The sequence below is a fragment of the Aedes aegypti genome, chromosome 2, assembly GCF_002204515.2.
Source record: "Aedes aegypti strain LVP_AGWG chromosome 2, AaegL5.0 Primary Assembly, whole genome shotgun sequence".
NCBI lineage: Eukaryota > Metazoa > Arthropoda > Insecta > Diptera > Culicidae > Aedes > Aedes aegypti.
Genome location: NC_035108.1, coordinates 253,311,917 through 253,384,005, shown reverse-complemented (window position 1 = coordinate 253,384,005; position 72,089 = coordinate 253,311,917). Strand labels below are relative to the sequence as shown.

The 72,089-nt window shown below is 38.7% G+C and overlaps 2 protein-coding genes across 3 annotated transcripts; one reads left to right on the top strand and one right to left on the bottom strand.

The window, feature by feature from the left end:
* Positions 1–17,350: 17,350 nt before the first annotated feature.
* LOC5580326 (tudor and KH domain-containing protein homolog) lies at positions 17,351–25,318 on the bottom strand. Of its 2 annotated transcripts, none has more exons than XM_001663230.2 (4): positions 25,167–25,318; positions 19,274–19,768; positions 18,433–19,212; positions 17,351–18,373 (listed from the first exon to the last, which is right to left on the bottom strand). In XM_001663230.2, the coding sequence occupies exons 2-4, from the start codon at positions 19,719–19,721 to the stop codon at positions 17,676–17,678; spliced, it is 1,926 nt and encodes a 641-aa protein (XP_001663280.1). In that variant the 5' UTR covers positions 19,722–19,768; positions 25,167–25,318; the 3' UTR covers positions 17,351–17,675. The 2 variants fall into 2 exon arrangements, with proteins under 2 accessions (XP_001663280.1, XP_021700498.1); XM_021844806.1 differs by having other exon boundaries at positions 19,274–19,733.
* Positions 25,319–32,729: 7,411 nt separating this feature from the next.
* LOC5580327 (2-phosphoxylose phosphatase 1) lies at positions 32,730–34,921 on the top strand. The gene is made up of 2 exons (XM_001663229.2): positions 32,730–32,956; positions 33,025–34,921. Exons 1-2 carry the CDS (start codon positions 32,863–32,865, stop codon positions 34,659–34,661), a joined length of 1,731 nt encoding a protein of 576 aa, XP_001663279.1. The 5' UTR covers positions 32,730–32,862; the 3' UTR covers positions 34,662–34,921.
* Positions 34,922–72,089: the final 37,168 nt, after the last annotated feature.

Genomic DNA, 72,089 nt, shown 5'->3' with positions numbered 1-72,089 from the left:
GGCTTCATTTCCCCTACTCCCCCTCTTCATAGTCAAATTCAAAATCGTCGTCCGGTTGTGCCTGACGACTGCCGTGGTCTTCCACTGGATAATTGGCGTGCCAATAAAATGCTCCATTTTCGCCAGTACGAGCTCCGAAATCCACATAATCGTCTCCATAGGCGTCAACTTCGTGGAAATTTGGACTGTCGGTCAGTTTGTCGTTCATTCTCTGTTGCTCACCATGGGGCGGAAAGTCTGTGAAAAATCGAAAAAGTTAAATTTTTTTTACTAATATAAAAAAGATGATAAATCGTACTATACTCGACAATGATTCCATCTGCGGCATATTGTGATACATGAATAAATGACATAAATGCAAATAATGCGGTTTTAATACAATGCTCCATTGGATTAGGCAGTGCGCTTTGGGCTAGTTGAAGATGGAAACTAAGAGAATAAATCTCTGGCCGATTGCTTTTTATGTCGCGCTGTCGTTAAGTATCGATAGTGTTGTGAGCATTGAAGCGGAACATATTTTACATAATTTTTTACCAGTCGCATAATTGAAGAAAAACTGGGTTACTGATGTTTCGATATGGTAAATACCTATAAAAAACGTTTCTTCTTAAAATGGTCATTGCAAAAATTGAGTTGCAGTCAATGCGGTATGTAAACGCATGAAAATCTATAACTAAACTACTTTTGGCATCATTGTATGGTAAAGTAGCCATATTTCGCGCGCGCTCCTAATTTTGCTCACTGACGTTTTAAACATGTTTTGCGAAAGAAATTTTTGTCGGCTAGTACCTATTTGGAATAATGCTACTTTACCCATGGTTACATACTAGGTATGCAATTATATAGTCCAATATGTATCAACAAATATGAATAAAATGGCAGTGAGGGAAATTAGGAGCGTGTGCGAAATATAGTAACATCGCGGTAATTGGAACTGGATAGGAGAATGTTGATAGTGAAGCTAAGTATGCTGTTTCGCTCAAGAAAAGTAAAGAAATTTCTTGATTGAATGGGTCAAGAAATTTCCTACAGAGAGCCCCATTTGAAATGACATTTCTTCTCAACTGCATACTGCGATCAGAAAAATGTGATTTTCTGGACCATTCCTTGGAAGAAATTTCCCACGCATCGAGATAGGCGATTCCTTTTCTTGTCAGTAGCAAACCAACCTTGAACGTGGACTAGATTTTATGCATTAGAGTACAGAAATTATGTAAAAAATAACCAACAAAAGTGTTTAAGTTAAAACACACATGATAAACGTCATTATATGTCTGTAAGAATGTGTATGAAACGTGGGCTTCGTGGCCGTGCGGTTAGTGTCGTCAGGCAATGAGTGCATCGTGTCATGGGGTGTGGGTTCGATTCCCGCTGCAGCCATTGAAACTTTTCGTAAGGAATGTTTCTCGGCTGTACCATTGGAGCATGCTTGTTCTTTGTCTAGTGTTTAGTAACAGTCTGTGCAGCTAAATGGCTGAAGACGGTGTCCGTGTCCGTGAAACTGTATTTCTTGATAGATTTTTCTCCAGACTTGTGCATTTAAAAGTTCAAAGTTTGGCTTCGTTTTATAATCTTAAACTAAACTAAAACTAAACAAGTCTGGAGAATCTGACAACCGTTAGCGTTGAAAATCGATCAAATTGCATTCTTGCTGGTGGTGACCAATCGGATAAATTTTAAACGCAAATTGCTGTTTGATTCTCAAGACTTGTGCTCTTGAACATTCGAGATGTGGCTTCACTATATGGAAATTCCTGACTTTGAATACAAAATTGTCTCCTATTGTTAAAAATGCTTTTCGCTAAGAGATTTGAGATCGTTCTAAGTTTAACTAGGCTGTGATGGGTAAGTGACGAACTTTTGAAAACTTCATCAGATAGATATCGTAGAACCGATTGTTGGTAAGCGTTCAAAAACGCTAGAATCTCATCAATTCTGAATATTTGTATATTAAGCCTCAAACGTTCTCGATTGCAGGGAAAACAGCTCTGACATAAAATGTCACACTAAAACTCTCTATTTTTCATACGTTTTGCTTAACTGATTAGCAGAGATTATGCCATTTCTTTTAATATGTTGTGTGTCCCACAGTAACAAAGATACCCCGTTTTACGGTACATAATTTGAAAGGCTCTAGACTCCTAGCAGATTAATAAGATTTTCTTTTAATATTCGTTGAAGAATAGAAATTCAGAAATTCTTCTAATGATTTGTCCATAAATATCTCCAAGAATAATTTAAGAATTTAAGAAAGCGTCCTCCAGGCATCTTGCCGGAAATTTTTCCATAGATTTACCACAACATATTTCAGGAAATTAATTAACTCATCACGCGTGGTAAAGATGGACAAATTATGGGTGAAATTATAAAAAAATAATCCAAAAATGTGTTTTTTTTTTCATAATTTCACCCATAATGTGTCCATCTTTACCACGCGTAATGAGTTAATTAATTTAATAACTATGCGGATTGGATTACCGAACAGCTCAATATAAGCGTCAATTTATATTTTAGGAATTCGTCCCGAAATTTCTCTAGAGGTTTTTACAGAATTTTCAGAATTAGCTCAAAAAATTAAAAGCATATGCCTCCAGTAATTGCAACATGAATTACTCTGAAAATTTTCTCTAATGCTCTATGTTTTCATCCAGAAAATTTTCCTGCAGATCTTCTAAAGATTTCTACAGTTCTTACGAAAAAAATCTTGAAGGGTTCATTCTAGAGATTTTGATGAGATTCATTAGGATTTTTCCAAGAAACTCTGTAAGAATAGCTCAAGGATTTTTCATAAGGATTCCTTCAAAAATGCATCAACGGCTTGTATCAGGAATTTCACCAGGGGATATTCAGAGAGTAAATCTATTAAGAGCATATCCAGGAGTTTCTCAATAAAGTCGATCTGCACGTTTAAATGAAGTTACAGAAAACTGAATACAATTCGCATGAAATTGAGCTCTTCTGGATCAACATATCAAGTGTGTAATTTTAACACATGCTGAATAACCTGCTCCTGGGACGATTTATTCTTCTTTTTTGCAAAGTATATAACACATAAAAAGGCTCCACAATATCAAACATTTCTGTGCTTTGCGAAGTTAGAGAAAATTTAGTAGAAATCAACACATTTAACTTTTTTAGGATACCGTAATCCGGGGTAACATTGATCATTTTTTTTTTTAATGTTAAATATTTCGTTTGAAAATGCAAATGTTGCAAATTTTATATTTTTAAAACAAGTACTGCCACCCATGGCTCCTGACTATATACTGCATTTTGTTTTTTGAAAGATTTAAGCATGTTTAAAAAATGTGTTAAGTGATTTTTTGATTTAGCTAATATGGGGTAACCTATGGAAACAGCGTTCGGTTATATTGAAAATATCGTTACTTACATAAATCATAGCCCCTGAAGCCGAATATGAAGGCCAAACGCTTACAAGTAATTCACTTTTCGAGTTATTTTAAAATCAAAAACACCTCGAATCACGGAATACGCCTAAAGATAGGAAATTTCCTAAGGGATTTCTATATTCTTTACAGTAATTCGTTAATGTGGCCAAATTGAGCATACTTATGAAAGTTTGACAACGGAATCGTTTTCGGAGAGGCCATTTTTAGTAAGAACCGCGCATTTTCCTTGCTCATATCGTTTACAGAACTTATGTGAGACATGAATCTTCGGTAGTGTCATCCATACCCATTGAAATCATTGTTTCGAAAAGGTGACAAATTTACGCATAATGTAAACGCAATTTTTGCAAAAATCCTCACTTACATTAGCTTATGAATATAAGAAAGAGAAGCACTATTCGTGATTTGGAAATGTTTCATCAATAAATGATGATACACAACTTTTTCAAGTTGAGTCATTCCGATCAATGTTACCCCGCTGATCAATGATACCCCGGATTACGGTATGTAGAAATAACACATATGGTGTGTTGGCCCAGAGGAGCCCAATTTTGAGTAACTGGTGATGACCAATCGATCATGTTATTATTTCAAACGAATGTTTGGTTCTCCAGATTTGTGGTCTTGAAAATTTGAGATATGGCTTCAATGCATTTTAAAAGAGCATCTCTAAGTGTCTTGCTGGCACCGACTCTGAAATTACTTAATGAAAATCAGCGATGTGAGATTGTCATCGAACGATACGGATCTTTGGTTGGTCATCTATTCCGAGGTCCAAGCAATTCTTCACGAGGGTGGAAGTCTTTCCATCAGTTGTTTTAGGATGGAATGCTGATAAGTAAACCTAAACCAATGCTTCGGGTGGTGGAATAGTTTAAAAAAACTCTGATGCGGCTTTCAAAACACGAGAGTTAGAGAGAGTTAGACAACTTCGGGTTAACTGGACCTTCAGCCCAAATACTTCTTGGGAACTGTATTGAAACCAGGAAATTATTTACCAGTCGAGTTGGAGTGATTGAATTGGAGTCTACTTTAGCAAAAAGATTTTTAACGATATCTTTCAAACCAGCGATGTCATCTTTCAGCGATTTTAGCGATGATTCATCAGGAGCATTTTTGACATCTTTCGAAAGTAATCGTTGGAAAACATATAAGCACAGTCATCGGAACTCCAAAACATATTGCGCGGGTTAGCTCCATACATCTCAGATATTGTATTCCATTCTAACGCAGAACATGTGGAATGAATTTCCGCAGTATATTCGGCCCGAGTCATTAAAAATTTTTGAGCAGGCTGGATTGTCAAAAATTCACAGTTGAGACCGGGAAAGCGCCTACGCTTATGCAACGTATGGAGAGTAGAAAACTTGCACATAACAGTTTCTTTTTTTTGTCAAATGATATCGCTTCACGAAAAAAATGTGCGTGGGGTTGAAGAAAAACAATGGTTTTCAGTGGCGCGGGAAGTGGGTAGGACAGGTAGGACATGTACTACGCACAAAAACACCTGGGTAGGACAGTCAAAGGATTGTCCTACCCATGATTCAACAAAAAAAAACTTCAGTGCAAAGAAAAAATAAAACACGAAATTCACAGAATGTTTGCTGTTCATCCATTTGCTACCTAAAAATACATGGGGAAATTAGAACAACCTCACTTTTTTATCTAATTTTGTCAAATTTGTTCAATATAATTTTTCATAAAAAATGATATTAATATAAAAGGTATTCATATTTTTCAATATGAATGATAGTAAAACTTGATTCAATGAATGATACAAACGACAGGATTGGCAGTAGGTTTATTTACAGAGACTTGGTCTCTATTTCAATGCAAGTTTCTAAAAAGTTTATATTTTTAATTTTTCTAGTCAAAATGGTCTCTAAAATTATTTTTTCCTTATTCTGCGTGCATTGGATCCTGATGCAAAATTGTACTGGCTCCTAATAAACCTTCAGAGAATATAATGGGTTCAAGAGCCTCTTCAAGAAATTCGTCTCAGATTACCCGAGGAAAAGCTTCAGAAATTATCATAGTGATTTTATTTGAAATACTTTCTCCTACAGGGTTCTCTTCAGAAATTCTTGCAAAGATTTCTCTACCAATTCTCCCATAAACTCTTCCAGCGATTTTTCAAAGGATACTTAGAAGAATTTCTCCAAAATTCGATCCAAAAATCTTTGACAACTCCAAAGCTACTACTCTCAGTAATTTCCACATTCAAAGTTTGTTTTCCAAACCATTTTAGAATTTCCTCCAGATATTTTTCACTAATCCATCATGGAGATCTTCGAAAAACTTCTACAAAATTTCTTCCGAGGAAATTCACAAAGGTTCATTCCAACCCATTGGAAGCGAAGTATGCACTTCAACAGAAAAGTAATCACCTATCTCGATGCGTGGAAAATTTCTTGCAAGAAATGCTCAAGAAAAACATGTTTCTTTGATTGCAGTACGCAGTTGAAAATGAATGTCATTTCAAATGGAGCTCACTGTAGAAAATTTCTTGACCATTTCTTGAGCAGAAATTTTTACTTTTCTTGAGCGGAACAGCATACCTAGCTTTAAAAAAAAGCTTAAGAGTTTTTTTACAAGAAACCCTGCAAGAACTTCTTCAAATGTTCATGTGGATTCCATCAAGAATCCATCCACGTTTCCTTCCAGAAATCCAAAATTTCTTGAGGGGTTCTTCGGACAAATCAATTTTTTAAGGGATTTTTTCAGCATTTCATCCAAGTGTGACTCCTGCAGTTTTACCAAACATTTCTTAAAAAGTATCAAAAGTTTATTCAAGGTTTTACACCAGTTTATACTACAGATTTTTTTTCCAGTAAAACCTCCAATCATTCCTACACACATTTCTAAAGAGATTTTTCCTAATGTTTTTCGAGAAATTCCGAATTTTTTTTCGAAGAATTTCGGATTTTCTTTTTACTTAAGACTTATTTGAGAAAATATCGAAGAATTACTGGAGGAATCTTTGTAGAAACCTTAGAAGGAATCTCTGGATCAACTGCTGAAGGTATCTTTAGAGAAATCCCTAGTTGAAATCTTATATAAATCCTGATAGACAATTTTAAAGAAAATAAGGTACCGTGGGGGAAGTGTAGCAGTGGATCATTCGTCCGTAATAAGAATAAATACTTTTATATTCCGAATGTTTTCACACCTTTGCTTCATTTTAGGTTATATTCTTACGTACACACTGATACTACTGCAAAACTGGTACTACACGTGCACTAACACAAACAAACTTGTTGACTGCAAAAATCAATTCATTTTAAAGTTGTTTTCTGTCGATAAAAAATCCATTGTAACTCTGCCTGAAATCGAGTACTATTAGTTTTTTCAACACATGGTGAACATTTCAGTTCTAATTGTATGAATCACAATGAAAAAAATGTAATTTTTGTAAATAAATACAGATATATTGGTCATGGTACACTTACCCGCACTTTTTAATGGGATTGGGTAAGTGGATCAACTATTGTTATCAAATATTGGCAGACTACTTACGCGGATTTGAATAAGCTTTACTGTCATCAAGTGTTGTTTTCCTTTTACATTTTTCATTCCTAGCTTGAATTTGCCAAATTGACCTGAGAAAATTTCAATTGATCCACCTAAAAGTGTTGTACAGTCTTTCTAGTACAAAAAATGAAAATTGAAAAATTCGAACAAAATTTTTCTTGGTTTTTCTAAACTGCTCTTTTGCGCAAAATATACAAATTCTCCACCTGCAAGCATATTATCGTACGTTTTTTACCTTTCGATTGTTCTAGACAAATATTTCCATAAATAGAATAAAAAGATTTCAGTATGTTAAACAAAAGTAAATGTAATTAATATTTTTAAACTAAGAGTGTCTTTCGAAAACATCGTTAGGAATAAACCTCAATTCTTTTGTATAACTCAGGTGTATACAATGGATGAATTTTCTCCAAATATTCTAGTTACAGTGTTTGTTTTTGTTCGAATAAGTGTAAACTAATTTACAAATATTTTTCATATTATTTTGATAAAATAAAGATTTTTTTTATTTTAAAGCTATCAAAATATATAACATAGCACGTATAACAATAATGACAGTAATATCATTCCTACTATACATGATTACATCACATTTTTTTTTGAGAATAGAGTTTTTTCTATAGGTGATCCACTTACCCCACCATGGTGGGGCAAGTGGATCATTTGGCGCAAAATTTCAAGTCCTCCATGCTCAATAGATAACAATCAAAAAAATCAAAATAATTGACGATTTAAAGTATAATAGCCCCTCATTTGTCATGCACAGAAAAAAGTTTGAATTACAGTTAAAGTTGACTATTGATTTTTCTGTATCCACTTACCCCACGGTACCTTACCTAGAATTTTCTGGAGATTAAATTTTAGACGACGTTTTGACCGGGTGCTTTAAAAGATGTCCCAGGAAAAAAATTAAAGATTTTTAGAAGGAATTCAGATAGTTTCTGAAACAATCTTCGAAGAAATTCCATTTCTGTAGTTTTCCCTAGAAAATCCAGGTTGAAAAAAATAAATCTTGAAGAAATTCCTTTGGAAATAATCACTAAAAGAACTCCTTTAGATTATTTGGGCAAATACTTGAATAAATTTCTGGTGAAATTCCTAGAGAGCCCCTAAATATAGTAACTTTCAATTTCAAGTCCAAAATTGTTCTTTGCTCCATTGTGCACAAAATATTTGCCAATCTTTGTCCTACCCACGGTTTTGAACGTGGCCGCGCCTCTGATGGTTTTAATTCACTTCATAACACAAAATTTCGCATATTTGACACTTTTGAGATTGATATGAAAACTTTAAAAGCACAGTGTAACTATTCAGTTAAGTAACCAATCAAAGAACGACAAATGATTATCACAGCTAAGTGTCACACATTAGACACAATCGAAAACAATCACTACAGGGAACAACTTCTTTCCTATGTTGTATGTGCCTTGAAATTGAAAGGGATATCCTAGTCTTCAAGAAGAATCCGAAATATCTTGCTTCAGGTTCTGAAAACGTTGAGGTGGCCCTCAAAATCATTTAGGTTGAGGACTACTCTGCCCATAACTGCATATTTGTAACATTCGACAAAACTAGGCATTGAGTAAATGGAACACCAAGTGTGCATTTTATGGCAGTATGGGAGAATACTAGAATTTCTAAAAATTACCAGGAACTCATAAGTGCTTATTTGAGGCTGATATTTTGTACAACTCATGTCGCATACTAGGTGAATAGTCAGAAAATAATGTTTATATAAATTTCATTGCTATTACATTACGAGGCTTATTTATAATCTCAATGTGACTGTTATGCGGTTATAATTACCAATGTGACAAAACAACTTGGTATTTTTTTTCCAATTTTCTAGAACAATCTCACAGATTTCAGTAAGTTGATCGAAAGTATTTATCATTTGATGACTCTCCATGGTATTAAATCCAATTTGTCAAAAATGTCGAATGTGACTGTTATGCAGTTATGGGCAGTACTGTTCTATGGTACAAATCTCCGAACTAACCTTATGATACTTCTCTATATGAACCAATCACTTGATGTGTTTAAACCACGAAGAAGTGTTTAAGACCATCTTTCGCGGAGTTCAGGCGAACACTATGTGGCGGCGGAGAATGAATCATGAGCTTGCTAGTCTATACGGTGCACCTAGGGATTTGAATTGTAACCAACTCAGTTATTGGGTTACCAAGTGACTCGGTAGCTTAGTTGGTAAAGTGCTCGTCTAGCATACAAGAGTCCTGGGTTCAAATCCCAACCGAGCACGTGGATTTTTTTTCATAATTTCACTCATAATTTGTCCCTCTTTACCACGTGTAATGAGTTAATTAATTTAATATACTTTAATTATTACACCAAAGATTTTATCAGGAATTATTGATTGTTTAACGACTGTTATGTGGATTTTTTCAAAAATTTTGAAAAGTGTCTTTTAAAGAATTCAACCTCGATTTTGACTTTTTCAACTCCAAAAATTACTTTAAAGATTCTTCTACTATTTTTTAACAGTTCAGTCGTCGCGCTGTTGTATTTTGTACAAAAGTGATGAAAAAACCTCGCTTATCGTACACAGCATCAGCGTAGTGGTTCTGACGGTGGCGAACCGCGCGACGACTGAAGGGTTAAGGAAAGTTTCTATCACAAATTTGTTTTTCCACGTAATCTCTTCAGAAATTATTCCAGAGATTCCTCTCAAGGTACTTCCAAGAAGTTCTCCGGCAACTCTTTGAGAAAATTCCTAAAAAAGTTTTCATGGAATTTATCCATAAATGTTTCAAAAAATGTCTTCAGGATTTTTTTTAGAAATGCTTGGAGGAATTCCTTGCAAACACCAGGGAGGCATTTCTAAAACAAATATTTTACTCTGCTGAAACTTCTGTAGAAATCTAAGATGAACTCTTAAAAGGATCTTCCAAAGAACACCCTAAAACTCAAGGAAGTCATGGTTGATTTTCTATATAAATTGCTAAGATATGTATTCAAAAATTAAACAATTTGAGTTCCTGGTTAGCATTCTGTAGGAATTTCTGAATCAATTTCTAGGAAAAAATGAACGCAAACCCGAAAAAAAAGTGTATATGATCGAAATAAATGCTGTAGGATTTGCTGATGTTAAACCTTAAATGAAATGTTTGAAGAATCTATGGAGATTATACTTGAAAATTAACTCGAGAAATGTTTGGAAGAACTGCAGAAGCAATTCGTAGAGAAAATAATGGAGGAATTCGAAGGAAAAATTCTGGAAAAGCATAATGAGGAGTCCCTCTCTTAAAAGAGACATGGCGGGAGGAGATTTACTTTCGTGAATTTGTTAATTATTAAAAAAAACAGAGATCAGTCATCCGAATTGCATCAGATTTTAATCCTTCCGGAAGCGGTCCATAGGATTTTGTCCCTTAGAACAGCGCACACTTCCAAACTCATCGATCAGGTAATGCGAAGAACAGTATATGTCTCGCCGTAGCTTCGTACGGTGATACACGAAATTCAAGAAATAAAAAAATAAGATCTGTAACTTTTTACGTTCGACCGTGTTACTTCCCGAGGAACTGTCTACTGGGTCAGGTAATGCTAGAAACAGTATCGAGTAAATGAGAAACGGTCAAATATTTGTTTTATAGTATCAATTTTAGAGGAATCCTCAATGATGATAGATATGTTATCTGCATAAGCACATATTAGATCAAGGTCTCCAACACACACTTGATTCAACTTTTGAATGAGCGGTTTTTAATATAGCACAGACAAATGCATGCTCAAAGGATCTTCTTACTTAACGGAGCATCCTAATTTGATATCTTCTGTCAAATGACCATTGATCAAGCTCTTTGAATAAGAGTGCGAAAAAATGGGTTTCACCGATTCCATTAATTGTTGGTTGATGTTCATTTTTTCAAGTGTTTTGAAAAGAAAACCATGGTTGACATGATCGAATGCATGTTTAAGATCGAATGATATGAGTATTCTTCTCTTTTCTTTTATATTTAGACATTGGAATTCTATCTCGTATTGCTAAAACTGCTTGAAAGATGTTGTGTTTAGGGTTTGAGCATTTTTGAGATGCTGTTAATAGCAGTGGCATTAATTCGTTCAGTCTATTTTTTAAGATTCTCGATAATATAATCAAAATTAGTTAATGTTATTGGTCGGATTGATTCAATGTCGTCCGAATGTTTTTTCCTAATCAAAACAACATAGCTTTTCACAAACTCTCGATCAATTTCTCCACGAATGGCGTCATTCATGATGTGAGTAATTTCTATTCCTACTATTGGCCAACATTTCACAAAAAATCTTTGTTCAGTCCATCAAGTCCAGGAGACTTTTTTGAAGCACTAGAGACAATCGATTGAAAAACTTCATCTACAGTTAGTCTATTCATTAGGGAGTTATTGGTCGCACAGTCATCGGGAATTGATATTTGGGGTGAAAAACTTGAATCATACCGTAGTGCGGGGTGACATTGGTCCATAAGGGTGACTTTGGGCCAATATTTTTACAGCAATCTAAAGCCAGAATAATGAAAACAATGTATCAAGCTTCAAGAATGCGTTATAAACAGCCAGTAAATGGTCATAGATTACTTTTTTGGCGTTCCTACTAGCAATGAGATGCATCGAAAGAGGCGGTCAAAGTCACCCCCTAGGCCCAATGTCACCCCGCACGGCGGTATTTCAGAGTTATTTTCTTCAAACAGATTTCGAAAATAATCTGTTATTTTTTGTTCAATTTCGGAAGAATCTTCAACGGATAAATCTCCTATAACCAACTTATCGAATCTAGACTTCTGCCTTTTTTGAAGTTTTTGACTAACACGAAAGGTACTTGTAGCTTCGCCTTGAATGTAGGTTTCATTACTTTTATTGTAAAATTATGAGAATTTTCTCTGATGTGATAGCATTTTTGCTTTAATTTTGCTGATATATTTTGTTTGATTGCTGTTAACATTATTTTCCTCATAACATTTTTTGAGACAAAAATAATAAAATCATCTATTTTGCTGCAATTCCGCAGCGTCAATCGCACAATGCTTGTTTTATGGTCAGTAAAGCAATTTATTTGCATTTTCGCGTCAACAATTTTGTCCTTCAAACTCTGATCAACATATATTCGGTCAATTCTTGATCCAGAATTGGATCTAATGAATGAGTATTCAATGTGATTTTTGTGAATCTTCTCCCACGTGTCGATGAGCTTAGCGCTTTGTGTGGGAATAGGATGAGCGTTGAACCACCCCTCGGTGTGGAGAGATAAGTACGAAATTCTTCAATTGAGGGCTTATGCCATTCCCACTTTAAGGATCTTTTGCATGTATGATTGAATTGAAATCACCCCCCATAAGGGGTCGCCCATAAATGACGTAGCTTTTTAGGGGGGAGGGGGGTCTTCACGTATTTGTGACGAAGTGTGACGAGGGGAGGGAGGGGTCCTAGCTAGTGGACGTAGCATTTTGAATCAAGTCCGTTAAAAGAAAGGCGCTGAAAAAAATTGGATAGAATTATTTTTTATCAAACTTTTTTAATTTTCTACTTATAAACTTAGGTTATAAAATTATGATTAAGCTTCAAAACATTCATATGACAAGATTGAAAAAATATCTATGACACTTTAGATTTTCTTGATAAATGCAATCAAACAGATGTTTTGAAGCTTTGAATAATTATGTGAATATTATATTATATTCGTGTCTAAATTAATAAATTTACAAATAAACAAAAAAGTTTAATTAATTAATTTAAAATTAATACTCTAACTACTTGGAGTACATTTTTTGCCATTTGTTAACATGACATAAAGTCAGGCGTTTTAGTTTTATCCATATTTCCTGTTGGGGCTTTATTTCTTCAACAAAATAAAATATGCTCTTCTTGGCAAATATTACATTTAAAACAAAATATTTATTCCGTGAATTATGCCTTCAATGTTGCATGAGATCTCCACCCAATCAACTCATCATTTGTTTTGATATATCAATGCTCTTGATAGAATAGCCTGAATATTAATGAGGATAATAGATTCGAGTGTTATCAAAATTGCCCTATTTTCTTAACAACTCGGTAATTTCAAGAATTTTTATTATTTAACTTTTTCATTATACGTTGTGTAAGATTATTTCAGTATGGAAACAATAATGAAATTCAACTGAAATATTAATAGAGATCATTGTATTTGTATAATAATCGCTAAAATGTTCTAAACATTCAAAATATTTCAAGTGTAATCTTTTATATATCTGGCCACTGTTTGCTAAAATGATTTGAAATTGAATAATATTAACGATGATTCATTTCGAAATAATATATTTTCTTTATTATCTTCATTGAAATCTATTTCCTAACAACGAATAATTAAAAAAAACATTCCTCAAATATAACTAAATGTTTGTTAAATATATTATAAAATATATTGAACCCTAACTCGACAGTAACGAGCTTCATCAATCCAATCAATTTTTTTTTCACATTTTTTTTATAGTAAACTTGTTTTTCATGGCAAGAACAGCAAAAGAAATATAATTTAGCCTTTATGAACCTGGAAACCAATGAAAATGTTTATTTAAAATTTTTCAAAATTACTTTTGAGCGCTACTGTATATCAAACTGTTAGATTAGATTATTCTTACATTTCAGTCAGTAATTAATATCAAACTTTGTATTGAACTTCTCAATTAAAATTTTTTGTTTCAACCCAGTCACTGAGGAAAACAAATAAAAAAATAAAGGGGGGGGGGGTGCTTGATATGCTACGTATTTTCCAGGGGGGAGTACCAGCATTTGTGACGAAATGCTACGAGGGGGGAGGGGGTGTAAAAAATCAGTGAAAAAATGCTACGTCATTTATGGACGGCCCCTAATCAAAGAGTCACACGGTCTGTTAATGTAAAATGGAAGTATCAATCGAAAAAAATCTCTCTCTTTACGATTCTGACTACCAGATGGCGCATAAACTGAGCACACTAGAACGTTGTTCTCGAGTAATACAGTTGTTACTCGTGTGTCAAGACTTTTGTCAATAGGTTTGATACGAATATGTTCTTTAATCATTATGGCAGTACCACGTCGCATGTTGTCAATGTTGTATATCACTTTATAACCAGAGAAATTGAAATACTGTCCGTGTACTTCTTACAATAGTACCGTAATCCGGGGTAACATTGATCAGTTTTTAGGATATTTCTTAAATATTTAAATGTCGTTACTTACTTAAATCATGGCCCCTGAAGCCGAATATGATGTCCAAACGCTTATATCTCATTTACTTTTTGAGTTAATTTAAAATTAAAAACACCTCAAACTGCGAAATACGCCTAAAGGTAGGCAATTTCCTAAGGGAATTTTACATTCTTAACAGTAATTCGTTAATGTTGCCTAATTGAACATACTTATAAAAGTTTTGACAGCGGAATCGTTTTGTGCGATGCCATTTTTAGTGAGAACCGCATTTTCCTTGCTCATATCGCTTGCAGAACCTATGTGAGACATGAATCTTCGGTAGTGTCATCCTTAACCATTGAAATCATTGTATCGCAAACTTACGCATAAAGTTAACGCAATTTTTTGCAAAAATCTCAATTTTTAATAGCTCATTAATTTAAGAAAGAAAAGCAACATTCATGCTTTGGAAATGTTTCATCAATAAATGATGATACCAACTTTTTACGAGATGAGTCATTCCGATCAATGTTACCCCGCTGATCAATGATACCCCGGATTACGGTACTATGTCAAGTTCCATTAGTCTAGAAAACGATCTGAACGCATCGATTTTTGTCTGATTTGAAAAGGCATTTAAGTTTATGCTACCAATACTGTAAGTCAAATTATCCATTTCAATATAAAAGATACTAATGATTGTTCAGAATAGCTAAGAGAAAATTTTAATATCAGTCACGTTCTATTGGATTTTGCGTTGATGTCTTGGTTTCAACCTTTCGTCATCAGTAGTAGTTTCGATCTCTGGTCTTTTGTGCTTTGCACGTTTGCTAGTGAAATTAGTATTTGATTTTTCATCATTTATTTGGTTAGTATTGTTAGTTTCAATGTTCAAATCATCAGATTCCACTTCAGAATCCATCTCCATAGAATCATCATTGTTAAGAGTTGGTGTTGGTTCAACAACAGTGAATGTGTGCTATCTTTACTTGTAGACAATGATGGATGCTGTGTTTGTTGTTCGTTTTGTTTCTCCTCACCTATTATCATCGTACTACCGTAACTACCAGTCGCTTGGCTACTCTCACCATTAGCTGCAGTAGTCTTGTTGATGTCACGTGGCTCATCTTCCATCTTCTCGTGGTATTTGTTCAGATTGCCGGACTTCATCACCACATCGGCATATGATGATCTTGCTCGCTCCATCCTGTCGTTAACAGATCTTCCTTCTAGCTCTCCAAGAACCATCTTGTTCTCCATACATGATAAACCTTATAGCCGCAATGGCGGCACGTGGGAGTCTGGTTTTTGTAAGTGACGTATGTTTCCTCACCGTGAACCGTGATGTACGACGGGATCGGCCTTTGCAAGCGAATCCTTACAATGCGTACACCATTATTCTTGTTCTTGAAGAACACCTTGTCAGTCCATTTGAACTCGCGGACAGAAATAACTTCACCGTACTGTTTCATCCACTCTTCGATCAGTCCATTGTCCATCCTCGGTGGCATGTGAATCTTCACATCTGTGCCGCCATCATCCAGGCTCAGGGAAATCTGATACTAAGTATCTTGTTGACTTCGATGAAATGTTTTCGATCGTATTTGTTGACTGTGCTTATCGCCAACTCCATAGTGGCGCACTCAACAATGAGCGCAAACTTCGCATTGCTTAATTGAATCGCGTCCACATCATCATACCCCAGATTTAACTTCTGGTGCACGAAAAGATGAGCTTCCTCTTGTTTCGGTAACTTCGGAAGGTTGCTGAAATCGATCAGGAACGCATTCCGTCTAAACACCGACATCGTTGGCCTTGGACTTCACCACTAATGTGGTCAGCAGTCTCACTCGCGATCACACAACTTTTCTTCCCTCCGCTATTCAAAAAGAGATCTGCACGGCTCGACGATCAGAACCAAACTGGGTATTAGAGCACGGACTCCAGTTTGAAGTCTAAGATTGAAGCGGAAACATAAAAACCGCATATTCCGACAGAAAAGTGTTACCTGGAGGAAGTGGTTTACTAAAGTAGAGTCCATTTGTTACGTAACGCTAAAACTGGGAATTTTTGACCGTCCCGTAACGCTTCTAGCATGAAAAATTTCCCGAAAAATTCCCATCGTTCTTCAGAAACGTGGATGTTCTACCAGAAGCAGTCTTGGGAACTGTGACCACAATTCATCACAGTTCATCGATTCTGCCATTCCACCAAAACACCAAGCAGCAGCAGCATCAATACCATCAGGCGTTGCGCTGCAAACGGTTCACACACTGCTTGACTGTTTTTGTCTCTCCACTATGACCATTTTCGGGCAGCCATTCCAAGCTGAATGATTGAAAAAAGTGTAAAATCATTCAATCGCTAATATTTCGCTTGTGTTTTCAACTAATTGAAATCTATTAGCTCTAACAGAAAGACAATAATCATTCCGTTACGATACATATAAACAAGTTCAATTTCATACTGCCTTTATCGAGCAAAAATGCAAAACCCCGAAAACCGCAAAAATCGTGTCACCACTGTGCTCGAGTCATTTCGCATTCGGGGTTGAAAAACGTTAGGAAGAAGAAGATTACATTTTTGAAGAGCCGTGACATTTTTTTGTTTTGAACCGTCATGGTTTGCTTTGGATGTTGATGGTCGTGTAGAAAGATGTAAATGTAGAGGCGGTAAATGTTTGCTCCAGTACTTTTCTCATCCCTGACCAGAAGCACGGCGAAGGTATTTAGCCGTGGGGCGAAATATGGAGGGATAAGGGCGGGAGCATCTTGACGGGTGGACGCGAAGTGATCGCAAGGTGGAAGCAGCACTACGATGAGCACCCAAAAGGACAGAACACACAGGCAAAAAGGGAAAATGATGCTGATGGCTACGTTAGCATAACGGACAGTGAAATGATGAGCTTGAATGATGAGAGATGTTAGGGATGCCATTTAATAGCTCAAGAACAAGGCCGCTGGTAAGGAAGTTAGCGGAACCAAACTCATCAAGATGGGCCAGGACTCAGAAGAGCTTTGAAGGCTCAGTGAAGGAAAATTTGGAAGTATGCCGGTTACTGAAGAAAGAGATTGAAATGAATATAAGACCAACATTTTTCATTGCTAAACATCAAAGGTTTGTTTATTTTAGAATTTTGTATAATTAAACAAATTGTTTAGATAATCAGCGACCTCTATATCTAAAAAGTCTATTCAGACATGTTTAATTTCAACTAGGCTTCAAAAGCTACTGTCAGAATTCATTGAATCTTTGTTGGATCTATTTGTCTTTAACATACCTATAATACATCTCAAACAATGCTTTAAACACTTTTCTTCTAAAAATATAATTCACTTTTTTCATTCCATGAGCTATATGTTGTTTCATCATATCTTTTTTCATAAGTACAATAGTTTTTATCTTCATCAAGACTAAAATCTACTTAATAATAATAAGAACAATTTTGATGAACTGGAAATCAATATATTCAAACACAATATACAGTAAGAAACCAAATCAAGCTATTTACACTAATAAATCTATCAGTTAAAGGCGAGTATCAATATAGTTAAAATTGAATTTACGAAAAAGGACAAATTGGTTAATCCTAATTTATCAGACCATTGTTTTGCTGCTCTTCTTCCACAAGTTCGTTCCAATCTCGCATCATTGAACCGTTGCTTTTCGGCTTACCATTCGTATAGCTATTACTTGTTACGTCGTTAAAACTTTCGTTTCGAAGTGTTGATGAATTCGTCTTTTCAGCTTGTAGGAAATCGTTAGTTGAAACAAAATCTGCTTTGGGACTTCCGTTGGAAGTTGCATCATGATCAGTGAGACTTTTGTTAGGCTCTTGTGGGATTGTCTCAATTGATGATACGACAGGTTCATTACTACTGGTGTGTGCTGGTTCCCTTCTAGGTGATGTCGTTGAACTAGGTTTCTCCGCCTCAGCCGTCTCCTGCGGCGGCATCCGTATGGGATGAATCGTCGTAACTACAGACGATACTGTGTCGGTAGTGTTGGAAGCTGATGAAAGTTCATTGAGTCTTTCGGAGCTAGACGCCTGTGAGCCTCCGTCCAGCCGCAGTACATGACTCCGGCAGAGATCACCAAAGTTGGGCGTAACCTTGGCATGACCCTCGGTTACCAATTCCAGAGCAATGTTGACGTTGTCACCATCCGCTAAGACATCGAACAGCTCAACGCCAGGAATAGGTGAACCTTCTCGAGATTCTTGATTATTACGATGTCCTTTCTTCTTGTATGTAGCTATGCGGGAGAGTAGCTTCTTCCACTGAGCCGCTGTAATGCAACGAAACATTATTTAGATTGAAAAGCTTGTACAGGATTACTGAACTTACCATGCGTAAGCTCTTCGAATCTGGTGATCGCCAAAGGATCCCACTCCTCTTCACCCGTTGTTGAACTGATCACGTTGTTAGGCTCTACGTGTGCCAGAAAACACTCGATTGCTTGGAAGCGAAGGGCTAGGAAGTCCGGCCTCAACTCATACACATCGGAAGGTTTGATGTATTGATTATCGCCGTAGTCAACGAAGAACAAATCCAACACTATTTCACCGGGTTGGAACTCATTCGGTAAGATGGCGATCACTTCAGCCCGATACCACTTTCCATCGGCGTTGAACTCGGCTGCCACTATTTGACCAAGGTATGGTTTACGTATCCGGTGTATGTTCCGATTGTCTTGCTGATTGTAATACTGGGTCATAGTGTCTACAAGAACATCTAGTTCTGATGACTGGGGACCGACTAGTTGCAAGTAGAAACGACTCGGTGAAATAACTGCGGATACAAAAACTTCCAACTGACTGACTGAACCTGTAGACTTGAGTTTTTCGATAGCCGGAGGAAGCACTTCTCTCGGGATCGGTGTTGCCGTGATGCTGCTCGGCGGAGTTCGAATACGTGGTTCACGACGGATGTCCAGGTGCTCTTGGCTTCTTTTGAAGTCGGCGTCTTCCTTAACTTTCTTTTCAATAAGCGATTTAGCAACGCTTATCTGCTTAGGCGTTCCAGTGATCATGATGCGACGACTATCGCCCAACGTACGAGATCCTTCAATCCATACCTTGGCCATGGACTTGCGACAAATTTCTTGCAACTCATCACCGCAACGACCTACAATTGAAATACGTATTAAAAGAAGAATTCATTGAATGACAGAAATCAAGCATCTAACCTATGATTTTTCCACATGCACTCTGTGGAACGAGCATCTCTTCAGTTTCGGTAATCTGTCGTGAAGCTTCCTTCATGATCAGGTCTTCGGCAGCGCGGATGCCCGCTTCTGATCCTTGAATCTCACAAATCTGATGAGAGTCATCTAGATCTCGAAATTGTATGTTAGTGTGGGTAGTCTCCTGTATGTGGCGCAAGGTGTACCCTTTTCGTCCGATTACCAGCGGAATTACTTTATTGGATAGTGTTATCTCTATAATCTTAACTTCCTCTTTGCTCATCATCCGTACTATTTTGGCAATCTTGGAGAATCCTCCTCCATCCGGCTGGGATGCTGACTCATCGAGTTCTTCTTTTTTCTTTTTCAAAACGGTGTAAATGTATGCACCGCCTAGACTGAGCAGTGAAACCCCGATGATGATGGGGATGGTGGCCGGGGATTTCATCATTGTTAATTTGATCTAAGAATATTTATTCGTATGAGTATGTCGCAAACCTGAAAAGTTAGTACAAAAAAATCACTTCATAAAAATAGTTATACTAAAGTTTTCCGTATAACAAGACTGAGATTTCCATAAGGTTGCGAATCCTTTTAAATTTTCAATAATCATTTCTTTTTATTTCTAACAATTGGGTCCTAAAATGTTTAATGAAATCTTGTTTTTATTTAATGACACGAAAGAGCATGTTACTGCAACTATTTTAGCAATTTTTCCCGCTCAAATAGCGGCTACATCATATTAAAACTTTAATTTAAAAATTGGGTCCATAAATGAACCTTGACAGTTTCATGTTTGACGTTCGCTTAATCGACAAAAACACCACAGGACTTTTAGTTTTAACACTGGGGTTGTTTCTATCTGACATTTTGGAAGGGACACGGAAAGCAAAATACACCCAAAATTTGAGTTTAAGCCAAGGAGTGTGACAAAATATAAAAAAAAAATGTTTTTTGGACTTAAACAAAAGTAAACATTAAAAAAATTGAGTAAATATGTGTTTTTAGCCTAAACTTAAGCGTTTGGCACTAAAATTGGGACAGGCCTTTAGGACCCTATTAGTCAAGGATATTTGGGAGGATCAGAATGAGCTCTTATGTATGTTATTTCAATGCTTTTACGTAATTGTAATATGGATTGTATTGAATTTTCAAATCAAAAACTACAAAACAAGATTTCTCGAGGTTCCCCCTAGGTATTTTTTTTAAATTGGCCTAGAGGTGCAAAATGACCTCAGGAACCGAGCCCTGTACTCAGATTTGATGGTCAATTTTTTATCATTATAACGGTATGTTCTTGATGCGAACATTCCCATCTCTGTTTACGGCAAAAACAAATTAGCATTTCATGAGTGTAAATCAACGGCGTGTACTATTGCAGCTGTTACGCGCCCCCTAGGTGGTCAAATGAGAAATTTACCCACATGATCGACAGGATGATAGCCGAACTAGCTAATCGGCAGCCAGTAGTGATAGCTGGTGACTTGAATGCATGGGCTTTTGTGAGTACAGTGAATACCTTCCGCAGAAATGGTGCAGAATCGATTATCGATCTGAAGTTCTGTAGTCCTAACCTTTTAAGTACCATGAACTGGCGCGTTGATGACGGTTATACTCATAGTGATCATTATTCGATTCGCTATAGTATAATAGCAGGCGGGTGGAGGATAGTGCGATGTAATTCGAACCAAGACCGAGGTTAGAAAACCGCGCGTTTCGGAATACTCTGAACCTAAACGGCGAAAAGCTAGTTGCTGTGATGTCACGAACGTGTGATGCTTCAATGCCGAGGAAAGACCTTCCCAGAGAGAACAGGCCGCCGGTATACTGGTGATGCGAATCAATTGCAAATCTTCGAGCACTCTGCCTCCGGACTAGACGAAGACTGCAACGCGTACGCACAGAAGCACAACGAGAAGAAAGCGGTGCAGCATTCAGAGAGGCAAATTTAGCTCTCAAAAAGGAGTCAAGGGTCGAAAACGGGCACTTTTTGATAGTCTACGTCAGAGTACCAACTGTAGTCCGTGGGGTGACGCCTACAGAGTACTAATGGCTAAGACCCATGGTCGCCCATGGCTTCCAGCGCCGTATGCGGCAGATGAAGGAGAAGAAGTGGCGAGGGTGACGAACGAAGAGCTGACAGAAGTCGTGAAATCATTCGCTTCAAATTAGGCACCGGGACCCGATGGACGATGGTATCCCGAATGTTGCCTTAAGGTGAAGATGAAACGAAGCCAAACCTCAAATTTTCAAGAGCACGGATCTTGTGAACCGAACACCCGTTTAAGCTGAAAACTTAATTGATTTATCCCTACCAGCTAGTGACCAATCGATTAGGTTTTCAGCCTGAACGGAAGTTTGGTTCTCCAGATTCGTGCTCTGGAAAATTTGAGGTTTGGCTTCGATTCATCTTCATCTTAAAAGTAGCAGTCAATGCGGATCCGGACACGTTCAGAACCGCGATGCAACGTTGCATAGATCGAGGAATCTTCCCGGATGCATGGAAGCGACAGAAATTGGTGCTACTACCAAAAGCGGGAATCCGTCGGCATTTTTTTTGGCTTTATCCGTCGGTGTATAGACCTATCGGCCTACTAGATATGTCTAGCAAGTTGTTGGAGAGGTTGATCCTCAACATGCTAGTACCGTATACGGAAGGTGCAGACGAGGTCCAACAACCAGTTTGGATTCAGGAAAGGTAAATCTGCTCTGGACGCTATCCAGTCAGTCGTTCAAACAGCAAGGTGAGGTGGCAATCGAACATAAAAGGAGCGGCGTCCATTACTCTGCATGTGAATAATGCGTTCAACAGCGCAAGCTGCGAAGCGTTAACCCGCGCACTTTACCCCCTCAAGCTACCGGGGTGCAGTTGTGTAAGCTTCTAGAAAGCTATTTCGATGGTAGGGTTCTACTGTATGATGCAGAGCAGAAACGCGTTCGAATTACCGCGGGAGTACCTCAAGGTTCAATCCTGAGCCCGATGTTATAGAATGCGATGTACGATGACGTACTGAGGCTGCCCCTTCCGACGGGTATTTAAATTGTTGGCTTCGCAGACGACAACATCCTAGTGGTCTATGGCGAATCGACGGAGGAAGTAAAGTTGCAGCAGTGCACTCTATCTCCATAGTTGAGGAATGGATGAAGTCTAGGAAACTAGGACTGGCCCGTCTCAAGACTGAGGTGGGTTGGGGTCAATAACCGCAAGTCCGAGCAACGGGCGAGATAAGGTAGGTGATTGCACCATAGAGTCCAAGCGATTCCTTAGGCATCTTGGGGTAATGATCGATGACAAGTTCAGCTTCGCTAGCCACGTTGAATGTGCCTGTAAAAGGGCATCTACGGTTATAGCGGCGCTTTCGAGAATAATGTCTGACATCTCAACAACAACAAATTTTGGACAAAATAAAATAACAGGTTTTAATTTTTCAAGACTGAAAAGCCAATATATCATGAACATTTGAAGAGGTGGCAGACCTGTACACCTGCCTGAAAAGCGACGCAACGAATGTGGGACTGGTGGTGAATGCGACCAAGACAAAGTACATGCTAGTTGGTGGGGCTGAGTGCGACTGTGCTCGCCTAGGTTACACCACAGTCAGAAAAGATTCACAACCGCACCAAATGTACAATGTACCAAACGCTCGTAAGGCCGGTAGTCCTCTACGGGCATGGAACGTGGACGATATTCGAGGAGGACCTGCAAGAACTTGGGGTCTTCGAACGTCGGGTGCTGAGGACGATCTTAGGCGGCGTGCAGGAAAACGGTTAGTGGCGGCGAAGGATGAACCACGAGCTTGCCCAAATCTACGGCGAACCGAGTATCCACTCGGCCTTATCCTAACGAGCAACTTTGCCGAAAACATCGGCCTTCTAGCTACATCGTAGGTTAAATGAATTTCAAATATTAGTAGCCCACTAGCGGCTCCTATTTGTAGAATTTCAAACTGCAATGCCAAAAAATATGTAATTTTAAGTTTATTTTCATGCACATGTTTGGAGGAACAAAATAAACGCAAATTTCAACAGCCAATCCTGTATTTTCTAATAAAATTTTCTGAATATTTTCAAGATCTTTTAAAATTTAATTATTTACAATTGAAATTTAACAGAAAATTTATTTAACTTTACAGTATCGTGTAGAGATGTGCAAAATGATCGAAATTAAGGAGTGAATGGTAGGTGACTCGCTCACAAAAGTGAATCGACTCTTTTGATTGATTCAGTGACTCATTGAAAAAATTAATCATGCATTCCGAATTATGAACCTAGAATACGACAAATTTTAAATTAGAACACACTTCATATAACTAAATACTTCAATTACTTACACATGTTTGTTGTACTTGACTATGTTATTGAAAAAAACTTCCCATGGTCTTTGAGCTGAACTTCCATTAACTGCAATGCTAGTGAATCATGACTCTTTTGAAAAGAACCGTGATTCGTTCACTCATTTTTGAGAGTCGACACTTTTGAATGATTCGTGAGTGAGTCGCTCATCTCTAGTACCTTGTAAAATTACATTGAATTGGTTTATTTATACAGCAACCTTCATTGTAAACGTCATTGAAATTTAAAAACATTTTTCTGTGTAAGGAAAAATGCAGTGCGAAACTTAATCTCAAGACAAATATAATGTTCTCAAATATATAGCCAGGATCTGTGGCCTAAGCAACCGCATGATGGCCTTAAGAATGTTGAATGTAAAACTGGTTATTGGCACAGAAAGCTCTCAGTTAATAACTGTGAAAGTGCTCATTAGAACCCTATGCTGATAAGCAGGATCTGTCCCATTGGGTACGTAATGCGAGAAAGAAAAAGCAGAGATAAGTAAATGTTTCGAATTCCCTCTTCATATTGAAAGCGTCACAAACTCTGGGATGACACGTTCGCTCAAATTACATCAATCATCGCTGATTATGTTTGCATGTCACACTTCACAAGTCATTATAAATCGATCACCAATATTGGAGAAACTGTCATTACCTTGCCGACGCTCTCATCCCTATTTCATGATCGGTGATCGGGTTGGCGCGTCCAACACACACATTCGACTCCACACATCATTGCCTCTGATTCTGAATTTATCTTTGCTTCGAATATCATGCAAATACACGTTTTCTAATATTAGCTCTATGACCTAAGAAAAGCACGACTCTGTCGGTAACTCTCCGCTAGTTACGGGTGCCCGATCCAATGAGCGATCAAGCGCAAATGGGAGCAAAAATCAACACAGACATTATGCAACCCGTCTGGATCACGTTGATGCAGCAATGCGTTGTTGCGGTTCAACCGACGAAGACGCCTTTCCACTTGTTGACGTATAAAATCAACCTTAACCTTCGCTGAGAAGCTAATGCTGATGCAGCAGCACATCGAATGGTTTGTTTATATTTTTACTTCGATGCGCATCTTCTTCCACTCCACGACCGGCCATACAAAGAAATGTAGAGAAAAATCTGTTTCCGTTTCTATCGATTTCCTCTTTTAGCTCTCCCCAACACCCGTCAGCGTTTATTTATATGTAGTTCATCAAACCCAAAAAAACAACAAGAGTTTTCGGTTTATTGTTATACTAAACCGGGCAATTTCGCATGATAAAATACAACAAACGCGGTTCTTATCAGCACACATCAGAAATGGCCAAATCTTGTCACCGACAGCCGAATATACACTTGATAATTTCTGCTAACGTTCAACATCTCGACATGATGACGACAACCTGCTTGACCCTGACTTTTCCTCGATAGGCCACATTCTTCTAGCTTTGAATCGATCTATACCTGCATGGCCAATAGCCATCCCCAATATCCCGCTTATCGACACTAATTGTCTTCGGTTAACACTCGTATATGGTCCTTAAGAAATTGCACCATAAGGTGTTACTAATTACCTAATTAGAATCGATAATCGCTCGGTTTTCAACGCTGCTCAAGCACGGGTTTTCACGGATTTTTGCACTTCCTAGCCGAACACATCGTTGCTGCCTAGAAGACGTCGTTCACTGACTGTCAGCTGCTCCCGTCTATCCGTACATGCTAATATCTGCCATTTACGAATACCGATGAATGAACTTTGAAAATATATTTACCATCTGAATCTTTTGCCAATACATGCGCGAGAATACGCCGTGTGTTGTATTCCGTTTTGAGACAAACTCTGCCGTTGAACAACGTGGATAGTACAGCTGTGAGTGTGAAGCGTTTCCAAGTCGCCGAACATTCCATAGAAAGTTAAAGAAATTTGAAAAAGTATTAGAGGCGTATTTGCTTCATGTTCTGTACAATCGTTTGATAATTTTACTACAGTATTCTATTATTTTTACATCTATAATTAACCCATTGTGCCCGCTGCGCTCTACACCTTTTTATACATAACGAATGAGAAGCGTCATGCCCTATCCTTTCAGCTTCTGACACCTTCAACGAGCTAGGTTTGGAAATCATTCAACGAGCTCATCCTTTGTCGCCGAACAATATTCTCCTGCACGCCGCCAATGATCATTATGGGTAACTTGTAACGTGTGTCGCGCACACAACGTACAGCAGCTTAGGCGCCACTCTCGGGTTAGAGAGACTGCTGACACTTTCTCAGGTCCGGCATAAGACTCTGTCTAAGGACGAGTTAATCAAGTGGCTCAAACACTTTGTGTTCTTCAACAAACCCAAACGGAAGCTCAACTGAATAGAAAATCAAAATAAAAAGATTATTGAATTTAAATAGAGTAATTCAACTTTAAAAGTTTCAAATAATCTAGCGAAGTAAGCGTTATATTTGGACCATTAAACGTATGGCAGGAAATTGCAGCGTTGTTTGGATCATACGTATTTGAAATAGGTCCCTACTTTGAGCTCCAAGCTCTGTTCTTAATGTCTAGACTTACAATTTCGGTGCAAATTTTGTTCTGATGATTTCAATCGGTGACGTGCGACGGATGCGTTGCAATGCCGGCGACAAGATGATAGGCGACGGTGTCTCAGGCAACTGGTACGCAACAAGGAGATGTTGCAAAATGGGTCTACGCGCCCTGCGCGGAGAGGCGTCGTCGCCTCCGATAGGATGAGAGTTTGAATGCGAGCAAACGACGACGCTCGCTTCTAACGTAGCAGCGGTTGGGTGAGATCTGCAGGGCCACCGACTGAAGACTTCGTCTGGCTGAGCTGAAGCAGATGAACGTACGAGTGACGTGCGTTGGAATATACTTTCATAGCTGCCTATTTGGCTTTTCAATGCTCTGGACAGCAAGTTAATTTGCTCCAAACTGACATGCGAAAATTGACTCGCAATAAGTCAATTTTTTTGTAATTGGTGACTTTAATGCCAAACATCGGGCATAGAATAATTCTCAAAGTATTTTCAACGGCAGAATTTTATTTGATGAGTGCTCTTCAGGATATTTCTCAATTCAATACCCTGATAGCCCTACGTGTTTTTCCTCTTCTACAAATCCATCTACGATTGATTTGGTCTTAACCGACTCTAGTCATCTTTGTAGCCAATTAGTTACTCATGTTGATTTTGATGCTGATCATGTCCCTGTTACATTTCAAATATCACATGAAGCGATTCTCAATCCTATTAGCTCCACTTTCAATTATTTTCGAGCCGACTGGAATATATATGAAACGTATATTGACTCTAATCTTGATGTTAACATTTCTCTACAAATTAAACTTGATGTTGACAATGCTCTTGAAACTTTGACATTTGAATCCGTGATTATAGACGATGATCTTAAACTTTTGATCCGTCTTAAAAACGTGAGGAGAAGGCAATTTCAACGCACTCGCGATCCTGCTATAAAAATTATAGGGCAGGATTTGCAGAAAGAAATCAATAAACGTTTTGCACAACTAAGAACAAAAATTTCGAAAATAAGATTTCTCAATTGGACCCTGGCTCTAAGCCCTTTTGGAAATTATCTCAAATTTTGAAAAAAAACCTCAGAAGCTAATACAGTCAACTTTCGTTCGTTGCACTAATCCTGTAGCCCATTTAGTGAAAGATTTTCACTAATCGGGCTGAGTTTTGAGCTGTCAAATAACCAAGAACAATAGAAACTCAGAACTACCAACATTGATAAATTGCATGTTCTGTCAGAAAATGACGTTTGACTTCGTTTTAGGTGGACTATAGCCCACTTAACGGGAGCCCGATTAAAACGAAGCCCATCTAAAGATAGTGCAACGAACGAAATTCGTCTGTACCGGCATTGAAGTCCAATTGAAAATCAAGTTACTCAAGACTTCGAAAATATTCTCAATCAAGAGTACGTTTTCGAAAATTCCTGGGAGACTATTTGGAAGAAGTGAGAACTATTATTAAAAAATCCAAAAATGTGAAAGCTCCAGGCGATGATGGAATTTTCTACATCCTCATCAAGAAACTTCCTGAAAGTAGCTTATTATTCTTAGTTGATATATTTAACAAATGTTTTCAATTAGCATATTTTCCTGACAAATGGAAAAATGCTAAGGTTGTTCCAATTTTGAAACCAGACAAAAATCCTGCAGAAACTTCTAGCAGTCGTCCAATCAGTTTGCTTTCCTCCATCAGTAAACTTTTTGAAAAAGTCATTTTGAACAGAATGATGGTCCACATCAACGAAAATTCAATTTTTGCCAATGAACAGTTCGGATTCCGCCATGGACATTCGACCACTCATCAACTTTTACGTGTAACAAATTTGATCCGTTCCAACAAATCTGAACGCTATCCACTGGTCTTGTTCTTCTAGACATAGAAAAAGCATTAGACAGTGTTTGGCATGAAGGTTTGATCATAAAATTAAAAAACTTTAATTTTCCAACATATATTGTTAAAATAATTCAAAGTTATCTGTCCAATCGTACACTTCAGATTAATTATCAGAACTCCAGATCTGAAAGACTTCCTGTAAGAGCTGGTGTTTCCCAAGGTAGCATTTTGGGATCAATATTTAAAAGACAATTTACACCGTCTTCAGCACATAGGCTGCACAGACTGAACGATCACTAACATTAGGCAACGGACAACACGAAACACCCAGTAGCCCAGCGATGAATTTTTCGTTTGACGAAAAGTTTTCACCGACCGGAGCGGGAATCGAACCCACACCCCGTGGCACAATACGCCTAGACGACTGACGCCGCTAACCGCAAGGCCACGAAGCCCCCCCCATATTATACAATATTTTCACATCTGACTTACCTGAGTTACCTCAGGGATATTAAAAATCTAAATGTAATAAATATGTAAAATGACTCTATCCCCTTATTAAGCATAAGCATAAGCATTGATTACCGTACAATTCGTAGTTGCTACTCCGTGATTGACCAGAATAATCGAAACTGCACAAGGAACCCAGAGATGTAGCTTGGGAGTAGCTGTCCATCTTCAATGTACACTTTCGAGAACTCCAGACATTAAAAAGTCAATAACGGCGCCGGCCACGTCCTTACGGTCATCGGGGGAAGAAAAGGAATGTTAGGGTGACATCCATTGTTACTAGAGACCGAGATCACCTCTGCATCTCCATGGTTGCCATGGGAAGGAGTTTTGTTAGTGGGGAGGGATCATAGCTGCATGATCAGGATTCACTATGGTAAGTGATGCGATGCATGCAACCTCAGTTCAAAAAATCACCTATCAGTACTCTAAAGACAACGTGAACATACGAAAAGTCGACTCTTTTAGCGTCGAACCATTCAAAGGTTATTTTTTGAAATGACAAAAATTAGGTAAAAGGAGAGGTATGGGCTTTTTAATGTTAATGTACAAGAGTCTATGTCGACACTTACAGTGACGAACTGTTCATATTTTGTTAAGTTAATTCATTCCCACCGTTGTCATAATAAAAAGATGTTCCATAATATATTTTTCATCTATATAAATAAAAATGGAATGCTGTTTGTATGTCACGAAATGGCTTAGAAACGGTTAAACGGATTTTCACATTTTTTTCACTATTGAATTCGTCAACAGTTCCGACGTGTTCGTGCGTAAAACAAGTTTAGGAATGTCTTCGGAATAGTGACAAACACGGAAAAAAACTATGGTGTCATGTTATATGGGAGATTGTATGTCATAATTCAACAGCCTACTTGATGGCAAGGCGAAGTTTGCCGAGACCACTAGTTTAAAATAAAAGCATGAAACGAGCTCACCAAATTGATCATCATCCGTTCTTGTTTGAGGAGCTGTAGCTACTTTAATCAGCATGCTCCTATCACGATACGAAAATATCACTCCGGCGAAGCGAGAACTTAAACTCGATTGCACTCAGAACGCGTGCGAACTAAAACGAGAAAAATAAATCTTCGGCAATGCGATGATGCAAAAAAAAAACGATTTTTCTAGTGAAGAGGAAACGAAGCCAAACCCAAACCCTCAAGACACGAATTTAGAGATCCAGACAGCATCAGCGAACGAGCATTTGATCATGCGTTCAGCTGTCCGGCTCTCCAGACCCGTGTACCCGCAAAATTGAGGTTCGGCTACGACCTCAAGCTTTAATTCATCTTCTGCTTGGGCTTTAACGAAACACTGCCAAGCAGAATAGATATAGACACTTTTTTTTTCGCAAACTGCACCAGCCGTTTCACTGGTTTCACCAGCCGAATCTAGTCATTTGCGGAGACGATAAAAACGTGACAGATAAATTTTTAACACATCCGTCCGCGCGCGCTGCCTACTGCGATCTGCACTAGGCATGGCACGGCACACGAGTTTGCCATTTCATGTTTCTGAAAGTAGCAAAAACTGGGTCCACAAGGTTACCTAGATAAAAGTTCACAAAAGTAAGGTTTTTGAACTAGTGCCACTCTACAAGACTGATTGTAATTGATATTTTATGCTGAAGATTGGTCTAACTAAGCTATCCTAACCGTAGCCACTACCCAAACTAGGTAGGAATAAGCATCTCGCAATCTCAGCACCAGCAGCAGCGAAAAAAAAAAACAGATCGGTATCTCTTATAAGTCGCAAAGGCGAGAAGCACAGAATATACTGTGTAAAACGCATGATGCAGATCCATAAAGGTAAAAATTTAAACTAAAGTACAACGTAATAATAATCCCACCCTTATTAAGCCTCAGGATAGAGACTGAAGAAGGGCAGCCGATTATCTCGGAGAAACACAAGGTCACCTGCACCATTGCTCCGGGTAGCACAGGAAGGGCATAATACTGTTGAGGGCGCCCTGGTACTCCACAGACTCCGTTTGCGGTTAGGTTTTATTTAGACCCCCCTAACCATTCATTCTTAGGCAGGTAAGCTTAAAGCCGCATGAATAAGAGGTCACCTGTGAGGTGGACTTTTACCACCGGAACAGGCATCCGTAGTGTTAATTCTTAGCCAGTTGAAACAACCGCTACCGACACTACGCGGCTATCTAGGCTGATCGAGAAAAGGAAGTTAACATTGATGATTGACTCCTAATGTGCCCAAACAGCCCCAAAATGTCTCTATCCCCTTATTAATAGAAAATCAAAACTTTGTCTTAAGAACAAGCTTTTGATATTCAAACAAATTTTCAGGCCAGCCATATTGTATGCTGTATGGACAAGCTGTTGTAATACCAGGAAAAAAGCTCTGCAGTGAATTTAAAATAAAATTTTGAAAATGATTCTGAAGCTTCCTCCCTGGTATTGTACCAATGAATTACATAGAATATCCAATGTTGAAACATTGGAACAAATGTCCAATGAAATAATTAATTGAAATAATTAATGCGCTATATGTTTAGGTTTAGTTAGGTTAAGTATTGTGCATTCAGAATAACTTTAGACCGAAGTTCATAAGAGAAATAAAATATCACCGAAAGTTCGGCGTTGGCATTCTACCGAAGTACTACACCGACAAAGGCAATCCTTATGCGTCGTCGAAGCACCAAATTAGAATGCCGACGCCGAACTTCGCCGAAGTTTTGACTACCGAACTTCTAATTGTCACTCGAATAGTCAATATATTCAAAGCTTTTTTTTCTCTTATAAGCAGGTGAAATCAACTGACCTGTAAAAAAATCTGAAATTCTACGTCAAATGAAATGTAATGTTTTGTTAACAAAGTGTTAATACAATTCAAATTTGTTTTACCAAAATAGGATGATAGTGTTGTCTAATAACACAGAATACCTAGATATAAAAATTATAATTAATGAATGTAGTATTTGGAATGATACTAATAAATAAATTAAAAAAAAGTCGTTTTGAAAAAAAAATCTAATAAAAAAACAGATTTTTCTCGATTTGAAAGTTTTTAATTCAAATACCATGTTCATTTTGAAGTTTTTGTAACGTTAAGTAAGCATGCCAAATTTCATACAAATCCGTGCATTTTTACTATAGATATAGCAGTTTAATCGTTTTTGTATTATTTTTCTACATTAAATCATTAGTGGTTATTTTGTACCACTTCCCCATAATATAAAAATCTGAAATTTTGCGAAATATCTTCTTTTATATAACAAAACAACTTCTGTAAATTTCAGCTCGATCAGAGAACATCAATACATCCTATCTAGAGAAGGGGGTTGCGGTACTCGCAGACTGGCTCAAGTTCAAACAACAACCCGAAAAAAAAATTCGAAAAGTTTTGTAACGGCATTTTTGAATTACTTCTCAAATGAAAGCCCATGAGTTGCCCTACAAAACGTCAAATTTAGTTTTTTGACCTAGTTTGGTTGGCAAGACAAAAATCGATTTGAAAATCACTAAATTGTTTATGAAAAACTTGTTTTTCTCGATTTCAAGTACTTTCAAAATTCATATACCATGCTTATCTTTAAGTTTATAGACGTAGAGTAATCATACCAAATTTTATCCTTATCCGTGCAATTTTACTATAGTTATATCAGTTTTTGTAATTTGCATGTTTAGTGACATGAAATTATTGGGTGTCATTTTGTACCACTTCTAAATATAGAAATTTAAAATTTTGCAAAACATCTTCTTTTATATAGAAGAACAATCGCTGAAAATTTCAGCCTTATCGGATAACACCAATATAACTTCTTGGAAAGGGGGTTGCTCTTAAGTTGTAAGACCCGCATCACCAAAAAATAATGTAAAACATATTTTACTTCAACATAAAACAGTTTCATGTCTAGTTTACATTTCACCTATGGCTGACCAATTATCCCCCAACCGACATGGTGAAGTGCAGCGTGTTTGTTTTGTTTACGACCCAGCATGGATGGTATGAGTTCACATGCGCTGACACCGAAAGCGAAAGCGTGATTCAAATAATAATAGCGAACAGACCTATTGACTGCGGTGCGGTATGGGGAATCCATGAATCAATTAACCGATCACATTTTAAAAATGTAGTAAATATCGGCATTTTAGTTCAAGCTTTTTAGACTAAGCAACTGCCATGAATTGGACAGATTTCGTTTCGGATTCTGAGGATGAGCCCCTCGCGTGGCCACCTGGTGGCGAGCATTGGACGTTGATTTCCCGCGCAGGCGAACGGGACCGACTCCCACCTGCTGACGAAATTCCTCCCTCAGGGTCGAGGACAAACGTCAGAACCATAGTTGATACTAGCTGATATCTTGTTTTCCTTGGCAGTGACCAGAAGAAACCAAATTTGCTGGGAAAATTTTGGAAATGTTGCTTAGGGAAATCGCACGTTTCTCGCTGCAACATCGAACACTTTACTGTTATCTTATCTTAAGCATATGGATTTTCCTACTGATTGCTGGTAAGTTGGTTTTAGTTGATGGGAGAATTTGATGAACATTTGCAGCATTGATTTTCTGTCACTTTTAGGAATGTACAAATACATTGGATCAATAGAAAACAGCAATAGCGTATTGAGCTCGAAGAATTTTCTATACAAAAAACAGCAACTGTTGGAAGATCACGAACGAGCTCGATCGAAAAAGATCAACGACGATGATTGCAATCACCCTCCAACAATAGGGCTGGGAGAAGAAGGAGGCACCTTTGAGGGATGGTCTTTGCAGGGCGTGTTGCTTCTAATACGTCATGGCGATCGTGGTCCAATGACACATGTGCGTGGCATTGAATCCGTTGATTGCAGCTACGAAGGTGACACAGTGATGGTGAAGTATAGTCACTATCTCACCAACAGCAGTTCCAGTACGTCTGCTGGCCATTGGATGAAAACGGGTCCATTTCATGGCTTTCCATTGCTTCCATCCAGCCCCAAGGCTTGCCTTCTAGGCCAACTAACACAAAAAGGCGTTGCACAATTGCTAAGAGTTGGGGACGTGATTCGTCAGGCTTATGCGCATACGTTATCGCTGTACGCTAAACCAGTTGTTACAAAAACTACACCGTTCAATGCTTCCGATACCACAAATAATCCAATGGTCTACAATACTGACGACATCGTTATATATTCCACTCGATACCGTCGAACGTTCCAGTCAGCCATGGCACTTATGTTCAGCATTGTTCACCCTGAAAAATGGCAGTATCTCCAAATCCAAGAGAGTCACAGTTTGTCTTTTTGTTTCACGGATTGTGCTTGCCCACAGGCTGACAATATCAAAAAGCTGCTAGATAAAGAAAGCAAGCAATCACTGGCAACTCATCCAGCAATCGGAGCTATTGTGCAATGGATGAGCGCTACCCTGCTTCAAAATCAACCCACTGCAGGTCAAACTAGTCCTCTTGAAATACGGGATGCGATCTTGTCTCACATCTGTCACGATGCCGCACTTCCTTGCCGGAAAATCTCCCTCTTAACATCCCATGAACCTCACCGTACAAGCAGCTCCAGCACACAAGATCCTCAGGATGTAATCAATATCGATCAGGATGACAGTGGAATTGTATTCAGTCAAAGTCAGCCCATTACAGAAGATCCGGATGATACGGATCAGACAGGGGAACAAGAACCCGAGATCGAAGGTTGCGTTGAGAAAAGTCATGTTGCTGCACTCATGTCGTACACCCAATGGGCGGGGCTTAAGGAATGGAAGAGCATTCGGATGCGCCAGCAAGGCCTACTACGTGCCTATGGATTTCTGAGGAACATCGTCGGGTACATGCTGAAAATGATCTCGGGAAATAAGGTGAAGTTCGTCCTCTACTCCGGCCATGATAAAACCATGGAATATTTAATGACCGCCCTTGGCTTAACCACGGAGTCTCCTTTCATCCCCTACGCCTCACGGATGGCGTTCGAGGTGTACAAAAGCGACAAGGATACACAGTATTACTTCCGGCTGTTGTTCAATGGTCGTGATGTGACCAATATGATCGGAGTTTGCGAGGGTGGTAAAAGTTTAAGTGTACCACGTGGTATACGAGGTGACCGGGCGAATCTGTGTCCTATCGAAAATATCATTCGTTTCCTTCACGATGACTATTTTCTTCCGCTGAATGCGACCAACTTCAAAGATGCTTGCTTGGCTCAAAAGGACAATTACTTTTAAGTTTGAATGGCTTTATTTTGATCTGTGATAAAAAAAAATTGATTAGTATTACACGTAAGTACAACGTTATATTTAGTTGGTTTAATATTCCGTGTATGTAGAAAAGCGAGTCCATGTTCGAACAGAAACATATCATTTTAACGTATAGTTCTTAGAATAAGAATGGAATGAGTATATTTACAAAGATGCTTTTATTCAGCATGTGTCGTTATGTTAGGTAAATTATGGATATGAAAATTAAAGCTCACTGACAAAAATGATATTGTTTACTTAAATCTAAGCCGAAATTATCTATCTTCTATATAAATAAAAATGGAATGGTGTTTGTATGTCACGAAATGGCTTACGAACGGGTAAACGGATTTTAATTATTCTTTCTCAGTTTTGTTCATCAGAGGTTCCGACGTGTTTGTGTGTATAAAAATCCCAGGATATTCACCGGGAAAGTTGAAAAAACGAGCACGAACGAAACTGTCATTTTGTATGGGACGATCAAAAGCGTTTTTCAACAGCCTACTTGATGGCAAGACGAAGTTTGCCGGGACCACTAGTACAGCAATAAAAATATATCCCTCAATTGAATGTTATGTAGTTATGGGTATTAGGGCTCCCACAAATCAACGCAATTATTTTCAGCAACAGCGACGAAAAATCGCGATTTTTTTGTATAAAAAGCAGTAATTGTTGGAAGATCAAGAACGAATCCGATCTAAAAAGATCAACGACGATGATTGCAATCACCCTCCAACAATACACAGACAAATTTCATCCAAATCATTTCAAACCTTTGAAGGATGCTATTAACCATAATTAACATTGTTTAAGCGAAGGGGAGCTTAAATTTCAAAATTTCCATCTCGCTAATGCAACGCCCTATATACTTAACGGAATTTATTCGATTTTGTTCGGAATATACTTTTTTATATTCCAAAACGATTGATGCCATAGTCACATAGGGTAAGTGTACCAGTTATAGACATAATGGTTCCCTATTTCGCCATACGTGATAATTTGATTATTTTCAAATTTTTAATCATTCTGTGTGTTTTAGTAGCTTGATATCAAATAAATCTTGATGTTAAAACATTCAAAAATATTCAAAATGTAAAAGTTTTCGAAAAAACACATATGGCCAAATAGGGAACCACTATAGCCATAACTGGTACACTTTCCCTATATGTGTTTTTATTACTTGCTTAATTTTGAATTTGGATTAGATTGTGTTGGATTTGGACTGGATTTTGAAAGAATTTCGATTTAAAAAAAAAGACGTCGTGAGCGACGTTCATTTGATGTATTCCTTTGCTCCGCTTATCTAAATATGAGATGAAAAAAACCTGTAGTGGTAAAAGCACCGGTTTTGACCAGCCTAAGAGAAAATAAAACTTATATGGGAAGCCGTATTCACACTACAAATTTGTCAAGTGCAAGCTTTCAATTCATATTATGTGCGTAAAATATCGAAACTGAGCTAAAACCATCGTTTTGCTTCGTAAATATCGTTGGTCAACATAGACCACCAGAACCAGTTTCGGCCAGAGACTTAATTTCGGTTCCTAAATTGGCCAGTCACATTTATTTCATATGAGAGTGGCCAAATTAGGAGTACCCTGACCAAATTAGGTGTGTGCGAGTTGAAATTATGAGGAAAATTAATTATTTTTCTTATGTTTGGAATAAATTCTGACGAGTAAATGAACATGTGAATGTGATCTACTGAACACAAAGGTTTCATGTAAACGTATGGCCAAAACCGGTGCTGTACCTAAGTAACCACCCACAAAGCTATATTTGTTTGCTTTTTTTATGCTTTATAGTGCACTTTCAGAATCTGATTTGGTTGGCGTTGGGGCTGTGCACAATGACGATTTATCGGTATCGGCGATATTCCAATGTTTCAATATCGGTATCGGCGATATATCGGATTTGACATTATCGGTATCGAACCGATATCCGATAATTTTCAATGATGCGATTTTCAAACAATATCGACTATTTCGGGTTCATTTGACACCAACTGTTGCATTGTGGAATCAATTGTCTAAGTTTTGCAGTTATGGTATGTTATGTTTAGCGGATATCTAAAATTCCGTCTGACCAGTTTTAACATAATCGTTGAATGTTGTCCTGATTATCGGACAGACAATAGTTTTATCGATATCGGAAAATATCGGGTCAAGAGATATCGGATATCGTATCGATAAAATCAAGCCGATAATATCGCTATTATCGATAATATCGATATTTGCACAGCCCTAGTTGGCGTTAAGTCAGAGTGGACCAAGTGGCATTTTGAATATTTTGAGAAAAATGGACTTAAAGTCTAACACTTTGTAATTTTTCAACTCGTTTAAATACTGGTTGAATTTTCTTACACATATGGGAGTTACTTTCAAACAATATAATGTGAAGTGATAATCATGAAAAAACATAACCCAAACCTCTAATACAGGGGTTTTCAGCCCTTTTGGCTCTCGGAGCATTTTTTGAAATAAAATTGTTTCGCGGAGCACCTGTCTTTCATAATTACTCCGTTGGTTGCTGCTTTTGTTATTTTTAATAATTTCATTTTCAGAATTAATACTGTACAGACTTTTTATTGAAATAAGACACTAAAATTCTTAATTTGACGAAAATCGTGAAAGAAGATTTATGTTGGTTTTTGCTTCCTTTAAGAGCATTATTTGAGACAGCCTTTCATTAATATTATTTAATTTTTAAATATTATTCCAATCTAAAGAGATTTGTTTAAGGGTGCACATTGATTACGCCAGTATTTATGGGGGATGGGACGGTATTCATTTATTTTGCGCCATACAAATTAGTTTTATTTTCCATACAATAAAACTTACCATGGGGAGAAAGGCGATTGAAAATCGGCAAAAATTGTTTTACATAATCAATTGACAGCCCTTTATTGGATTGGGCAACCTTTTTTTAAGGTTAAACTGTGATAATAAGGCATTTCGATAAAACTATATTTGGTGTTTCCTCAAATATTTCCAAATTCGTTGCTTGAAAACGGCCGAATTACTTTTGTGTGGGGCGAGATGACAACAGTGTGTTTGTGTCGTCTCGGCCCGATTCGCGTCTACGAAGGTAATTACCACAGTTGACCCTATGCGTGAAGCTCCGATTATTTTACATGACAAAGCATAGGAAGTCAATTTTCAAATGCTTCTAAAAAATTCAAAACATTTTTAAATTAAATTCTGTTAAGTGTACGGAGTTAGACTATTGATCAACTATAGAATCAGCAGCATATTGAGAAAAAAAATATAAAACTTAAAATTATATGCCTATAATGTAGCCCATCAAAAGTATACCAATATGTACTGAAAAGATTTCAAATAACTATTGTAACTAATTTTATACGAGCATTTGAAATGTCGCTTCCTATACCTTGCCGGGTAAAATTTTCGACGCTTCACGCATCGAGCAAACTTTTCCCATATGGCAGCAGGTTAGTTAGTTTCATTGGAACTTTCGCCTGAGCGATTTTTGCGGTTGAATAAAACACGCTTCGGGACATTCTCCGCTGCCCCTAAAATACCATTGGGTAGATAAATGAATTCTCTACCATTGGATCTCATTCAATTTCATACATAAGTGAAGTAAGCGGTGAAAATAAATATTTTGTTCCGAATGTTTTGAAACCATGAATGAGTTTGACATTGCTCTCGTGAACCATCATCATGACGACAGCAGCACACCCCACCGGACAAATTGTCGTATTGGGAGCGAATAAACATCCGGATTCTTGTAAAGTGATAAAATTTGTTGCGAAATCACAAGTGTCGCAAGAATAATGGTTTTAATTCATTATGCCAATGAAAAACAGAGCAATAATCGATTGATTTTGATCTAACTTTCGGGCTGAAAAATTTAATTTTGGACGTATATAAACATTTTCAGTTATATTTCTCTCGTTCTCCCTTACACTGATAAAAATCCACACGCTCGATCTGTGTGTTTAAAATTATGGATCGATTCATGAACGTCCATAAGGATTTGCTATGATTTTCTTGCAAACTTCGTGTGTGTTACACATTAAATTCCTGTGTTTTGCTTCATGGATTGATTCATCAACTGACAACAGGGATTCCATATTTTTTCCACATAAGTTCCCGGAGCTTTCTCTTCAGATTCGTATGTGTCAACCTATGGACGCATAGATCATCACTCCAACACGGATTCAGTGTGTTTTGCTTATGGTTATCTTGTGTCATAATCATCATGTTCAAGTTGGTCGATTCATTGATTTGCGCAATGAGATTGTTATGATGAAATCCATGAGCTATGCTATCGATTTCCATGTTCAAAGCTTCTAAATTATTTGTGATCAACCCATGGGATGCATAGTGAACTGAATTGCGGTTGGACCTCGTGTCGAACGACAGTCATCATCATGCTTCCAAAGAGAAGAAGCAAATTTTGAAGCTGAAAGTGTTAGATGAAAATTTGTGAATTCGATTTTTCTTTTATTAGTGAAGTTGACCGATATACGAGAGTTCTACCTTTCTATAAGAAAACATTGATTATAATGTATAGTTTAGTAGAAAAATCGGATTCCACTAACAGATTTTCCTGGCTTTCAGTTTCGAAAAAAATGGAATATGCTTATCCCTGGCTTCCCAAATCATGGATTTGCGGCGCCCCGCTTGTTGCTGGCTCACGGGTTTGAAAAAAAATCAAGAGAGCTTGCGACAAGCAGAGGAGCCTCGGATCCATATTTTGGGGAGCAAAAGTTTTTCTACCAAATTTCTTCTTTCAGTCCCTTGACATTTATGTTCTATCACACATGACTATCTAAAGCTACTACATTTCGAATTCAATAAGCAAATCAGTTGGTTTTCATGATTTAATATTTGGAAATTCATGTTTGTTTCACATGACAACCTAATATTGATACACATGTTATTATACCGTGAAATCAATGATGAAATCCATATGGCTACCACACTCAAATCATGTGGTTTTTCTCATTGCGCAAATCTATAAGTAAAACACACGACCTTGACGTGTAGATTTTTCTCAGTGTAGCGAACTCTATGACGGTGGCGTATTATATTTTCCTATATTGTCGCGCGCCCACCAAATCGGAACGCGCGTGTGGGACACGCGACTTGTGACTCGTTCCCGACATAACTGTCATAATGACATGTGTGGCGCTGCATTCCTACGATGTTTGTGAACACAGTGCACTATTCAAATATTAGTCGCAACGCTAGGAGATTGAGAAAAAACATATTTAAAAAAAAAATAAATTGTCCTTATTTCTGTCGGATCCATAACAGGGTAAGTGTACCAGTTATGGACATAGTGGTTCCCTATTTCGCCATACGGGATTGGTGGAATGTCTTTACATTTTGAAAAGTTTTTTGTGTTGTATTAGTTAGATTTTTTTTTTTTTTTTTTTTTTTTACTTTAACGTTTATTTAACAGGCTCAAGCGCCACTAGGCATAACGGAGCCGAATTCAATTGATTTTTTTTTTACAAATTCATAATTGCTTCTTAATAATCTATATTAGTTTTGGGGAACCGTAAAACTCGCGGTTTGGCCGAGGTTAAGGATAACAAAAAAATGAAGGAGAGGATAGGGTTAAGGTTTACATGTTGACGTTCAGCGTGGTAGTGAGTATCGTTGTTGCTGCAGGTCAACCGTAGAGTGGACATGACGACAACCTGTAACGGTACAAACAAACGTATTTCGAGGGGACAAGGTGGACAAACGAAACCAGAAAGGGAACTATGTGGACAGCGAGAATGGGAAATCAAACAATGACATCATTTTGCTTCAAAAATTTGTAAATAAGCATCATGTAATCGAAATCCAGCCTACCCAGAACATCTCTAATGTCTTCCTTATCTGGTTTCCCTCGGGCCCTGAGGGATTCACATAAATCGGATCTGGCAATGCCGTATTCGGAACAGTACCACACCACGTGGTTGATGTCTCTGTATCCTGCACCACAACCGCAACGGTTACTGTCTGAGAGCCCTATTCGATAGAGATGCGATCCCAAAGAGTAGTGGTTGGACATCAGCCGACACATTACCTTGATAAAGTCTCGACTCATGTCCAACCCTTTATACCACGGCTTCCTGGACACCCGAGGGAGAATGGAATGCAACCACCTACCCAAGTCACCATTGTCCCATTTCTGTTGCCAACTGAGCAGGGTTTGCTGACGAGCAATTGCAAAAAATTCATTGAAGGCGATTTGACGATCATAAATATCGCCTTCCATAGCGCCCACCTTGGCGAGTGAGTCTGCTTTCTCATTGCCCGGTATCGAACAATGTGAAGGGACCCATACCAAGGTGATGGTGTGATTCGATAAAGCACTCAATGAAGATCGTATTTCGCGAAGGAAATACGAGGAGTGCTTTAACGGCCTCATTGAACGTATAGCCTCAATGGAGCTGAGGCTATCCGTAAAAATGAAAAATCGATCAGAGGGAAGAGAGGCAATTCGCTCTAATGCATAATGTATAGCCGCTAATTCAGCGACGTATACTGAGCATGGGTTTTGAAGTTTATGGGCGGCACTATGAAATTCGTTATAAACACCAAATCCAGTGGAATCATTTGTTTTTGACCCATCAGTGTAAAACGTTCTGTCGCTGCTGACATGACCGAACTTGTTTGCAAAAATTAGTGGAATATACTCCTTTCGGAGATGATCTGGAATTCCATGGATTTCTTGCTTCATGGACAGATCAAAACCTACAGTAGAACTGGAGAAGTCTGGGAAGCAACTACGATTTGGAGCATTCAATGAAGGGTTAACCTCCAGACTCATGTACCAGTAGTACAGTGTCATAAATTTTGTTTGAGGATTTCGTTCGATTAGCTTTTCAAAATTTCCAATCACCAATGGATTTAACACCTCACATCGGATGAGGTAGCGTAGCGATAATTCCGCGAAACGATCTGATAAAGGCAGTACTCCTGCTAAAACTTCTAAACTCATCGTATGAGTTGATGACATGCATCCTAGCGCGATCCGAAGACAACGATACTGGATACGCTCCAGCTTCAGGATGTGTGTTTTCGCGGCGGATTGAAAACAAAAGCTACCGTATTCGAGAACCGACAGAATCGTTGTTCGATATAGTTTTATCAGATCTTCCGGGTGGGCTCCCCACCATGTTCCAGTGAGGGTACGCATGAAGTTGATTCGTTGCTGGCATTTCTGATACAAATATTTGATGTGCTTTCCCCAGGTGCATTTAGAGTCGAACCAGACCCCTAGATACATGTGTGAAATACCCTGAGCAAGCTCCTTACCCATGAGTTGAAGCTCTACCTTTGCAGGATCACGCTTCTTAGAAAAGACAACCAACTCAGTTTTCTCCGGAGAGAATTCGATACCCAGCTTCAAGGCCCAAGTAGACAAATTGTCTAGAGTATCTTGCAGTGGTCTTTGCAAATCATCCGCCCCTGGTCCTGTTACAGAAACAACGGCATCATCCGCAAGCTGTCTTAGCGAGCAATTTTCCACGAGACAATCATCAATGTCTCTGACATAGAAATTGTAAAGAAGGGGACTTAAACATGAGCCCTGGGGGAGACCCATGTAACTTATTCGTGAAGTTGTTGAGGTACCGTGAGAAAAGCTCATACGTTTCTCAGACAACAAATTATACAAGTAGTTGTTTAACAATAATGAAAGTCCACAATCTTGAAGTTTGTCTGAAAGGACATCTATGCATACTGAATCAAAAGCCCCCTTAATGTCCAAAAATACTGAGCCCATTTGCTCCTTTTGAGCATAGGCTAGTTGGATTTCTGTTGAAAGTAACGCAAGACAGTCGTTCGTTCCTTTGCCTCTGCGGAAACCAAATTGCGTATCTGAGAGAAAGCCGTTCACTTCAACCCATTTGTCAAGCCGATAAAGAATCATCTTCTCTAACAGCTTGCGTAAGCACTGCAGCATCGCGATAGGGCGGTACGAGTTGTAATCCGACGCGGGTTTTCCGGGCTTTTGGATGGCAATTACTCTCACTTGTCTCCAATCATCCGGAACAATGTTGCCTTCAAGAAACTGATTGTATAAGTCCAACAAGCGCCTCTTCGCGACGTCTGGGAGGTTTTTGAGCAAGTTGAACTTAATCCTATCCATTCCTGGGGCGGAGTTGTTACATGAAAGGAGAGCAAGTGAGAACTCAAGCATCGAAAAGGGTCTATCAACTTCGTTTCTCTCTGGCAAACAAGCGCGAACCGTCCTGTACACGGGAACGGAGTCAGGACACACTTTCTTAGCGAACTGGAAGATCCACCGAGAAGAGTGTTCTTTATCCTCATTTACCGACGACGCGTTGCGCATTCTTCTCCCGGCGGACCATAATGCTGTCATCGACGTTTCCCTCGAAAGTCCGTTTACGAAATTTCGCCAATATCCTCGTTTCTTCGCTTTGACAAGGCTACCAAACTTGCGTTCAAGAGAGGTATAGCGCTCGTAGTTTTCCCGAGAACCGCGTTTCCGGTATTCTTTAAACGCGGCGGATTTTTCCCGATATACTGCGGTGCACTCCTCATCCCACCACGGGGTGGGTGGCCGACGTCGAACTTTCGATCCCGGTATTGGTCGACGCTGTGCTTGAAGAGCACTGTTGACGATTAATTCGGATAGGAACTGATACTCTTCCAACGGAGGAAGTAACTCGACCGAATGCACGCCATCGATGATTAACTCAGCGTACTTTCCCCAGTCAATATGTTTCGTGAGGTCATACGCTAAGTCGATCTGGCGGGCCTGACACGAATCATTGGTGATAGAAATTTTGATAGGCAGGTGATCACTACCATGGGGATCTTGAATCACTTTCCACGTGCAATCCAATGATAGCGAATTCGAACAGATTGAGAGGTCTAACATGCTAGGTGGAGCTGGAGGTCTTACTCGTGTTGCTTCCCCAGTGTTTAAAATTGTCAAGTTGAAGTCGTCGCACAAGTCGTATATCAAGGACGAACGGTTATCGTCATACATTGACCCCCAGGCTGTACCGTGCGAATTAAAATCGCCAACGACTATCCGTGGAGCCGGCATAGCGCAGCAGATGGCTGCAAGGTCCCTGCGAGATACCCTGGCGCTCGGCGGCAGGTACACACTTGCTATGCTAAAGCTTTTGCCTCGTATCGTGACCTGCAATGCGACTACTTCGGTGCCAGTCATCGGGGGGAAGTCAACTCTATAAAAGGAGTGGAGTTTTCTGATCCCCAATAACACCCCTCCATAACCGTCCCCTCGATCCTGACGGATAATGTTAAAATCGTGGAAAGAAATATCTTTATCAGAAGTGAGCCATGTTTCACTAAGGGCAAATATGTCACAGCGCGTGCTGTGGACTAAAAATTTAAACGCATCAATATTTTTAAGAATGCTTCTACAATTCCACTGTAGGATTACGATCATATCCCCGACCTCGTTGGTTGAATTATCCATCGAGAGATATGAACGAATCAAGAATCGGCCATTGTGAAAACAGACGTTTCAGAAGAGGTTTCACGAAAGGAAGAGCCATGTTAATGAGGTTTCTTGTTGCGGGAGAAACTTCCAATATTTTGAAGATGATTTCCACAATCCCAGAAAGTGTTAGTTTGTCGGAAGTTTCGACACTTTCCTGTCGAGCCGAAGGAATATTTGCGTGTTGGCTTTCTGGGCGAAAAACTGGGATATCTGGGGTTTTAGATGATCCCGGAAGTGACGGAAAATCTCCAGGGACAAGTCTGAAACCTGGTGGATTTGCTTTGATAGCTTTTTCGAAACTTCTTGACTTTTTCAGGGAGGGTCGGAGTTCCTGCTGTGCGTTTTGAGAATTTTGCTGACGATGTCGCAGCTGTCTAGCAACAGCTCGCTTTCTCTTTGATCCTGTTTGCACAATAGTATACTCTTCACCCTCCTCAGAGTCAGAACCTTGCTCATCGTCAGCTAGGGAGGTGAAGATATTGTTGCTAGCTATTGGTTGGGCTGGCGGAGCAACAGCTGGGGCGATCTTCTTCAGCATTTCTGCGTAAGAACGCTTCGATCGTTGCTGTAGAGATCGAATTTGATGTTTCTCCCTCTCTATATACCTAGGACATGTGGTGAGCTCATGTGGAGCTTGACCACAGCATGTACACTTAGGTTCTGTACTGCAGGCACCCTCAACATGTTGCTCACCGCATTTAGCGCATCGTGGTTTGTTACAACAGAAAGGTGTGGTATGACCAATCTGTTGGCACTTATCACAGTGCATGACCGTAGGTTTATAGAGGCGAACGGGTAACCGAAGTTTCCCGATCACCAAGTAGTCCGGAAGCGCCGATCCAGAGAATGTGACGCAAAACGAATTTGAGGGCTGTTTTGTGCCATCAGGAGCCACCTTCTTCATTTGTCTGACATCAAGGATAGTGACTGGGGGAACATCACGGTTTTTAAACCCTCCAGCACCAGCTTTGATGTCAGCGCAACTCAAATACGGTTCGGTGACAACCCCTGCGATCTCAATGTCTCGACTTGGTATGTATACTCTGTACTCCATCGAGAAGAGCTCGTAGGAAGCAATTCTATTTGCCTGTTCACGATCACTGACAGTGATTCGGAGCTTGTCACGGCTGGGTGCATCTACAGACTCGATGCCCCGAAACGACTTTGCCAAATCTTTTTCGATTTGCAATTTGTTTAACGGTTTACCTTTGGGCCGGAAAAAAACCAGAAAGGGACCCTTAGATCCGGGCGGGTAAGCTTTCTGGCGGGGGTTCGCTTTACCAAAGGTGGAGGGGAGCGCTTGCCGTTGATGTGCAGAGGAAGAATTCGAAGAGGATGTTTCCATTGGTACTTGTGGACTGACCAATGTTTCGTACGATGGTGATTCAATAGATTCATCCTCAGAAAGATGGGTAATGGACTGTTCGATTTCAGGCAACCTCACTGGAGTTTGTAATTCAGGCGCTCCTTGTAGGGGAGAAGACCCTGTTTCTAATACGCCGGTCTCCATAGGGGAGACATTTTCAACAAAATTATTGTTTGACTCGTCTTCGGAGGATATTAGAAATTGCGAATTGCCCCCGCCTTCATCATTTGGATCCATTGTGTTGTAATATTAACACAAGGGAAAAATCAAAAACCTAACTAATATTTACAAGTGGGCTTTTTTTAATTTAGCTCACAGAAAGTAGCGTTGGTTCACGCTTCGAGAAAAATAACAATAGCAATAATAACCAAAAAAAAAAAAAAAATGATTTGATTGATTTTGCACTGCTGTGTGAGTTAATCAATATTAATGCAACACAAAAAAAAAATCAAATTAATAATACAAAAAAAAAATAATTCAGCAAAAAAAAAATTCTATTTTAGTCAAGGGAAAAAACACTTCGAGACCACTGTGTAAGTCAACGTAGATGAAATTGTCCGACCGACGGCAAACAATGCAACCAAGAAAATATGAACAATTTACCTAACCACAGCGTGCTACAGCTTGTTATCTGCTTACTGTAGGTAGTCAAACAGGCGGCGTTTTCTGACCTTGGCTCGTTCGATCTGCTGGAGCTGGGTACAACGATGAAAGCGCGTTGATGTTTGCGATGGGCACGATGGTAGATGACGGGGAGGAGGGACCCCCGGTTTGCCCTTTGGTGATGCTTCGACGCACAGTCTAGCCGTAGGACTAAGCCAGGACTAGCTGCTTCCACGTGTTGCGCGATTACCGTTTCGTTCACTGGTAGGATTAGCGAATGATAAAAAAACTCCACTTGGAGAAAAACTCTACCGAAAAAACGAATGGTTCAGAGCACGGAATAAAGGCGACCGTCTCGATAGAGCGCACGACGAGGAATGATAGTTAGATTTAAGATGTATCTTGATGTTCAAACGATCAAAAATATTTCAAACGTAAAAGTTATCGATATTTCGCGTATGGCCAAATAGAGAACCACTATGGCCATAACTGGTACACTTTCCCTATTCAATCATGTTGGAGCGAGTTGAGAAAGCCGCTGCAGCTTGCAAACAAACAAAAAGTGAGATGATATAGGAAAATAGGTAAGTGCGCGTTGTTAGGACCACCACCTCTCACTTATATTGTAATGCGATTTTAAAGGGCTGCTTGCGAAGAGATGTGTAGCAAGTTCGTTTTGTTGACAAATGATTGTCGTGCACATTTTCAACGTGGGGAAATATATATTCACACGTCAGTTTGAATATTCCAATCCAATTGCCTGCGTAGTAATTCAACGTTGACGAAATTTTCTTTGTTTGCTGTGAGAACTGTCACAACATTGTTTTGTTTGCAGTGATAAAGTAAATATAAACAGAATGACTGTTGAGCACTCATTTCTCTGTTGAATTGACGTTGACCGAAAGCTCGAATGACGTAGAACATACATCGATACGTTTTCATTCTAAGGAAATCGATTTGTGTAAGATTGATCGTGCATTTTGTGTTCGTGGCATTTTGCTTGTGGACCTCTATAGCAATTTAGCAGAAGCACGCATCTTGCATTCAATGCACAATCCAACAGTGTGGCAAACATGGTGTGAGAATATTTTGGTGGGACAATATTTTCTTAGATGTGTGTCTATTGGAGGGCAAAATCCCCAATAAGAGGACCGCAAAAATCAGTAAATAGGGTAAGAGCGCGTTGTGAGGACCGCCACTTTGAAATAATAGCGAGTTGAGAGGACCGTTTGTAACTTGATTAATAGCGAGTCGAGAAGACTGCTTAGATCGGAAAAGAGGGTAAGTGCGCGTTGTGAGGACCGCCACCTTTCACTTATATTGTAGAGCGAGTTGGAAGGACCGCTTATGATGAGATTTGTAGAGAGTTGACCGCCACTTTTGAATAATAGCGAGTTGGGAGAACTTCTGACATCAGAAAATAAGGTGAGTGCGCATTGTTAGGATCGCCAGCTTTCACTTATATTGTAAAGCGAGTTGAGAGGACCGCTTTTGAAGAGATTTACAGCGATTTTTTTTCTACTGGAGTTGTCAATTTTGTAGTGTGTTCATGGGCACTTCTTCAGCGAAGCTCTGACTGCCGATCCGGAGTTTTACCAAAGGGAGATCGATGTTACGTTGCAGAAATTGGTATTCGATATGACTTCGCTAACGATGTTTTCAGGATGTTTTATGACCCTTTTCCAGATCTCAACTAGGCAGTTCATAGGACGTCTCTATGATAGTCCGGAACTTGAGCTTTGTAAAAGGGAATGTTTTTACGCTTTAGTTAGCAGAGTAGAGAATCATTGCATCGTCGTGCTGCTATCAGAAGGCTTGTTAATTTCCGTAAGATGAAACGTGAATTATCGGTATTGATTCTTTGAGAGTAACATGCGGTTGCTGGAAGCAAGGTGAATGTAGACTATACTGCTCAAAGAGGTATACGCATTCTGTTTTTGTCAGCGATGATGCATGATGGAGGACTGCCGTACTCCTCAAGAATACTTTTAGCGGAGTACGCGTTGAGAGTTTGATTCATTTGAAATAGGTTATAAGTTGGAACAACTTAGCAAATTTTTGTTGTAAAATATTTCTTTCCTAAGCCTAAGTGTCTCTAGTGTTTGATTTGGTTGAACACAAGTACAGCACTCCTGGAAATATTCATAATTTTCATGAAACTTGTGCCGTATTCGTAATGTTGTAATACGCAGTCGAAATTTCGATTATTATTCGACGATGATAAGTATTCCAAAATAACTTTTACACTCTGAAAGTTTGAAAATATTCTGTCAGCGAATATTAGATTCCTTATACTTTAAGTTTCTCTTTTATGATTAATTCAAGAAACCTCATTTTTGCAGCTGAAAATAAAAACCAAAATATATGGGGAAATTTTCACCGCCAGAATATTTTTATGCTACCATTTACAAAATCTAACTCTAATTGCTAAACGTTTTCGTTTAAATATCCGAGGAACATGAAACAGGCTTGATAGAAACTCTTCTGCGATGCAAAGAAAAGGCGATTTTGCCGTTTTTCTGAGGAGAAAAAATTGATCTCTAAATTTTCAACAAAGATGACAGTGCAAAAAAAAAAACGCGAGGATTTTTGTTCTGGTACTCTCTCTCTTTCTTTCTCGTTGCGATGCTCGCCTTTACTAACACTTCAAACTTCGTCAACTTTTGAGCTTGCCGTCCGAAAAAGACAGCCCTCGGGGAGTTGTGATGGAATTTTACTCGATGGAAAATGCAGAACGCTGCTATACAGTATGTCACCGAACTCTTATGATGTTGAGGAGAATTACCAAGCCTGCATGAAAGTTCAAAAATTATTGAAATTTTGACACCGTATGTATAAGACACGCAAAAACTGTGCTTCGTCATCTATCATAACGTTAAAAACATCATATTGTTAAGATAAATGAAATCACCTCTGAATTTTCAAGAGCACGGAGAACAAAACAATGTTCTAAAGGGAATTTCGATCGATTGGACGCAACCAACGAGTAATAATCGACCAAATTTTCAGTGCGATTTGTTGTTTGTTCTTTAAATTTATATTCTTGAAAATTCCAGATACGGCTTGATTTGTGGCATAATTAAGCGCGTATTTAAAAGTAATAAGTTGAATATTTCAACACATTGGTATACACTTTCAAAATCGTCACGGAGCACCAGCCAACGATATGAGAATCGCTGCTCTAATTGAACGATTTTTTGATGGACTATGTGCACTTGGTCCACTCTGACTGAATTGAAAACCACCGTTCAGTGATTTGGTTCACTCTGACTGAACAATTTCTAGGAAAATAACAATCATTCATTGCTTGCATGGTCAAACTGGGTGCATATCACTAAGATAAACAGATTATCAACATCAGTATCGTAAATTCTTCAATAATCCATATTGTTAATCCCAAAATCAGTGGCATTACGATAGCTTGAAAATTGAAGTTTTGCAGGGCATTGAAGACCAGAAATGTTCAAATAGGGAAAGTGTACCAGTTATGGCCATAGTGGTTCCCTATTTGGCCATATGCAAAATATGGATAACTTTTACATTTTTAATCTTTCTGAATGTTTTAACATCAAGATTTATCCTTTATCTTACTGCTAAAACACAAAAGATTTTTCAAAATGTGAAGGCATTCAAGATATCACGTATGGCGAAATAGGGAACCACTATGGCCATAACTGGTACACCTACCCTATGCGTTCATTTCAGTGAAAATCTTGAGTGCCGGCCAAAATATACTGGTCCAATAAGCGGGTTCTAGGACATTCCATGCAGACACCATAGGACTACCAAAAACATTTATTTGCATCTGAAAACAATCCAAATGCAATAATGAATCAGTTCATTGATTTTTGACTCTTGGTTCGCTCTGTCTACACAGAAATTGTTCCAATTTCTGACTACCCATCCAAATATAGTAAATGGTCAAAAATCAAAATCAAATGCATCAAATAAAGTAATGTATATGAATTTCTATTAATGGATGAGAAGATGAATCATTCGATGTGAAAAACCTGACAAACCACTTGAAATGTTTTTAATTTCCTCGCATTCATCAGCGTGCTGATTATTTGGTGGTTATGGTAAAAAGCATTTATGGAAAGTGTACCAGGCTATAGTAGTTTCCTATTTGGCCATATATGTTTTCTCAAAAACGTTCAAATTTTGAATATGTTTGAATGTTTTAACATCCAGATATATTTGATATCAAATTACTTAAACACACAGAAAAATTACAAATTTGAAAATAATAAAATTATCACATATGGCGAAATAGGGAACCATTATGTCCATAACTGGTACATCTACCCTAGTCCACTATGACTTCATACTTTTATTGATTACTATTGATCATCCAAAGTTAATTTTTTACATATCTCTCGCAGTTTACAACATTCATCAAATCTGATCAAAGTGATATGGAGGTAAGATAATTTCGGATCTAATGAAAGAATAATCATGCTTTCCTAAGTTTTGTACTTGGTCCACTCTGACTAAACGCTGACCATTTAAAGTAATAAAATCTTATAGAGTGCATTAAAGCAGAATTAAAGTTGAAAAAAAGCATGATAGTTAGCACCAGTGCGTATCGTACCTTCGTGCTGTGCGTACACGAATTCTCTCTTCTCTCGGAAGTTTTCTTAAAAACTACCTAAAGCAATAAAACAGTACTTTTCAGTGCTACAAAAACAGTACTTTTCAGTGCTAAAATTAAAAACGGTACTTTTCAGTGCTACTAAAACAGTACTTTTCAGTACTTTTTTTTTTCTACCATTGATCCATTTACGATCCTTGTTTGGACCCGTGCCTTCGATTTTTCGTTGGACCCGTTGGCGAAAGCTAGCGGTGGTAATCCTTCTTGGACACCGTCTTGGGAAAAAACCTCTTGGGAGGTCACGTCTTCTTTCGTTTATTCACTAAACATGGTTGCAACTACAAACAAAAGGAAGGGTGAATCTCTGAATTCACAACTTCCTTCGAAAAAGTGGGATTTAAAACTGTCACTAAACGTGGCAAGAATGGAAGAAGGGACGTTTCTCCGGAATGCGAACTTTTTTCCAAGGGTGAAATGAATAATGTTGATAATTGTATCAATTCGATGCTCTAGGCAAATTTTATGAACTCCAAATCGAAGCAGCGTCTAGCCCAGGCTCTTTGATTCAAATGAGGAAGCAAAGAGTGCTGCCTTTCGTGGTTAGTTATTCCGAATTTGGGGGATTTAGGCAGGGAATCTTTAACTCCATTAGGGGAATCAAAATTTCCTTCCAAATTGCAAAGAAAGTAGACTGTCGCGTAGAGTCGGAAACTCTTAAAGGCCGCGAAGTTCTTCTCAAACATCTTGAAACAAGAAACACAATTTTTATACTTATGACGACAAAACTGAAGGTTTGTTCAAAGTCGTCTTGAAAGGTCTTTCAAGTGACTATAAGTCCCCGGAAAAGATCAAAAATGGAATAAATGATTTATCCAAATACCGATCGAGCTGAAATTTTGTACATTTGTTATGGGACCTAAATGCAATCCAAAAAGTGGACTGGAGCGAGAATCTAAATTTTGTCCCACACTAGTGTTCATTTTACCACCACTTCTTCTTGTTGTAAAAAGTTGAAGTTGCCTACTGGCTACTATGGCACACTTGCCCCAAACTCCGATGCAATCGATTATTTTGAAAAATAAAATCTAATTTTGATAATCCTTATGCCTTATTGAGCAAAAACCACGTGATCCTATAATTATGATCGACTTCTTAACAGGATTCAACTACGAGGGACAATCAAACACGTCACTCCAACCCACTCGCGAGACGCGAAGCACGCGTGATGGTAATACGTAGCTATCCTGCTGTACATACGGTGCGGGATTTTGTGTTTTTGTCAGCTGCTCGACTGTTTGGTTGGAGGCCTTGGAGTATCGACCGGCAACCGCAAAACAGAAACGTCTACGCGCTCTTGGAAGGGGATGGCTGCTGTTATCTTCAAGCTTCACTGAACCCTCTTTAGCCTGCAACCGTCTGTGCTCTCGCGTTTCTAGGGGAAAAAATGAATCCGAGGGAAGCACTTGCAGTCGCTGTAAGATGTAAGATGAGGGGACAAAAGCCAAGCCATGACACGAAGACACGAGACGATGGGCAAGCTCGCAGCGTATTTTACGTGCGCGTACCCAAAGGTTCAAGGAGGGTATGAGTAGGCATCGTACGCGTCGTCGAGTCGCGGCAATCTTTTTTTCCACTGTGTACTTACAACGGCAAAGTGCAATTGGGGAGGAAAAATACCGCGTAATTGAACTTTTTCCTGGTATCCTGATACGATACTATACTTTGTATTTGTATTTGTATATTTGTACCTGAAAACATTTTTTTTTCTTGCACTCACTTCTTCCATGTCATACGACAATTGCGAACAAGTCCCGCGGATTCAATTTCCCACTTACCGTAACAACAAGTGAGATTGCTTGCCCTCTTTGATATCTCAGCTAATTTGGAATGAATTACTACCATAACAACTCTAATACGTATGAATGAACAGACAAAAGCAGTGTGAATGGATTGTTTATTATATGAATGGGATGGGACCATATCGTGAACACAATCAAAAGAAACATCGAGATAATTAATTCGTGGGACGACGATAAGTGACTGACCGCAGAAACCGCAATAATTATCTCGGACTCTCCGGACTCGCGTAATATTCGGCAATTTATTCCGATTTTCCTGAATCTGTCGTACAAAATCCAAGATATAGAACAGGAACGCAGCAAACGCGAGATGAGGCGCTTCTCGAGCGCAACGGGAATAACAACGAATCGCGGCGTTTCGCGTGTGAGCGAAGAACGAAGGAGCGCCCCCAGTAATAATTGTGCTGTTCGTTTTGTTCGTTCGCTGCGTTGCGTTCACTGAGAAAAATCCACACGTTTGATCCGTGTGCTTAAAATTATGGATCGATTCATGAACGTCTATATCGATTTGTAGTGATTTTCTTACAAACCTCGTGTGTGTTACACATTTAATTCATTAGTTTTGCTTCATGGACCGATTCATCAACCGACAACATGAATTCCATAATTTTCTACATAAGTTCCTGAAGCTTTCCATTTCAAATTCGTGTGTGTCAACCTATGGGTGCATAGATCATAACCCAACACGGATTCAGTGTGTTTAACTTATGGTTATCTTGTGTCATGCTTATCATGTTCAAGTTGGTCGATTTGAAATCGATGAGCTTGCTGTCGATTTCCGTGTTCCAAATTTCTAAATTGTTAGTGGTCAACCCATAGTGAACTAAATTGCGGTCTGAACTCGTGTCGAACGACAGTCATCATCATGTTCCAAAGAGAAGAAGCAAATTCTGAAGCTGAAAGTGTTAAAGGAAAATTTGCGGATTCGTTTTGTTTTTCAATTAGTGAAGATATCCGAGTGAAGATGATGAGTTCATTCTAATTTTCTATAAATGAAATGCGTTACTTCCAGCTTTGGATATAATATATGGTGTTAGAGAATCGGATTCCACTAACAGATTTTCCTTGCTTTCAGCTTCGAATAAAATGAAATATGCTAATCGCGGGCTTCCCAAAACATGGATTTGCGACGCCACGCTTGTTGCTGACTCACTTGCTTGAAAAAAAAAAAAAAAACATTCAAGTGAGCTTGCGACAAGCAAAGGAGCCTCGAATCCATATTTTGGAGAGCAAGAGTTCTTCTACCTGTCTTTCAGTCTCATGACATTCATGTTCTATCACACATAATTATCTAAAGCCACTACATTTCGAATTCAATAAACAAATCAGTTGGTTTTCATGATTTAATATTTAGACATTCATGTTTGTTTCACATGACAACCTAATGTTGATACATATGTTATTATACCGTGAAGTCAATTACGAAATCCATATAGCTACCACCCTCAAGTCATGTGGTTTTCCTCTTTGCGCAAATCTATAAGTAAAACACACGACCTTGACGTGTAGATTTTTCTCAGTGTTGAGGCGCGGTCAATCGCGGGTTGGTTTAGGTTGTTGCATGTGCGTGACTTTTTCGAGATGAGCTGAGGTTATTACAAAAAACATTTTGATAATTTTCAATTATTACTAGTTTTCGACCCATAATACGGCCTACGTTGTATGAAAATCTGAACATTTTTGTTTCCTATTAATGAGTGAATACCCAAGTAGCAAAACTTATTTTATGCTGTTTTTGAAGTGTTCTCTAACATTAATTCAATAAAACCATGCATAAAACCAATAATACGTCAAAACTACTCTAACCCAATCATAAACCCCCTATAAGACCAAAGTGGCCCAAACTTGAGACAGTGTTGTAGAGCAAGTTTCAAGTATATCTTAAAACCTGGATCATCCACTTATTACAATCTTCAGACATGAAAAATGTTGAAAATTTAAGTAAAAAGTTATAAAAAAAATAATTTTAAACGAGTTTTTTCATACAACTTTTTTTACCTTGTGTTAAATAATTCGTAACTCTTTTACAAGATTTCTTACATTTTTCATGTGTTCTACAAAGTTGTTAAACATGTTAAAACGCGTGTTTTTGCTGAACATCGCACCTCTCTATCTCTTAAAGTAAAAGAATTATCAGTCGAATTCGTTTTAATAAGGCTTATTTGTTTGATAGTAAAAACCCATGCAAAGACGCTTATAGACAAAAATTTTTATCAAAAGCCGAAAGGGAAGATATCGTACTTTCATGATTTGTAAGAGTTGTCTGCGCCATTTTGCGCCGAAGCCAGTCATAGAGGCCTAAACTACCCCTTGAAAAAAGAGTAATTCATGAATAACATTTTTACTTCAAAAGATAGAGTGATGACATGTTCAGCAAAAACACGAGGTGTTTCATGACAAACAACTTTGTAGAAAACACAAAAAATGTTAAAAATCTTGGAAAAATGTTATGATAAAAAGTATGATTTTTAGGAGCCATTCACATACAACGGCATTTATCTCAAAAAGTATAAGAGATAGAAAAATCATGTCTTCGACAAAGTTGTTTCAAATTGCCAATTCTACAACTTTGCCGAAGACACCATATGTCTATCTAAATGTTTTGAAAAAATAGTTTTTCTATCTCACTGCTAGGTGGATTGATCACAAAACTTTTTTCGTCAAAAGTTGTGCTTGAATATACCAAGAAACTTCTCCGAATAAACTATATCGCTAAAATCAACGGTTTGGGCGTTATTCAAAAAGCGCATGAAATCGAGAAAATAATACACAGTGCGGTGTGGATATCCAGCGGCCAAGATCCGCTCCCAAATTCGATCAGGGAAAGTTCGCCAAGCCACGCATGGCCACCGCATAATTGGTGTTCTTTGGAGATAGGTACAAGAGTTTCCAAAAACTATTGTCAAGAATACTTATTCTTGTTGAAAATGAAGTTTTATGTGATACATATGATGTATTCTCGTAGAACTGTTTAAAACCAAAGGTGGTTCAAGACCATTTACACTAGTTAAGGGTCATTATGAAACCTGTAGGAATAGCAAAGTTACAATAAAACTATAATAAAAAATATATAATACCAGTTAGAATCAAAATTGTTACTTGGGTAGAGACATTTTATATATTTGTGACATCTGGCTTTAATAACCACAATCTGATTTTATGAAAGATGAATTGTTATCTAGCAAAACTCTCAGATACTTAACATATCTGACAAATTTATTGCATCTCATCGTGACGAAGTGTCTACTTCAATGCTTCAAATAGTAAGCTTTTGTTTTTTTTTTGTGTGGATATTATATCACTTTTTTTCGGGGGTTTGTGATAACGTAAGAACTTCATGTACACTTACAGAACGTGATACAAGACCGGACATAACACAACACATATTGTTCTTACAAACGATTAAAAAAGGGTTTAAATTTACCTTTTTAGTCGACCGATTTTGGGCTCGATCTAGCCCATCTACGGGACGATGTCCGAGGACTAGATCGAGCCCGAAACCGGTCGACTAAAAAGGTAAATTTAAACCCTTTTTTAATCGTTTGTAAGAACAATATGTGTTATGTCCGGTCTCGTGTCGCGTTCTGTGAGTGGATATTATATGTTTAATTTTGAGTTGAATAAATTGTATAAATATTTTTCCCCCAAATTGCAAGTTTGAAATAACAATATTCACTTGTTTGCAATCTACTACATATGACACACAGCCTTCGGCTTCCGAGGAGAGGATGGGTGATATAATTTTTGAATGCTATATAATGGAACACTAGCGCTTACAGGAAGTCTATCAGATTTGAAGCTCTGATGATTAACATACAGGGTGATTACTAATTCCTGTCAATAAAGTAAATGTTCGCAGATAAAAGATGTACCATGACCCCACAGTTATGGATCAAATAGTGTGAAGTTCAACCAATAAAATTCAATAAAACGACATGGAAAACGTAAAATTATAATTTAAAAACACGAATTGAATCGTTGCAAGTTGGAACTTCGGTTAGTAAACTGTTTTGAGTGTAATATTCACATAGAATTGCATAAAAATTAAAAATTGTATCGGTTTCTGAAAACCATATTATGGATCAATTTTCATATTATGGATCAAATTGTGACATATAACGGATCAGTGCGCAAAATCAAGAGATTTTCAACTCAATGCATCTGTATTGCATGATTTGGCGAAAGTTAGCAATGTGTCACATATTACTGCAAAAAATAGCAGTGTTAGAACTGGAAACAAGGGCAAAATGCCATTATTTTTGGGATACTGTGTTGTAGTAACTGAGACATGGACTGTTTTGACTCCACACCAAGTTTTCCACCCATTTTTGTCTGCTAATAATAAAATTTACAAACCTTGATGTTTTATTAGTTTTATCCTAAGAGTTATTGTCTAAAAATGTCGAATCCAATGCTTAAAATAACAGAAATCTACATATTTTGGAAGTGATCCATAACTGTGGTAAACAATCATTACCTGGTCCATATTATGGATCACTAGTTAGAAGTGCTTATATTCGGTATTTAGAATCAACAATCAAGAAAATTGTTTTCCAAAGATGAATTTATACTATATCGAAGCAGACGAGCATGTTTTATACTATAACATTTGAATTTTACCACCTGTGGGAGCTTATCAATGCTGACGGCACTTCTTACAGCAAACAACCAAATAATGATAGCTGTGTGGTACCAACTGAATATTTGTCAAAACACCGTTATTTAGCGGTTGAATGTTTTGCTTAACATTACAAATGGTAGAAGACAAATAGTATGACATGGGAAAAATATGTTTTACGTCAACGTTTATGTTTTGAGCGAGTTATTCGATGTTGAACGTCAAAGTGATCCGTCACTGTGGGTGATCCGTAACTGTGTGGGCATGGTATGTACGAATTTTAATTTCCGGTGTACATTCTGTTTTGCACATCTATAAAGTTTGTTTTGACAAAGTAAAAATTAAATCTTTTTTCATTTACCTTAGTTTTTAGTCATATGTGTTGTTTTAAAGGCATTGCACCTGGCACGCACGTTTTCCACAGATATGTATTTTTGACTAAACTTCGCTGAAAAAATTGCCTGATTGAAACAGCATGTTACCACAATCTTTTAGACCTACTAGGGAATAGAATGAGACTGATTATGGAAAATTTTAGCGAAAAAAATATGTATTTTTTGGTTAAAATATATGCTTTTGAATAACGTGCGTGTTAACTGTAATGCTTCTAAAACAATGCTTGTGGCTGTAAATTGAGGTTAACAAATTAATTTGTTATCTATGTATAGCAAAGACAAATCAATACAGTACCAGAACAACGGCCTAACTGACAAATGTAAACAAATTGAGTTTTATTCACCTAACAGTTTATTTGATAAACTACAATCATATACTGCACAACTATTTCTTAAAAATAACGTTTTTCACGAAATAAGTGAGAAAAACATAAAGGCGCATTTGATATTCTCTTTCGATACGAACTCTGATGTCAATTTCGCCCACCTTCCCCCCCCTGCGGTAACCGGGCGCATTTGCGATTGAGTGTGGCAGCAGGGCGCATTTAAAACTGAGTGTGCAGAAGGTCGATAGTGAAGAAGGTTCGTGTGAAAGAGCGTAGCAAAACGGCGAAGCTGATGATAGTCAAACCAGAAGGATGAGGTAGAAAGGCGCAATCGCTGCTGTCAAACTGAAGGAGACGAAAAACCGAGGGGCGCAACAATCCTCAATTTTGATGAATGGCGCATGATGCTTTTTTATTCATTTTAACATGTTGTTCATAATATGAAAATAAATCAAATGGTTTGTTACAAAAGTAATATTGTAATGGATCATACAAAAATGCATCATGCGATTAAATCGATCGGAAACATAATATAGAATTGAAATTATATCCCCTGAACTTCAATCCGATTTTACTGATAATGTATTAGTGTTCACATTCGCCCTAATTCTGACTCTGTATTGAAATGTTATAGATGTCCTAAACTGGATATGCACTGGTAATTAAAATTTATTTAACCATTTTTTTCTATGATTACTTATTTTACTGACAGGATATAGTAATCATCCTGTAAAATGTAAAATTTAACAAATAATTTCGAATTGTTCCAAAAATAAACAATCAATTTTACAATCCAACCTTCATGCTACACATTCTCTGATTCTTTTCTCAAAGAGTAGACCAGTTAGGTAGCGACAACTTTTATTGCGACAAATCTCTCCGTAACGACGTTTTCCCTTCAAACTCTCATACTCATCTATCTTTGATAGCGACATATTCTTATTTTGAACAATCTCTATTACAGTCACCCCACAGTTATGGATCAACTAAGGGTCGTTTTTCAGAACAAAATATGATTAAAAAACATGGTGACGCTATAAAAAACAAAATTACCTCCCTGACACTGCAAAATATAGTTGTTATATAGTTGAGAATACACCTCAAAACACCCGATTATTTACGAAAAAGTGTCGATTTCGATAGAAATTGCAAACGATGTCCACCCCATGGATCAAAACACTATAACAGCAATTTATTTGCGAGGTAAACGAATGGTGTGCTAGTGAAAGCATACGTTATGGCGTTTGTTTCTGAATAGCCTTATCTTTGATTCATAACTGTGGTATGGTTTTCAATGCCCCACAGTTATGAATCAACGCTTCTAGGAATACGGTTGACATTTTATTTCCTACGGACGGAAAAAATATGCCAGAGCATGTTATAATTGACTGCGATGCTGTACGGATTTATGGTTCACGTAGGTAAAATGTGTTATGCATAATTGCAACTCTATTTGATGAGATAACCCAGTTTTAATCCAACTCTGATCCATATCTGTGTGCTATCCATAACTGTGAGGTGACTGTAGTTGCAGCCTTCCTTTAGTTCAAACTCTAACATAATATCGTGACGGTCGCAACATTTAAGATTTTCAATTAACACCCAGTATATTGCCGTAAGACGTAGTTAACGTCAAAAGAAGAATGAGCGAAGAAGCAGAAATTGGTCTGCTTTTACAGTGCACTTGCCAACCCAAAAGAATCGTGGAAGACAATATGAACGAGATTGGTTGCGTAAGAAAGGGGTCGATATTTTCCCTATTTTCGACAGTCTATCGTCAAAAATCAAAAGTTTTCTCTATTTGAGTAAATTGTTGTATAAATTTCCGACCGATTGGTGGGGAAATATTGAAAATCTACCCATAAATAGCTGAGTTATTAGTATTTAAAATCTTATATAATTTGGTGACGGTTGCAACATTTCAGATTTTCAATTGACACCCAGTATATTGCCGTAAGACGTAGTTAACGTCAAAACACATTTGTTGGCTCTGAAAAGGGCCGATTGAATTGTTGAATTTGCGTAACACGGTCACATTTTGGCGGCTTTGGTCGATTTTCTTCAGCCATCTCGAACAAATTAAGGAATATTACACAATCAGCTCTTTAAAACAGCTTTGATCGATTTTCTTTAGCCATCTTGAACAAATTTAGGAATATTACACAATCAACTCTTTAAAACACATTTGTTGGCTCTGAAAAGGGCCGATTGAATTGTTGAATTTGCGTAACACGGACACATTTTGACGGCGCACTGGTTGCAATCCTCCTCACCCGGTGAGATTTGCGGTGCTGATGACGATGTGTGCTTCAACAAGCGGCTTTGGTCGATTTTCTTCAGCCATCTCGTACAAACTTGCCGCCGCTTGGTGATCAACAGCTTGCCTCTGGTAGCGAGGAGCTGAGCAGGTTTGGAGGAACTCTTACCAGCTTGAAAGCGAAAACAGAATGAAACCGAATTCAACGAAGGAGGGATGCTTTATACCCTTAGAATAACAGGTGATGCTCTTCCTTTCAAATTCTTCGTTTTCTTATCTGGGAAATAGGCTATATGAAACTGATGTCTAGGTAAGGGATGTACAAGATTAGCATTATGCTGTTATTGCACCCCGACGGCACTGCAGCAGAGTCCTCGGAAACATCAACAAATTGCCGTATTGTCAATTATTCGTAATAAATCAATTATTGTATGATGCTATGAGATGAATTAAGATATTATAGCAAGTATGTGGTAAACATATTAGGGAATATTACACAAATAGCTCTTTAAAACATATTTGTTGGCTCTGAAAAGGGCCGGTTGAATTGTTGAATTTGCGTAACACGGACACATTTTGACGGCGCACTGGTTGCAATCCTCCTCGCCCGGTGAGATTTGCGGTGCTGATGACGATGTGCGCTTCAACAAGCGGCTTTGGTCGATTTTGTTCATCCACCTCGTACAAACTTACCTTTGCGCCCCGAATCCTGCAGCGCCAATTCTGGAAGCGCGAGTCCATTAAGCAATCTTGAGCGATTTCACAATCCAGAAGCTGGATTTTTCGCCGCTCGATCGCTTTGTGCCTCTGGAAGCGAGGAGCTGACGGCGCACTGGTAGAAATCCTCCTCGCCCGATGAGGTTTGCGGCGACGATGACGATGAGCGCTTCAACAAGCGGCTTCAGTCGCGGCGGCGTGTTGTTGTTCCATTCGCGTTCCATTGAAAACTGAGCTGAGAATGCGAAAGGCACTCGAGACCAGGGTTGCCAGTACATTTTGGAAAATGTCTGGCAAGTTCGAAATGAAAAGTCTTGCTTCAATCTTCAGTCTTCAATCAGATTATCAGTATAAAAAAATTGAGCATAGACTTTTTTTTAATGCAAAATACTTTTTACCAATAAAGTATTCTAGTATTTTAACTATGGTATTTATTTCTCAACTAATTCCTTATATTTTATTTAAATCCTGACCCTTAGATTGTTATGATACCCAAAACAAAGAACCTATGAAAAAGTTTCTCCATACGTTTGTCTTAAATCCTAATCTGCTTTATAAATAGAACTGCGTTCCACTGAAGTTGTTCTGGATATTATTTTAACTACTAACCGTCATTTTGTAAATGAGCGGAAGTATATACAAAAAATGAGATTTAAATGCCGAAATATCATCATATTGTAATGAAAAATAAGTGAGGTAAAGTTTAAGAAGATGCATATTGATGTTGTGTCTGCAACACGAGTATTTTCATTGGCTGTTTTATACGCTGCTGTATGTGTTTTAAGCATCACAGTTTTGTTTATTGGAATATTCCTAAACTTTTTTTACTGCTCTAAAGTCTGGCTGGATTTGAAAAAGTCTGGCAAATTCAGCAGTTTGTCTTTTAGTCTTTTTGTAGATTAAAAGTCTTGCAGAGCCAGATTAATCTGGCCAGGCTTGGGAACTGTGACCACTATTTACCACAGTTCATCGATTCTGCCAGTCAACCAAAACACAAAGCAGCAGCAGCATCAATACCATCAGGTGTTTCGCTGCCAACGATTCACACACTGCTTGACTGTTTTTGTCTCTCCTCTATGACCGTTTTCGGGCAGCCATCTCGAGGTGAATGATTGGAAAAAATGTTAAATAATTCAATCGCTAATATTTCGCTTGTGTTTTAAACTAATCGAAATCTATTAGCGCTAATAGCAAGAGCACAATCATTCCGTTGCGATACATACAAACAAATTCAATTTAATGCTGCCTTTATCAAGCAAAAATGCAAAACCCCGAAAACCGCAAAAATCGCGTCACCACTGTGCTTGAGTCATTTCGCATTCGGGTTTGAAAAACGTTGGGAAGAAGAAGATTACAGTTTTGGAGAGCCGTGACATTTTTTTGTTTTGAACTGTCATGGTTTGCTTTGGATTTTGATGGTCGTGTAGAAAAATGTGAATGTCGAGGTGGTAAATGTTTGCTACAGTACATTTCCCATACCTGAATCTGGCATAATGGCAACCCTGCTCGAGACTTGCTTGCCGACCATGTTCACAGTCTGACGGCAAAAAGAAGAATGAGCGAAGAAGCAAGAACCGGTCTGCTTTTATAGTGCGAAGCGGAACGCAAAAGAAGCGTGGAAAACTGCTTGCACGTGATTGGTTGCGTAAGAAAGGGGTCGACATTTTCCAAATTTTCAATAGTTTATTGTCGATATTCAATAGTTTTTTTACATTCGAGGAAATTGTTGTATGCATTTCCGACCGATTGGTGGGAAAATATAGAAAATCTATCGATAAATGATTTAGTTATTAGCGTTCAAAATATTACATAATTTCGTGACGGTCGCAAAATTTTAGATTTTCAATTGACACCCAGTATATTGCCGTAAGACGTAGTTAACGTCAAAAAAAATTGGGGTGGGTAATGTCTATAACATTACCGCGGGGTTGACGTAGAACTACGATGATTAATAATTTGATTTGTCATGTGTATGAATTTGTAAGTGTACTAGTTTTGTGTTGTTATTGATCGGATGAAATTTTCAGAAGTAAACTCTTTTTGGACTCATTTTGGTAGTCCTGAAAAGAACCATTTGTCGTTCTGTGGTTTCGAGAACCAGTGTATGGTGTTCCAGGAATAATGCCAGATAATTGAATTTGTTTGTTTGGGCGTTGCTTCCTTGTGTTGCTTGGTTGGGTGATCGGTTTCTGGCTCCAGCTGTAGTTCGCCAACCTCCTCCAGTAGATTAGATGTTTGATAGCTCGGGTGCTTCGATCGTGATAAGCGATAGGTCCAGTGCTTTGGTCTGTAGCAATATCCATTGCATGAGCATTTAGGCTCGGTACATTGATACTCATCAATATGCAGGCTGGGCCGCTATGATCCAGTATTTCACGTCTCAAAGCATCACTAATCGATGATTGCCTAAGCGCTGCAGCTCATTCCTCAAGTCAACCCTTGGAATTGCTGCCTTTGGCGTGATGGAACTGGGAAGAATTGGTAGAATTTGTCAAAAATAGTCCTTGCAGTAAAGTAACCCGCGACAAACCAACATATACCAATTGCTGATCCTGGCTTTTGTTATAGTCGTACACGACCTCGGGGAAAGTTCCACCTTGCGACTTATGAACAGTTAAAGCACAGGCACTAACCATCGGGAACTGAATGCGTTTGCATTTGATTATGCCGCACAGTTTGAAAGTAAAATAAAAATTCTCTATACAGGAGTGAAATTGGAATTTCAAAACCAAGAGCCTTACGTTGGCATGAAATATTTTGAACTCTTATAACTGTTTGCTGGTTTAACGAAATTCTTTGAATGGCACCTCAATTGAAAGACAAGACATCAAATGGTCATGTCGTTTACTTACTGAATCCCACATAACTGTCCAAATAGTTTAATAACTGTTTTAAAAGAGAACGTTGATTTCAAGCAAATTTATAAATAGGGGTGCTAGAGAAAATTTGACGTCATTTGCTTTCAATTCTCCGCTTGGATCGCATCTCAGCAGGCAGTAGATCGTCTGGCTCTAACCGGGCGTACTTCTCAGGCACAGACATCGATAGTGAGGGACCTCCCCGTTTGTCTTGCTTCGCTCAAATCAAACTGTCGAGCGAGCGAGAGAAGATGCCGTCCGAAGCCAAAGTCATCACCGCTGCCGCCGCCAAAAAGAAGAAGAGGAAGCAGTCCACAGGAAAATTTGCGGTCGAACTGTGAACACGGTCGGGCAAGTCATTCTCGCTTTGTGGTTCACCGCTTGTTTGCGTTCACCCAGCCATCGTCATCGCCGCCATCATCAGATTTTGACTTAAGCCCGATGATCCACTACCTGTTACTGTTGTGCGCCATCCACGTCACGAAACTTTCGGTTCGTCGTATAAGCAAATAACTTGCTCAAATTTATACATTTGAGTTGAGGATTCCCCGTTTGACCATGGCAATCAACTGATAACATCCCGCAGTGTTATTTATCTGTAAGAGCATCAAAGCTAACAAAGCCATCGGCCCTTTTCAGGGTCATCAAATTAGTATCAAAGAGTTAAAAGCGAACTTTATATATGACTTCATATATTCCTAAATCAATTTCACAGCTTCATACAAAATTTCATTTGTCATGAATAATTTATGACTCAACATTTTGAGACTGTAATCGCGGACGCTGCTGCAGTGCCATCGGGGTGAGTGCTCAACATTCCACAACAATTGTAAAATAGAGTGGCAATTCCAACAGCGTCTTTGATGTTCCATATTTTGTGGGAACACTTTGATTAGCAAAATTATCACATGTAACAAAATTGCGACATATTAAGAATGCTTTTGAAAAGACATTCTCATTGAACAATTGTAATAATTTTGGCACCCATGGATCAGAAATTTACCGTCATAATAAAGAAAACTATTGATTATCAATATCTCGTATTGAATATTTAGTTAATGTCAATCCTTCCAGCAATTCATGTTCGACCAATTTCTCACACATTAGCATTCTCCGCAATTTTCAAGAAATTATAAGCCCAACACATTATTGGCACATACCCATTTCCCAGATTGGTCGATCAGAAAACGAAGAGCACAAAAGGGAGGAGCATTATCTGCTATTCTGAGGTTATAAAACATGCTTCCTTCGTCGGATTCAGGTTTATTCTAATTCCGCTTTCGAGCTGGTAAGAGCTCCTCCGAACTTGCTCAGCGAGAAGTACCTCGCTGCTAGAAATCTGCTGAGCTGTTAATCTTCAAGCTGCCAATCCAGCATCTGGCCTGTGAAATCGCTCACGATTTCTAGGTTGACCGATCCGCGCTTCTAGATTTCGCCTCGTGGTCACAGCATCCAAGCTCAATCGGCCCTTTTCAGGGCCAACATACGTTCATAAAAGGGTTTATTGGATGATATTTACTGATTTATCTATTATGATCTAAATATCGCGGTATACTACAATTTGGTTCACATAATTTACCCCACATAATTACATGAATTTGAGAATTTACCACTGCAGCGCCGTCGGACCGTAATAATATCATGCTACTCAGCATTGTATGGTATTTCTAACAGCATCGTTGATTTATCATATAATGGGGGAGCACTTCCTAAATTCTCGAGTATGGAAATTGAAAAATTGCGAAAGATTTTAAATACTGTTCAATAAACTGTTTCCTGACCAATTGTAATAAGCAACTATTGATCTGAAATTTTTCTACATGTTAGTCTATTGCGTTAATCTGAGAAATAGGCTATATAAAATTGATGTCTTGGCAAGGGATGTACAAGATGAGCGTTATGTATTAATTTTCCAATTTCCGTACTCGAGAATTTTGGAAGCGGGGGCCGCGATGCTCGGGATGGATTGTCCTCCATGACTGGTCCTGGCTGGAAATATTCGTGGGGAGAAACTCGACCCTTTGCTGCAGGAATTTCATTAACAACTCTTTGGTAAAGCAGAAATTTTCCGAGGAAAATTCTGCTAAAAGTGAACTTTTTCAAAACAACTCTTATTGATTGGAATATTTATCAACAACTCTTTGTTAAGTAAAATCATCCTAAATAACTCTTTGCTCCATCGCCAAACCAAACCATTTCATTGAATTCATCAAGTACAAGAATATGAATGGTAAGGAGAGGCAGATGGCGTATATTTTGCTGGCGTTACTTTCCAACAGGTCGCCGGTTGGCGCTGACTACTAATCCGTCCACTGAATGATTTTCAGTTGTTGCTTTCGCTCTCTGGTTCCGTTCGCTACTCGCACACTGCTGTGGCTTTCACGCGCTCTTCTTTGTTGTTCCGCTGCTTGATCCGTTCGTTATGCCGTTCGATTTGTGAATGAGCTGGGAGCAGAACAACCAGTGGTTTTATTTGCTCGAGCTCCGTTCACCGATGGCGAGTGGTGGGGCTCTCGCTTGGTTGTTTCGTCACTCCGTTCGCTACTCGCACGCGATTAGTTATTGCTTTCGCGCTATTTTCGTTGATGGTGTAATTCTTCGCTGAGAAAAAAACTGCAGCTCTTTTGATTTTTCATGCAAAATGACCAACTTTGATAAACTATACCTCAGTTATTTATGGACTGATTTGAATAAAATTTTAACATAATATCAGACATAACTTAAATTTTAACATATGTTTTTGATTGATTTTTCCAATCACACGTTGAAAAGCAGTAACGGTTTGACTAAAGTGATTTTTTTGACGATTTTTTATGATTGACACAACTAAACATATTGAAGGAATAGCTTCATGGTATCTTCAAAAAGTTGTAGATTTTGACGAGATGAATAAGTTTGCTGAAAACCATTTTTGTGTGTAAGGCTATCAGATTTTTAGATAAAAAGTTTTGAATTTTTCGTCGAAAATTACAGTTTAGTCAAACCGTTATTACTTATAAACTTGTGATTGGAAAAATTATTCAAATATGTATGTTAAAATTCAAGTTACATCTGATGTTCTGTGAAAGTTTCATTCGAAAATAATTGCATAAATAACTGAGATCTAACTTACCAAAGTTGGTCATTTTGTATGGAAGATCGAAAAAGTTGCAAATGCATACGAATAAGTTGGGGCCTTCCTTAGCCGAGTGGTTAGAGTCCGCGGCTACAAAGCCATGCTGAGGGTGTCTGGGTTCGATTCCCGGTCGGTCCAGGATCTTTTCGTAATGGAAATTTTCTTGACTTCCCTGGGCATAGAGTATAATCGTACCTGCAACACGATATACGAATGCAAAAATGGAAACTTTGGCAAAGAAAGCTCTTAGTTAATAACTGTGGAAGTTTCGTAAGAACACTAAGCTGAGAAGCAGGCTCTGTCCCAGTGAGGACGTTAATGCCAAGAAGAAGAAGATGTGAATAAGTTCTCTGTTTATTCGACAAACAAGCTTAATATTTCATGGGTACACAACAGCAACAGGGTAGCGGATCACAGGGATTTAGTTGAAATCTGGAAACGTAGCTCAATCTTGAAATCTTGAGCGATTTCACAAACCAGATTCTGGATTAACAGCTCTGCAGGCTTCTAGCAGTGAGGTACTTCTCGCTAAGCAAGTTCGGAGGAGCTCTTACCAGCTCGGAAGCGGAAATGGAATGAAACTGAATCCAACGAAGGCAGCATGTTTTATAAACTTGTAATAGCAGATGATGCTCCTCCCTTTTGTGCTTTTCGCTTTCTGATCGACCAATCTGGGAAATGGGTATGTGCCAATAATGTGTTTTGCTTGGAATTACTTGAAAATTGCGGAGAAAACTAATACGTGAGAAATTGGTCGAACATGAATTGTTGGAATGATTGGCATTCCCTAAATATTCAATACGAGCTATTGATAATTAATAGTTTTCTTTATTATGACGGTAAATTTCTGATCCATGGGTGCCAAAATTATTACAATTGTTCAATGAGAATGTCTTTTCAAAAACATTCTAAATATGTCGCAATTTTGTCACATGGGATAATTTTCCTAATCAAAGTGTTCCCACAAAATATGGAACATAAAAGGCGCTGTTGGAAAAGCCACTCTATTTTGCAATCGTTGTGAAATGTTGAGCACTCACCCCGACGGCACTGCAGCAGCGTCCGCGAGTACAATCTCAAATGGTTGAGTCATAAATTATTCATGACAAATGAAATTTTGTATGAGGCCGTGAAATTGATTTAGGAATACTAGAAGATATAAATAAAGTCGGAAATATTTCTCTTTTAACTCTTTTCCACAAATTTGATGGCTCTGAAAAGAACCGATGGCTTTTTAGCTTCGATGTTGTTACGGATAAATAACACTGCTCGGACCAGCAAAACTCAGGGGGCTTCTGGTATTTGCTCCTAACGGGATTGCTTCTTGACCACCAATGATGATTTCATCACGAGTCGAAATTTTGAAGCGCGGGTCAACAGCTCCTCGGCCGATGAAATTTGCGGCGGCGATGACGATGGCTGGGTGAACGCAAACAAGCGGTGAACCACAAAGCGAGAATGACTCGCCCGACCGTGTTCACAGTTCGACCGCAATTTCTCCTGTAGACTGCTTCCTCTTCTTCTTCTAGGCGGCGGCAGCGGTGATGGCTTCGGTGATTGGCTTCGGACGGCATCTTCTCTCGCTCGCTCGACAGTTTGATTTGAGCGAAGCAAGACAAACGGGGGCGTCCTTCGCTATCGATGTCTGTGCCTGAGAAGCACGCCCAGTCAGAACAAGCCGATCTGTCGCCTGCTGAGATGCGAGCCAATCGGAGAGTGAAAAGCAAATGACGTCAAATTTTCTCTAGCCACCCCTATTTATAGATTTGCTTGAAATCAACGTTCTCTTTTAAAACAGTTATTAAACTATTTGGACAGGTATGTGGGATTCAGTAAGTAAACGACATGAAGCTTTGATGTCTTATCTTTCGATTGAGATGCTAATCAAGAAATTTCGTTAAGCCAGCGAAAAGTTATAAACGTTTAAAATATTTCATGCCAACGTAACGCTCTTGGTTTTGAAATTCCAATTTCACTCCTGTATAGAGAAGAGAGACGTACTTCTACGTCAAAATCAAGTTACATCTGATGTTCTGTGAAAGTTTCATTCGAAAATATTTCCATAAATGACTGAGATCTAACTTACCAAAGTTGGTCATTTTGTATGGAAAATCGAAAAAGTTGCAAATGCATGTGAATAAGTTGGGGCCTTCCTTAGCCGAGTGGTTAGAGTCCACGGCTACAAAGCAAGGCCATGCTGAAGGTGTCTGGGTCTTTTCGTAATGGAAATTTTCTTCACTTCCCTGGGCATAGAGTATAATCGTACCTGCCATACGATATACGAATGCAAAAATGGAAACTTTGGCAAAGAAAGCTCTCAGTTAATAACCAGTGAGGACGTTAATGCCAAGAAGAAGAAGAAGAAGAAGAATAATAATAAGAAGATGTGAATAAGTTCTCAGTTTATTCGACAAACCAGCTAAATATTTCATGGGTGCACAACAGCAACAGGGTAGCGGATCACAGGGATTTAGTTGAAATCTGGAAACGTAGCTCAATCTTGAAATCTTGAGCGATTTCACAAACCAGATTCTGGATTAACAGCTCAGCAGGCTTCTAGCAGAGAGGTACTTCTCGCTAAGCAAGTTCGGAGGAGCTCTTACCAGCTCGAAAGCGGAAATGGAATGAAACTGGATCCAACGAAGGCAGCACGTTTTATAACCTTGGAATAGCAGATGATGCTCCTCCCTTTTGTGCTCTTCGCTTTCTGATCGATCAATCTGGGAAATGGGTATGTGCTAATAATGTGTTTGGCTTGGAATTACTTGAAAATTGTGGAGAATGCTAATACGTGAGAAATTTGGTCGAACATGAATTGTTGGAATGATTGGCATTCCCTAAATATTCAATACGAGCTATTGATAATCAATAGTTTTCTTTATTATGACGGTAAATTTCTGATCCATGGGTGCCAAAATTATTACAATTGTTCAATGAGAATGTCTTATCAAAAGCATTCTAAATATGTCGCAATTTTGTTACATGGGATAATTTTCTTAATCAAAGTGTTTCCATAAAATATGGAACATAAAAGGCGCTGTTGGAAAAAAGCCACTCTATTTTACAATCGTTGTGAAATGTTGAGCACTCACCCCGACGGCACTGCAGCAGCGTTCGCGAATACAATCTCAAATGGTTGAATCATAAATTATTCATGACAAATGAAATTTTGTATGAAGCCGTGAAATTGATTTAGGAATATTAGAAGTTATAAATAAAGTCGGAAATATTTCTCTTTTAACTCTTTTCCACAAATTTGATGGCTCTGAAAAGAACCGATGGCTTTGTTAGTTTCGATGTTGTTACAGATAAATAACACTGCTCGGACCAGCAAAACTCAGGGGGCTTCTGGTATTTGCTCCTATCGGGATTGCTTCTTGACCACCAATGATGATTTCATCACGAGTCGAAATTTTGATGCGCGGGTCAACAGCTCCTCGGCCGATAATTTGCGGCGGCGATGACGATGGCTGGGTGAACGCAAACAAGCGGTGAACCACAAAGCGAGAATGACTCGCCCGTCCGTGTTCACAGCTCGACCGCAAATTCACCTGTGGACTGCTTCCTCTTCTTCTTCTAGGCGGCGGCAGCGGTGATGGCTTTAGCTTCGGACTGCATCTTCTCTCGCTCGCTCGACAGTTTGATTTGAGCGAAGCAAGGCAAACGGGGGTGCCCTCGCTATCGATGTCTGTGCCTGAGAAGCACGCCCGGTCAGAGCAAGCCGATCTGTCGCCTGCTGAGATGCGAGCCAATCGGAGAGTGAAAAGCAAATGACGTCAAATTTTCTCTAGCCACCCCTATTTATAGATTTGCTTGAAATCAACGTTCTATTTTAAAACAGTTATTAAACTATTTGGACAGGTATGTGGGATTCAGTAAGTAAACGACATGAAGCTTTGATGTCTTATCTTTCGATTGAGGTGCTAATCAAGAAATTTCGTTAAGCCAGTGAAAAGTTATTAACGTTTAAAATATTTCATGCCAGCGTAACGCTCTTGGTTTTGAAATTCCAATTTCACTCCTGTATAGAGAAGAGAGACGTACTTCTACGTCAAAATTAATAGCAATTTGCCAACACCCAACTTTATTCAGGTATTCAACTTTTTAAAATGTGAAATAATCGAAAAAACCTAGAAATATGAATTACGTTTATCTGGATTTTGACGGTTTTTCATGCTCTGCCCTTCGAATATGTGGTTTTACAGTTAGTGAAAGGTTCCCTTGACTTTTTGGAGCTCGCAATCTAAGCCAGCTGTCTCCATCCTCTCAGGTTATAACAAGCTTCGACTGCATATTTTAAGCATAGCATAAGCATAAGCATAGATGACCGTACAATTCGTAGTTGCTACTCCGTGATTGACCAGAACAATCGAAGTTGCACAGGGAATTAATGAATGGGACTTGGGATTAGCTTACCATTCTTCAATGTGCACAAATCGAGAGCTCAAATTTTAAAAGTCAATAACGGCGCCGGCCACGTCCTTACGGTCATCGGGGAAGGGAAGGAATGTTAGTGTGACTACCGTTGTTACTAGAGACCGAGATCACCTCTGCATCTCCACGGTTGTCATGGAGAGGATATTGGGTTAGTGGGTAAGGTATAGATCTGGGAGTCACCAATGGTAGGTGATGCGATCCATGATATAATTACGCCTAACCGAATTCGCGAAATAATATGATAATCGCATTGTACGCGGGACAAGTGTTCATCGCTCGCCCTCGCAAGAGCAAGCGATGCGATCAATAGATCAAACACAACTAACGGATCACGCCACTTTTCACTTCACCCGACCGACGCGCGACATGTTTGATCCTGCCCTCATCGCCCGCCCCCGCAGGAACAAGCGTCAAGGTCGAAGGATCAAACACAACTAACGGATCACGCCACTTTTCACTTCACCCGACCGACGCGCGACATGTTTGATCCTGCCCTCATCGCCCGCCCCCGCAGGAGCAAGCGTCAAGGTCGAAGGATCAAACACAACTAACGGATCACGCCACTTTTCACTTCACCCGACCGACGCGCGACATGTTTGATCCTGCCCTCATCGCTCGCCCCCGCAGGAGCAAGCGTCAAGGTCGAAGGATCAAACACAACTAACGGATCACGCCACTTTTCACTTCACCCGACCGACGCGCGACATGTTTGATCCTGCCCTCATCCCTCGCCCCCGCAGGAGCAAGCGTCAAGGTCGAAGGATCAAACACAACTAACGGATCACGCCACTTTTCACTTCACCCGACCG

What these genes read in the sequence shown, in the direction of transcription:
- LOC5580326 (XM_001663230.2), bottom strand. Translation starts at nt 19,721, where the DNA reads ATGATGAAATCCCCGGCCACCATCCCCATCATCATCGGGGTTTCACTG. An exon ending in TGCATGTGGAAAAATCATAG is followed by an intron (nt 19,213 to 19,273) that starts GTTAGATGCTTG and finishes TTTCAATTGTAG; the next exon opens with GTCGTTGCGGTGATGAGTTG. An exon ending in ATTCGAAGAGCTTACGCATG is followed by an intron (nt 18,374 to 18,432) that starts GTAAGTTCAGTA and finishes GTTGCATTACAG; the next exon opens with CGGCTCAGTGGAAGAAGCTA.
- LOC5580327 (XM_001663229.2), top strand. Translation starts at nt 32,863, where the DNA reads ATGTTGCTTAGGGAAATCGCACGTTTCTCGCTGCAACATCGAACACTT. An exon ending in GATTTTCCTACTGATTGCTG is followed by an intron (nt 32,957 to 33,024) that starts GTAAGTTGGTTT and finishes TGTCACTTTTAG; the next exon opens with GAATGTACAAATACATTGGA.